We start from the raw sequence: 72,089 nt of genomic DNA, 5'->3' as shown, positions 1-72,089 counted from the left end.
CATGTGTCACTCAGGATCTTGCTCTAGCATTCTGCACCACCAGCATTAAGGCCTTACCTTTTCTGACAGTGATTTGCAATATTCCAGCCTTGAAGTTACAATCAGTCTTTGAAAGAAAGCAAGGGTTTGGCCACTTTTATTCCTTGGCTTTTAAATCAGAATGAGTTACTACTACTTTTATTTGTCTTATTTCTTACTCAAATCTTTTCATTTTATGCTTGTATTTCTCAATTTTGTATCATTAATTTTTATCATGTTTTTTAATCTCTTTTGATTATCTTAAATGTATAGCACCTTAGTCAACAGTTATTGTTTAAATGTGCTATATAAATAAATCTGACTTTGACTTAGCTAAATGTCACATGATGAAAGAAGATTATTTTGACAACAGAGCTAATTTGTAAGTATAGTTTAGTAGATTAAAAAAGCCAAACAACTACAAGCATTAATAGGAGTTGGTGTCAGGTTTCACTGATAGGTATGTCCAACTATTATCGCCATCAAAGTGAAAGGCAATATTATATACAGTGTTGGGATCATTACTCAAAAATTCCAGATTACTTAATTAAGTTAGTTAAATTAGTTAATTTTCTTAGAAGCAATGTTGTACATTACTTAATTACTTATAATTTTTTACTCTACTCATTACCTGTTGTTTAGATTACTCCAAAAAATAACTTAAAGACATTATCACAAACCATTTAAATCTTAAATCTACAGTTCCACACACCAATACAATACAAAATCCTATCCTAATGATAACGCATACAATATTTCATTCAGTATTTATGTATGATTACAAAATGACAACACTGAGCAAAGTTGAGCATCAGCCCAAAAAGACTGAAAAAGCGATTGTCATTCAGTTGTAGAAACATGCACAGGTAGAAATGGAGGGTACGTTACAATGTGTAGAAACATCTGGAAAGGTATCAATAATACTATTGGGAAATCATGATAAACCTAATGAAAGTCAGTGTGTCAATTAAAATGAAAAGGAGTTCTTTGAATGAAAGGAAAATAAAAAGCGGAAAATGAGAGAAATTTTGGCAGTGGTGAGTGGAGCAAATGCAAATAAGCAAATATTTAGAGTTTAAATACCTAAATTCTACTAGTCTGTAACATAATTCACACCATTACTTTTTGTTTACTTTGACATTATTAGTTAGCTTAGCTAGCAGAGGAGTCTGGTATGGTGATCTCCCCTGGCTGTTATGTGACACTGGCAGTAGACTTTTTAGTGTGGGTAGCAGAGTGAAAGAATGCAGAAGCTAGAAGTCATAGTATTAACACCTTATAATCAGCCAGTTGGGTCTTGGTTATTGTAACCAAAATAAATAGTCTGCTTTTCTTGAGAAATGTTTTACCTGTTGTGTTTTTTGAACACCAGTCATGGAGTGATTTGGAGGGTAAAATCCAGTATGTTGAACAACACTTAACTACAGTAACTGCAGTGCTTCCAGCATGTCACTTGTTCCATATGTTGTCACGTTACAGTCTTATTCCAAAACAGATTAAATAAAATGTTTCAACATCAAAATTCTACACTCAGTTCCCACAAAGTAATAAAATGAGGGCATTTTGCTAGAAATTCTTGCAAGTTTATTAAAAATAAAAAACACGTACATAAGTATTTTACTAGAGGCTAACTTCAAGGACATAGCACAGGCTGCCATCAAGTGCGGGATCTACCAAGGAAATGCGCTTTCCCCACTGCTATTCTGCATAGGCCTGAACCCCCTCAGTGAGATCAATGACAAGCTAGATACTATGGATACATTGATTCACCGAGCCACACCACCAGGATATACAACAAGGATATCGGAATGTCATTCGGATTAGAGAAGTGTAGTCGGATGGTAACAAAGACTGGGAAGGTACTCAGAACTGAGGGGATCAAACTTCCAGAAGGCAACATTGCAGTCCCTGGCAATGAGGACAGCTACAAGTACCTGGGAATTCCACATGCAAATGGGAACCATGAAGATGCCGCTAAGAAACTGGTAGGAACAGAAGTCCTACCAGTGGCTGGACAAAGCTGGACTGAAAGACAGCACAGAGGCACTAATCATGGCAGCACAGGAACAAGCTCTGAGCACAAGATCCAGAGAGGCTGGGGTCTATCACACCAGGCAAGACCCCAGGTGCAGGCTGTGTAAAGATGCCCCTGAGACAATCCAGCACATAACAGCAGGGTGCAAAATGCTAGCAGGCAGGGTATACATGTAACGCCATAACCAAGTGGCCGGCATAGTATAAAGAAACATCTGTGCTGAGTATGGCCTGGAAGTGGGAGACGCCCCCTGGGGTGATCAAGAATGACTAAGATCCCGTGGGACTTCCAGATACAGATCCAGATAGATGGACAAAATGGTGATGGCTAACTAACCAGACATAGTAGTGGTGGACAAGCAGAGGAAACCGGCCATAGTGATAGTCGTAGCGATCATACTTGCCAACCTTGATGCCTCAGAATTACTCTTCCCTAACGGGTGGAATTTGGGAGAAATTCGGGAGAATGGTGGCTCCGGGAGATTTTCGGGAGGGGCACTGAAATTTGGGATTCTCCCGGAAAAATCGGGAGGGTTGGCATGTATGGTAGCGATACCAAATGGCAGCAACATTAGGAAGAAGGAACACGAGAAGCTGAAAAAGTACCAAGGGCTCAGAGTAGAGCTCAAGAAGATGCGGATGATGAAGGTAACAGTGGTCCCAGTGGTCATCGGAGAACTAGGTGCTGTGGGCTCAAGGCTGGAGCCGAACAAAAACACCCTGATAACGACTGTGTTTAGACTGTTCCTTCCCATTCCATGCAAGGCCACCTGGGTTGGCTGGAAGACTGTTTACTTAGCCTAGCAGGGCGAAGGACACTGTCTCAGCTGAACTCTGGACACGCACACACATACATATACACTGATATGCACACACTCATCCCCCCTCCCTTTCCAAACGCCTTCGATGCTTGTTCCCTCCTCGGAACACGGCGGGTCTGAGCCCGCGCTGGAATGGTAGCGCTGGGCAGGATGGCTGCTCTGTTTGCTACGGATTACTCCTCACCCCCTACCCAACCCTGTGGCTTGTCACATGTTCCATAATGTTGTGCTGTGGACATTTATGTGCTTTTTTGTGCAGAGGAGTTTTTTTGTTTCCTGTTCTCATGCTGGCATCCCAGGAGCCCAGCATGAGTAGAGGTCTCTTTTTTTCCTCTTGTACTTTCCCATTGTATATTTCAGTGTTTTTTCTGTAACGCTACCGATCTCCGACCTGTATCCCCATGTGATGTCTGTGTTGTGTGTGTAAGGTCGGGGGGGGGGGTTCCCATTTCACTGCAGGGCAACCTGCACGTGGCGAATAAAGCCTTGATTGATTGATTGATTGATTGCAGTGACTCCCAAGCTAGGTGAGTGGCTCCAGCAGATCCCAGGAACAACATCCGAGATCTCTGTCCAGAAGAGCGCAGTCCTAGGAACAGCAAAGACACTGCACAGGACCCTCAACATCCCAGGCGTCTGGTAGAGGACCTGTGCTTGAAGGACCACCCACAGGGGCGAGACGGGAATAAATATAAATCTCACAACAGCAGTCACCTCAAGGTGCTTTATATTGTAAATTAAGGACCCTACAATAATACTGCACACACACACATACACACACACACACACACACACACACACAAAGGGTATTTTATACGAGTAGACTGTTTTGACTCTTTCTTTGATTTTTGAGAAACACTTTGAAGACCTCTGGGATGAAGGGAGAGAGGACTCCCCCTCATCAGAGAGGGCTGCCTGTAGTGCTATTACAGTACATTTGTGTGTGTTGGACTCTGCTGATGGTCTACTAATGACAAATGGATAGACTGAGCCAATGGGGAGCGAGCCGTGTGAAGTCAAGTGCAAAATTGATATTTCAGGACAGCTGATGCATTGTGGGAGCCAGGTCTGCTTAGTATCACTGGCTCAGTGGCACAGAGATGCAATACTGACTCTGTTTCTATCAAGGGTTCAAGAGTTTTTTATTTAAAACCTCTCCTAAGTGAGGAAAGAATGCAAAGGAATTGTCTTTAGAAACACTAACCGATGTAGATGATAACAAATAGGATGGTTTTTGAGTTTTCAAGCTAGAGTTGACATGGCTAAGCATCAGGGTTTAAAATGAATGAAAAGTCTGTATTAGTCTTTGGTTGATTAATAGGCTGGAATACCAAAGTAAACACAAAGACAAAAACTGACTAAACATGGAAGGTCTAACAGAAACACAGACTAGGCACAGGGGACATGGGAGAAAAGGAAAAAATCTTGAGAATAACTAACAAAGAAAACTAGGAATACTAAATCAGAATGAAAACATAATATGAGCAAAGGTGATATTCAAACTGAAAACTACTACAAAGTCAAACAGAAAATATCAAACAGAAACTGACAGTCCAAAACTGAAAAAACAAAACAAAAACAAAAACAAAGACAAACAAAAAACAGGATTAGATGCATGAATGCAGAAGCATTTTATATTCTCAGATGACAGTGAGGAAGATGCAAAGGTTGGAAAACATGAGTGAGTCTGCAGCTAATAAAAAATAACCCTCTCTTTTTTTTCTGAATTGCATCACCCATCATTTTGGGAAAGACTCAAACAAATCCACCATGTCTCAGTTGCAGGTGTAAATGCTTCTGTGTTCAAGTCACACTTTGTGCAACCATTACCAAGATTTTTTTTTCTTTTGCAACCACTGAGGCCAAGTTCTGGCTGAAAGCACAGTGGAGATACTGACACAATCATAGTAGAATAGGGTAGCTAAGTAAAAAACCAAAAAAGGTCAGAATCATGGACTGAGGAGTCCATTTTTCATATCCAGAGGTACTGACTGTGGGGGTACAGCTCACAAAAAGAGCATTTGATCACAACTCTTGGGAGTTGGGAGTTTTGTGACCCAAGTCCAGATGACCCACACAAAAAAGATGTGCATGTAAAGTCAGAAATAGTGTTTTGGAACCTGAAAAATTTGGTCATTTTATTATTATTATTGTTGTTGTTATTTATTTAATATAGTACATGTCAAACTACTAAAAGATTCTGGCTTAAATTTTCACTTATTTTTAGTTTCCCAGATTTAGCCAAATGGTTCTGAAGTCTTATAAATTTGCTGTTGAAATGTGTTCAGTGGTCATAATTTTGACATGACTGTAATTCAGATTTATTTATCTTCTTCTTGTGTACATGCTAACCCAAACTTTAGGTCATCTTTATTTTGTTAAGGTAGTAGTATAAAACCACTTAGTTAATTTGAATTCAATTTCAATTTCTAGATCTGTTTTGTTTTATCAGGCTTTGGATAATACTGAATGTTCTTTCATTCCAGTCATTTTTTTAAGGGTCCCAGTAGAAATGAAGGTAAAAAAACAAAACAGTGCTCATTTTCACTTGACTGTGAATAACACACTTATGAGGCTTCTGTTTAACTTATGGATTACAGATGTTTTTTTTAATTACCCAGGGGAATGCACCTTCTTATGTATATACATGAGTGTAAGTAAAAATAAATATGAGCAAATAAAGTGATCTGTTTGTCCCCTGAAATGATCAATAACACTAAATTAAACCTGGCTTTAGTGTTTTTCCAGCTGATAGAATAAGAGCAGGTTTACTGTCTGGATACTGCATGTTCTGAAGCTGGATGATGAAGCTTTTTCAGTTGATTTATTTCACACAAAATGTTTATTTATTGGAAGGAGCTCAAATCCTTCGGATTTAAAACTGAATCCTGCAGTACCGGACTTTTCCTCTCTGGACTAAACAGGTCATCACCTCCCCTTGCAGACCATGATGGATCCTGGAGATTAATAAATGGATACATTTCTCGGGAAGCTGAGGATAAACAGTACTCAGTACAGAGCAAATTCAACAACACTTGTTTCTGATAGTTGATGGAAATATATGAAAAGGGCACTGCCTATGTTTACATCTGCATTTGGGGTTCTCATCCACAACTCATAACATAATGCACTGGCAAATAAAATAGACTACTCAGACTATGAAGTTTCTGAAGGTGTTCTTTCCATTTCACAGAGGAATATTAAAGAAAAGATATGGCTCATGCCGTGATCCTTGGAGGACTTGCATGGTCCATGAGGGCCCCCACTGGAAGCTGTGATCCCAGGGCATGCCAGTGCATGCAGGAGGTATACACATTGCATGCCCTTTTTTCACCTGAGGTCAAAAAGGGTTTGTTAAACATACAACCAGCTAGCCACCCACCTGGTACAGTGCCTGCTAGCCACCTGCTGGAGCCCACTTCCTCTCTTTTGACATTGTCAGTGTTTGCAGCAGCTCAACACCCAAGCCTCGTCACTGCAGCCCCACCCTCCAGAGTTGACTATGCAGCCTACATTGGACCAGCCTGAGTATCCTGAGCAACCTGAGTGGCCTGGGATGCCCAGGCACCATGTGCAGCGGCAACCATCCACTCCACCAGTATACAGGGAGTGCAGAATTATTAGGCAAATGAGTATTTTGTCCACACCATCCTCTGCATGCATGTTGTCTTACTCCAAGCTGTATAGGCTCGAAAGCCTACTACCAATTAAGCATATTAGGTGATGTGCATCTCTGTAATGAGAAGGGGTGTGGTCTAATGACATCAACACCGTATATCAGGTGTGCATAATTATTAGGCAACGTCCTTTCCTTTGGCAAAATGGGTCAAAAGAAGGACTTGACAGGCTCAGAAAAGTCAAAAATAGTGAGATATCTTGCAGAGGGATGCAGCAGTCTCAAAATTGCAAAGCTTCTGAAGCGTGATCATCGAACAATCAAGCGTTTCATTCAAAATAGTCAACAGGGTCGCAAGAAGCGTGTGGAAAAACCAAGGCGCAAAATAACTGCCCATGAACTGAGAAAAGTCAAGCGTGCAGCTGCCAAGATGCCACTTGCCACCAGTTTGGCCATATTTCAGAGCTGCAACATCACTGGAGTGCCCAAAAGCACAAGGTGTGCAATACTCAGAGACATGGCCAAGGTAAGAAAGGCTGAAAGACGACCACCACTGAACAAGACACACAAGCTGAAACGTCAAGACTGGGCCAAGAAATATCTCAAGACTGATTTTTCTAAGGTTTTATGGACTGATGAAATGAGAGTGAGTCTTGATGGGCCAGATGGATGGGCCCGTGGCTGGATTGGTAAAGGCAGAGAGCTCCAGTCCGACTCAGACGCCAGCAAGGTGGAGGTGGAGTACTGGTTTGGGCTGGTATCATCAAAGATGAGCTTGTGGGGCCTTTTCGGGTTGAGGATGGAGTCAAGCTCAACTCCCAGTCCTACTGCCAGTTTCTGGAAGACACCTTCTTCAAGCAGTGGTACAGGAAGAAGTCTGCATCCTTCAAGAAAAACATGATTTTCATGCAGGACAATGCTCCATCACACGCGTCCAAGTACTCCACAGCGTGGCTGGCAAGAAAGGGTATAAAAGAAGAAAAACTAATGACATGGCCTCCTTGTTCACCTGATCTGAACCCCATTGAGAACCTGTGGTCCATCATCAAATGTGAGATTTACAAGGAGGGAAAACAGTACACCTCTCTGAACAGTGTCTGGGAGGCTGTGGTTGCTGCTGCACGCAATGTTGATGGTGAACAGATCAAAACACTGACAGAATCCATGGATCGCAGGCTTTTGAGTGTCCTTGCAAAGAAAGGTGGCTATATTGGTCGCTGATTTGTTTTTGTTTTGTTTTTGAATGTCAGAAATGTATATTTGTGAATGTGGAGATGTTATATTTGTTTCATAGGTAAAAATAAATCATTGAAATGGGTATATATTTGTTTTTTGTGAAGTTGCCTAATAATTATGCACAGTAATAGTCACCTGCACACACAGATATCCCCCTAAAATAGCTAAAACTAAAAACAAACTAAAAACTACTTCCAAAAACATTCAGCTTTGATATTAATGAGTTTTGTGGGTTCATTGAGAACATGGTTGTTGTTGTTCAATAATAAAATTATTCCTCAAAAATACAACTTGCCTAATAATTCTGCACTCCCTGTATACCATATATCCGTGCATTCGAGCCAGCCCAGTATAAGCCAGAAGATCCTGAACCTGCAGTTTCAGAGCCAACAGAACCCAAGTGCAATAGACGTAGGCTGCCGGGGATTCCCATGATGCATTGAGTTTTTCCTTTCCAGTCACCTTTCTTACTCACTTTGTGTTAATAGACCTCTCTGCATCGAATCATATCTGTTATTAATCTCTGGCTCTCTTCCACAGCATGTCTTTATCCTGTTTTCCTTCTCTCACCCCAACCAGTCGCAGCAGATGGCCGCCCCTCCCTGAGCCTGGTTCTGCTGGCGGTTTCTTCCTGTTAAAAGGGAGTTTTTCCTTCCCACTGTCGCCAAAGTGCTTGCTCATAGGGGGTCATATGATTGTTGGGCTTTTCTCTGTATCTATTATTGTGCGATCTACTGTACAATATAAAGCGCCTTGAGGCGACTTTTGTTGTGATTTGGCGCTATATAAATAAAATTGAATTGAACTGAATTGAATTGAATTGAATTGAATTGAATTGAATTGAATTGAATTGAATTGGAATTGAATCTACAGGAAACGTTTTGCCTGGGGAAAGCAGGGAGGATCATCAAAGACTCCAGTCACCCCAGTCACAAACTGTTCAAACTACTTCCATTAGGCAGGAGTTACTGCAGTATCCGGTCTCGAACCAGCAGACTGAGGGACACCTTTTTCCATCTTAGAAGGTCTTAGAGTGTCTTAGAATTTGTTATATCTTTGTAGTCTCAGGTTATATTCTGGCTCTGGGTTTTGTAACATTTTAATGTAACAGTTTTGTAATCCCTTTGTTTCCCTCAGTCAAGCCACAGTGTCTGTCTGTTCTGTGTTTTTTCTCTGTATATATCTTCTGCCTTAGTTTAGTTACGTTCCCTGTTTCATTGTGATAGTCTATTGTGTGTGCACTGTGTTGAGTCTAACTTCCCTTTTATGTATATTAATGAATGGTTCCCACTTTGTTTCCCTTATGTCTCCACTTCCCCTAATTGTCTCAGTCTCCCCTTGTCCTTTATCAGAGTGCAGTTCCTCAGTTTTTGTTCCCTAGTGGTTCCTTGAGCAGAGTTAGTTTAGTTAGTTTTTATTTCCTGATGGATTTGTATTTTGCCTATGGCTAGGTTTTTTGTATCACCCCAAAATGAGTTGTGGAACCACTGTTTTAAATGTCAGAAATAAATATTTAATTTTTCCCCCTCATTTACTTATTTATCTTTGTTAAATAGTATTTTGAAAAAGATTTTGAAGATCTGTTTTTTAATTTGGAAAATGAGGTTAATTTTGAAATTAGGTTTAATTCTTTAAGTTTAGTTTAATTCTTTTTCTGTGAAATCCATTTTCAATTTGAAGTGGATTAATAGTTCATTTTTAAATATTGATTTATAAATAGTGTTTTTATTTAGAATTAAATTGTTAAATAAGAAATTATTTTAATAATATTAAAAATAAAGGAATTTAATACTAAATCCATAAATGAATTTAGTAATGCATGTTTTATTGCACAATTCTTTATTTTGATGCATGTGGCTCTTTTGGTCCTCTATAATTGGTCCTCCAGATGTCTGCATGGAATATGAAAATATGATGTTTGTGCATCATATCCTGCAAACATGAAGCTCCCAAGTCTTAATAATTTAAAATTAAAATCCTCTGAAACACACAAACTCACACACACTCTGTCACGGTCCCCGCGCCTCTCCGGCTGACTCCGTGTTAGGCAACATGTTTTTGTTTTTGTTCTCTCTCTCTCCCTCTCCCTCTCCCCCCTGCCGTAGCGGCCCTCATTGTGGACTCCCGCCCCTGGCCCACGCACCTGTGCTCATCATCACACCTGTCGCTGATTGCTACAATCAGAAGAGCTTCTTAAGATGGCAGACCTACGCTACTCGTCGCTGGAACGTTGAGCCACCAGCGTCAGTTATTCTGTGATCAGCGGACCCCTCTCCCGAACACTTTGTATGTATTATCACCTGGTGAAATCACTGTAAATAAATGCACTGCCAGCTTTTGCAAAGGTCTCCTGGTCTGCGCCTGAGTCCGTCTACAAAACCATGTCACACTCCCTCACAGAGACCCACATGAATTTAGTGCATAATTCAATTCATGTTAATATGTATTCTCCAATGAGAAGCCTGCATTATGTTTGATAAAGTGTGTAGGTATGTATTTCATCATGTTAGCACTACATGGAGGATGAGAGTTTTGGGAGAAGCTGTTGCATTTTTCATGCCTTTTGCATTTATATATATAGCCCTCAGCTATAAGGCCTATACAGTAACCATCTGTTATTAGCAGTCGGGACCTAAGGCTAGTATCTGCAGAATGAATGTGTCCAGCAGACCCAGTTTCAAATGCATAAGGATAGGCTGAAAAATAGAGTTAATTTGCTGATTCAGTCAAGTCAATAATTTATTAGATAGATAGACATATTTTTTTAGTAACTGATTATAACAAATATATGGTATATCCACAAAATTTGTGGCTGCTTTTGTTTTAATTTCTAGTTGAATGTAATCACTAGGCTAAATGTAAATTGCTAGAACTCTCAAGGAAGGAAAATTTGTTCCCTTACAACTGAGCCAGAATTCTGACTTTCACCGATAGGAACAGTCAGTTAAAGATACTTCTGATCTCAACTCATTACATGTATACAGCAGTCTACAGAATCACTTTCTTCATTCCAACCTCTGGTGCTTGGAAAGACAAGCACCTGGACATCTTTAAGTTTCTTGAAGACGTTTCTGTGTCAAATACTGAGCTTCAGTAAAGATTCAAGTTCCAGTTATTTATATTTCCTATCACCTTAAATCTTCACTCAAAGACAAGTATCTTTGACAGTGTATATATAGGTGTATTATATATAAGAGACAAATATTGTTCTTTTATTATGTTGGCAGCACTAAATTTGGCTCAATGCTCACATATATGTGTAAAATGAAAATGTACGAGCTGTGATAACTGTTTCTGATAGAATGAAGAGTAGACTGATATATTAAATGTTCCTTTATTGGGTGAGAAAATCAGACCATGTCATAACTGCTTTAAGTCATACAGAATAGATATCAGAGCCTTAAACAGGCTGACTTCTGTTAAATGGGTCAAACTGGGCAGAAAGTATACAAACACATAACATCCTTATAGAATATGATGTAACACTATAGATCAACTTACCTCAGAATATATAAAGCATATAAACAATTACATCAATATGATGCAACAAACACAGCAGTGCTACTAATCCAAAATACTCAAAGCTTCATAGAACTGAAACAAACATTTATTTTTAGCTCCATTCTGCTGCTGATACATACTTTAGGTTTCTGAATATTAAACTTATTTCTGCCTTTCATAGTGTGTAACTTGAAGGCCCTGAGTACTTTCTCCCACACTGAAAACACTGGAATGATAAAATTATTTGAACATTACCTAATAAGACAGTCTGTCTATTCTCTCCATCTGTCAGCTGCTGCAGGCTCTTCCTCTTCCTCACACACTGCTGAGGTTTTTTTTTATTTTTATTTTTTATAAGTTGACTTATGTAAGTTGACTAAGTTAGACTAAAGTGTTTTGGGTTACAGTAGTTTGGAGCATCTCTAGAGCTGAAATAATATTATTTAATATAAATAATTATTTTACTAAAACCTTATAGTAAACCCCAAGTGTGTGACTAATCAGTGATAATTGTTATGACTAAGTTTAGCAAGTGTCAGACGTTAGCAAGTGTGCAAAGCTTTTGTTATAAACATAAAAGGTATCGTTCTGTCAAAAGCATTTTTTATTGTTAAAAAAGTTTAAAAAAAAAACAATACATAGATGAGTATAATTTTAATATGTGATTTCAAATTTCTTGCATAAACACAGACGTTTGTAATGGTTACAAGTATGGCTGCAGACATACAGCAGGTCATCCACCAATTACAAGGTTGGTAGTTAATTCTCTGGCTCTTCCAGTCTGTATGCCAAAGTATCCTTCGGCAAGATACTGAGCCCCAACGTTCTCTCTGATGCATCCATCAAACTATGAAGGTGTGAATGATGGCTAGAAAGCACTTAGGCACAGAAAAAAAGTGCTTGTATGAATGGGTGTGAATGTTGTATAAAATGCTTTGAGTGCTCAAGTAGATTGGAAAAACACTGTAAGAGAGCCAATCCATTAACCATATTATATTTACATAAAACTTAATGTTGAGATCTGTAAAGGAAGACCCAAATACAAATATGAGAAGCGAAATATCAAAATAAAAAGATGTACTTTATTCAAAAAGTTGATAAGCAAAAGTCCAAATAAAAGGACAAAGAAAAGACACAAGGGAACATGGAGTAGAAGAACTCAGACAACCATTTGGAAGGACCACAGGGTAAACAACTAGAATGGAGAGAAAGACAAGACTGTATTTACACAGGGGGCTGATCATAAAATGTGAGAAGTGAAGAATCAAACACAGGGGAAATTAATGAAGAATAATCACAAAGCATAGGAAAGAAACAAATCCTTAAAAAAAACATGAAACAATCCAAAGAAATAAATCCATGACATGGAAACTATACATGATAAGAAATAGGAGAATGTCAAAAGCATGGGAAGAAAAAAAGATTTAGAATTAATTAATTAATTTGTTAATTAATAAAATTAAAAACTCATAGAAAATCATGGCGCCAAGACCACTAAACTAAAAATTAATAGTAGATGTGAATAACCATTTTAGTAAACCAAAATTAAACTAAAAGGAAAAAATAAAAACCACACAAGGAAAGAAAAGTGAAACTAAATACAAAATAACTTAAAACTTTGGAACTAACTTAGGAATATAATGTGCATACAATGTATTTAGTCTTTGCCAAACTGATCAAATTTCTGATCAAAAACCACGACACTCTTCTGCATACATGTTTACTGGAGACCGAGATCTCATCATTGGCAGTCATGCTTTTATCTGACTAAAGATATATGGAAAATAAACCTAAAAGTATATACTCATTCATTAATAATATAAAAAAGCAAAAGTACATTCTTTAATTCTTTAAAATGGTCTGAAATTTAAAACATATATATGAAATCAAATTTTTAAAAAGGATGAAAAATGCAAAACCACAAATATGTCTGAAAATAATGTATTACATATATAATGCAATTAAAGGACCCTCGAGCAAACAAAATGAATGTGGAAAACAATATTTAATTATGCCATTGTATTTGCTGTACACAGATCGAATGCATTTATCTGCTGCAACTTTATCTTTGACAAGGCTACCATGCAGGTATGTAAAAATGTGCTCGAAAAATATGTGTGTGGAGGTATATTTTTACATGTCTATGAAAAAAATAAACTAGGGCACAAGTCCTTTCTGAGATTTCAGCAGATCCAAACACCCCACTCAAGTTTCAAAAAGGGCAAAACACAGCACAGTGTGAGGTGTTTAAACCAATAAAGTGATTACAAACACTAGATTCCTGAAGATGATGATAGTACAGAATCACTGAGATTTTTTTTTTTTTGATGGGGTCAAATTCAATGAGGCGTGGCAGCGGCACTCTATGCTTTAATTACAGCTGACAGGATGGAAATAGGCTTTTGAAGGACCTGGCAGAGGAGGTGAATCTTCTCATTTAGGTGTCAGATGAACAGTCAGAGGCTGCAGCTGTTCACTATCACAAAGAAGCAAAAGGGAGAAATGCATCATAGTGATGTCACATTGGAGCAGGATCGAGCTAACTGATGAGATCTACTCCCAACAACTCAGCCTTACTTAAATAAAGGGTGAACGCGAGTTTTAACTCACTGTCTGCTCACCAACTTGTTCATGCTAGCATGCCAACATTTGCTTAATATCATCCAGTCATCTCATTCAATATTAGTAGAGTGGCTGAACAGAGTTACTGTAATTTTATATTTTCTAATTAGATTTTTTTTAATATCACTTTTTCTTTTTGGTTTTTAATTCAGTTTAGTTTCAGTTAGTTTCGTTTCAGTTTAGTTTTTTCTTTGAAAATGTGTAGTATTAGGTTAGTTTAGTTTCATTGCTAGTTTTAGTCTTTTACTCTTTATGGTATGGAGGTTTTGTATGGAGATTTAGGAAAATCAGTACGGGAATTACAATAAAACGTAGATTTTTTTAAACAGTTGACTCAGTCAAAGAGACATCCAGGTTCTCAATAAACATGCTCATCAATGCCCAGTTAGTCAAGTTGTAATAGAACAGACACGGAGACATGACAGACTGGGGAGACTAAGGGACAAAACACAGGTACAGGACTACAAATGTATTCACGAAGACTGAACACAGAGACTAGACAGACACAGGGATGACAGGACGCAGAGACTAGACAGAGACAGACTGGACATGAAGGTGAACAAACATAAACAAACCACAAATCGAGAACCATACCTAAAAAAACGCAGAGGCACTAAAAAATACCACATTCAGCAACTACAACAAAAAATACCTTATACTTTCAAAGCAACAAATAAGTGCAGAATCACAACTCATAAACTCATAAACAACACCATGACAGAATATATACCTCTATATTTTTTATTTCATTTCAGTTTGTTTTCCAAGGTTATAAAATTGTTTCAGTTAGTTTGATTTTTGTCCCCAAAATCTAGTTTAAATGTTAATTAACTAAAATGTTTCCATGTATCTGGATTTGAGTTCTCTACTCTGCAATACTTTAAGTTCAATCCATTTTGGCCTCTTACTTGACAAGCTTATTTCAAAAAATTATTTGTACTTTAGAGCTTAATATTTTCATTTAAAACCTGGCTCAGGACTTTTTAACAGGATGTAATGCCCAACAATTGCATTTTTTCTAATTTTTCTAGACTGCAGACCTCCTGGCTCTCCTTTGACTTTTCTTGTCACAGCCAGCTGGACATGGCTTTCATGTGCCCTGAGGAACAACGTCACATAGTTAATCGGTTTGTGATCGCTAGATAACAATAATGTCTGCCACAGCCATGTCCATGTTTGTGAGTGTCATGAGATAAAAATACCATTGCATGTCGAACAGCCACAAAATCATAAGCAATAATATCTCACCACCAGCTTGTAAAAAGAAAGCTAGTCTGATTTACAATGCACAAGTGAACTCCATTAGGCCCTTTCCGAGACAACAGAATTACAGTATCCTTTATAAATTAAAATATTTGAATGTCAGAAGTTCTTGTCGTTAGCCTATCCTTTTGGACACATGCATTTCAACTTGTTTAGAAAAACTAACAAACAAGTTTGGATTGTATTATGAAGTCTTGAGTACACATCCAATCGGGATGAGAGTGCAAGGAGCTTGAAAAGAAGGCAACTCAACTTCTCTAAGTAAACTGTAAAAGAAAATGTAATTTTTCATTTTTAAACGCATGTATTATCAATAAAATTACAAAAAATTGTCTGTAAATTACCATGTCTAATGAACAAAGCTACTGGTAAATTTTTTATTCACATTGAATTTTTTACAGAAACTGTATTTATTTTTTCACACAAAAAATACACTTATAAGTTTAACATATTGTCACAGATATACCATGTTTATTTAAAAGATAAAACTATTCTTGTTTTATATTGTAAACACATATTTAAAATTTGATGCATTCAGTGTAATGTGACAAAAAATAACAGTAACAGAAGTAAAGGTTCTGTAATATTACATGGGTTTGCTCATTAAAGTGGACATAAAACACTAAATGTATAAAGGCTAATTTACACCACTGAGCCAGCCCTGCAAAGGCAAGTATACCAAAGCCAAGTAACAATAGCTTTCTAATATAAGGACACTTATATGTCCTTACTCTAGATTGGCTATTATTAAGCTAAACCAACGAATCCCTTCAAGATAATATTAAGAGGAGAGTGGGCTTGCTAGCAAAGCTAATGACTGTGACAATGTTAGCAGCTTTAGCTATTCAGCTACCTCTACACAATAGTTAGCACATGTGTTTCTTTGGATTTAGACAGATTTGTCTATTTAAGGGTCTCCTGCACTCACACAGACTTGTTTTTCTTTCTGTCAGATGATTCGCATGGTTCTGTGAGAACAAGTCCCACTAAAGGACTGGAAGTGTCTGTTCTGTACCTCATTGCACTGAGACCATTGGTCCTAGGCTCAGTTGATGCCTTTCTACGGTCCCATCATGTCCTACTTTTCTCATTTAATAGCTTGTCCTCTGGCATATCTACCACACTCTTTTGACTGTGCTTGGAGATAAAGGAAACCTTCTTGCAACCACACATACAGATGTGGCGTCCTGGTAGAGCTAGACTGCCTGTGCACTGTTTTACAGTGAACTTAGACTGTATCTGTTGTCAACTGCACCTAGATTGAAACATCATTGAAACAACTAATAATACACTTACCAAAAAAATCACACCATTTTATATAAAATTGTTCATTAATTTCACAATTGACAGGACCCAAAATCTACATCATTGGGGACAGCTACATCCGCCTTGGAGAAGCACAGGCAAGGGAGACCATTGGGACCAACCTAGGTCTGGATGCCCAGGTCCAGTGGTTTGGCTGGGGTGGGATGGTTTGGAAAAACCTGATCCCTTTTCTTCCTCAATGCCTTGGAAGAAGAGCTTTTCTAGGTGTCCTGTTGATCCACTTTGATGACCTTGGCAACATCAAGAGCATCAGACTTGTGTCAGAAGGACTTTCATGATCTCCACTGACAGTTCCCGCAGATTCAAATTATTTTCTCTGCTATCACCCAGCGATGCCAGTAAAGACATGCCCATTAAAAGAAGATGGACAAGGCTTGACTCTTTGTGAAAAGTGTGATGGCTACCTTCATTCTGTCTGTATGTGGTTGTATTGTGCAGCATCCACAAATAAAGCGTAGAAATCCTGACCTGAATCCTGAATAATAATAATAATATTGCCCTGTGTGTGAAAGGCCAAATCCAATAGGGTGACGCTGGCTTTGGCCTTCCACTAAGCTTTTGGCAGTAAAATATAAATCAGGAATTTTATTCTTTATACTGTTTTTGCTTGTTCTTAAAAAACGATTTTACATGTCAAAACATTTTTTTGATTATTACACTTGAGTAAAATGTATTAAAATGTACTCGTTCACTGTAAAAGAGCGGATAGTCCTATATTAAAATCACAGTAAAAACTGGAAATACTAATCTAAAAGTTTTAATTAGCTAGTAAAAAGCTTTTAACTTTTGAACAATTTCAAGAAAATACACACATCAAAGATCTGAAGGGGAAAAATAATGAAGACGTGAATTTTTCACTGGACCTCAACAAGGTTATCTCTCAGTCGGAGATAAATCAGACGACTGAGACGACTCTTTATTTGTCGTAGCTCTTCAATTAATAAAAAGATGAGAAAGAGAGCCATTAAAATTTCGGCATCCATCATTTCCCGCTGTCACCAAAGGGAAAAGTGGTAGCAGCGGGAACAGCTGGTGACGCAAATCTGAAGGCTAGACCTGGCCTGCGTGGTATTTGCAGTCTTCAAAGGGCCGGGTCCTTTAAAGGATGCAGCCTATGAATTGGGACACAGCTAAGATTCCTCTGCTGATGCTGAAGGATGAGGAGCATGTTTGGCCATGTGCACCGCAAGGCACAGTAATTAAACAGGACACCCATACTGCCTGTTGACCTCATATTACGTTTGTTGTAAATTAAGGCTTTATTTGTTTTGTTTCCAGTTTCACTTTGATCTGTGACAAATTAAAGCGATTAGCACCTCTCCTTTATTAGGCTGAGGAGCAGCGAGCTTTCTTTAAATAGGTCCAATCGCTGTTGCCTCAGAAATAAATAGCCTCACTGTGCACTCACTCTGCCATAAAATATTTTACTTGAATACATTTTTTTTTATTTTACTGCTTTGTGTGCTAAATCACAACATTAACATTTTTCTGCATTCATGTGTCCTTTTTACAGTGTGGGATTTTACTGACTAATGTTTCTGGAGTAGATGGATCATATGACCATATGTCATATGATCTGTGTAAATTCCCTTTTAGATTGGTTAGATATTGCCAACACCATGTCTTTCATGTGAGCATGCAGGTGAAACGTGGGTTAACTTAGGAAGTTAATAAACCACACTTAACCCTTAATTATTATAATTCATCATAAATCATGTAATATTGATTTTACATTCCCCAGTTGTGGTACAATACAATGAAAGGTCAGATTAAGAAAACACAAGGGGTACTGTAGCAGCTGTCTTCTGTCCTAGATCAGATCATCTAGCAGGAAGTAGTATGATGAAGATGTATTATGATATGATAAACAACCCATATAGAACCAGTGAATGAAAAGTCCATTGTCTATGTGTGAGCTGATCAGTTTGTAGAAATATGATGATTATTAATCTAATGATTTTGGATCTGATTCTGAAGTGTATGGGTGTGGAACCAAATAAGCATATGTAGGCAAGAAAAAGGTGTGCTAGTGTGTGCAATTTATTTATCTGTTATAAATACTAATACCTCCGTTTTGGCTTAATTATCTTTTCCCCAAAATGTCTGTGTAAGGCTATGTTTCTAAGAAACTGTGATGAGAATATGAAAAGCAAAGATCTGGAAAAGATAACCGTGATACAAATAAAGCCTCTCACAACACAGGTCACATTTTAATTTCATCATGGCAGTGAGGCTGCCTGAGTTTAATAGAGCTCTTTTGAACTTGCCAGATTAAACATTCAGACTCATTTATAGAGAAAGGGAGTTAAATGAAGACATTGGGCATTAAAAGGATATGTCATGTGAAACAGAGCATGTGGGAGGCAGGGAGTGGACCCAAAATGCAGCTGACAGATGTATAATTTAAAATCACAGCTTTATTGCTCGCAAAACGGTGACAAAAAGAAGCAAGATGGAAACACATAAACTAAGCAAGTCCGAGACAGGCAAACTGACAGATGGACAGAGGCTACATGCACCATGAAGGAGGATGAGAACAGAGGGAGACGCAGACAATATACAGTGGTGTAAAAAAGTGGTTGCCCCATTCCTGATTCCCTATAATGTTTCTGATCATCAAACAAATGTAAATATTAGACAAAGATAACACAAGCAAACAATGCAGTTTCTAAATGAGGGTGTTTATTATTAACGGGGGGAAAATCCAAACCTACACTGCCCTGTGTAAAAAAGTGATTGCACCTCCTGTTATAACATAAATTAACTGTGGTGTATCACATCTTTGGAAAGCTGAGTTCAATTTCTGCAGCCACACCCAGACCTGATTACTGCCACACCTGTTCTCAATCAAGAAATCACTTAAGTAGGACCCACCTCACAAAGTGGAAGAGACCAAAACATCCTCAAATGGCTCCTCAGTTTCATTGGATCGTGGCATGATGTCTGGCCATAATGCCGCAATCCAAGGAAATTCGGGAACAAATGAGAAACAAAGTTATTGAGATCTCTCAGTCTGGAAAAGGCTTTAAAGATATTTCTAAAGCTCTGGGACTCCAGCAAACCACAGTGAGAGCCATTATCCACAACTCCCTGATGCAATGAAAACATGGAAGAGTGGTGAACCTTGAGAGGAGTGCCAAAATTACCCCAAGAGTGCAGTGATGAGGTCACAAAAGACCCCAGAAGAAGATCAGAAGAACTGCAGGCCTTAGTCGCTCAGTTAAGGTCAGTGTTCACGACTCCACCATAAGAAAGAGACCATTAAACATCTTGATGAGCCTCAAGACTTTTGGGAAAATACTCTGTGGACTGATGAGACAAAAGTTTAACTTTTTGGAAGGTGTGTGTCCCACAAATGGGAAATATATTTACACTGCCATACACAGAGTAAGGGAAAAAAATATTTGAACCCCAGCTGATTTTGTAAATTTGCACACTAACAAAGAAATGATCAGTCTATAATTTCATATAATTTCAGTGGTAGGTTTATTTGAACAAAAAGAATAATGCCTCCACCTCCATGTTTGATGGTGAGGATGGTGTTCTTGGAGCCATAATTCACATTCCTCCTCCTCCAAGCACGGCAAGTTGAGTTAATGCCAGATAGCTCGATTTTGGTCTCACCTCACCACAACATTTTCACCCAGTCCTCCTCTGAATCGTTGCGATGTTCAGTGGCAAACCTCAAACAGGCCTGTACATGTGCTTTCTTGAGTGTATGACCTTCGGTCCTTCACGGCGTAGTGTGTTACCAACTGTTTTCTTGGTGACTATGTTTCCAGCTGCTTTGGGATCATTGACAAGTTCCTCCGGAGTAGTTTTGAGCTGGTTCTACAAACATTGGTCTCATTATCATTAAAACTCCACGAGGTGAGATCTTGCATGGAACACCAGACCGAAGGAGACTGGCAATTATTTTATGGTTCTTCCATTTGCAAATAACTGCACCAATTGTTGTCACCTTCTTACCCAGCTGCTTGGCGATGCTCTTGTAGCCCATTTCAGCCTTGTGTAGGCCCACAGTCTTGTCCCTGACATCCTTGGAAAGCTCTTTGGTCTTGGCCATGGTGCAGAGTTAGGAATCTGGATGGACCGGTTGCTTCTATGGACATCTGTCTTTTCTACGTGTGTGTGTGTGTATAATAGACATTAAACATTTTAAGCAGTGCACCTTAATACCAATTATATTTTCCTTTGCTTTTTTGCTTTTCAAATTTGCGTTACACTGGGATGGAAATCTATTACCAGCTATTACAAGTTAATATTAAATGACATATAATTCAATTAATAACAAATGGCAAAATATTTTTCTCCCTCATTTTTTGTTGACTGATTATTATAAGAAAACTTGCAATAAGGATTCACTATTGACATTGTTCTGAAGTCTGCACACCTGCAAAAGTCCTCAGAAAATAACTTGAGGTTGTTTGCAGACTCAGACTTGCTAGAAATGTGCCTGTGAAGGTCACAAGTCTGCAAGGGCAGCAAAGTCTAGACAGCAGTATTCAGCTCTTGTATGAGATAAAACCCAAGATTTACTGGCTTAATGTTTACAGTTTTCTCCAGCTGCTGCTCCACATAAATACCATCCAGTGATAACTTCCCACCAGCCCTCCCTTTACCTTATTTCACCAAACAGTTAATAAAGAGAATCATCTTTCTGATTATTTTCTGTTCTGTGTATAAAAGTGGGTTAATACTGCTGAGGAGTTGAAGTAGGGCAGAATATAGAATTAATAAATAAAGGATAATCTAAGAGCAGTGAGGCCTCGGAGAGCTCACCCTACATTCTGCTCAGTATTTTTAGTTCATCTGAACTCTGAAAGTTGCATTCACTCCATGTATTCAGCAGTAAGGCTGCTTTTTGACAGAAACACAGCTAAGCTTGTAATACCTGTCAGTCTGAGGGATGAAGGAGGGATCTGTGGATACAAATCACCTGTATACAAACTAATACGTTACTGGCTTTGTGAAGGTATTTCAAGGTTTTTCTTTGAATATTGGTGGCTTTTACACTCATTTTTAGCCCTTGTACCTGATGATTTTAATAGGAATTTAAAAAAAACCCAATCCAAAAACCTTTCAGCTGAAAACTTAGTGTACAGTTTCCTTGAAAATGAGGAAACTAGAAGTCAGAAGTGGCAGGCAAAATCATGTCCTTGAGAAAAATCCTTAGAGACAAATGTAGCCCTTATATCGTGGCTATTGTCATGTCATAACAGAAGTAGTTTGGTACAGACAAGTACTGTTGGATTTTTAACCAATCTGGAAAACACCTGATTGGGAACCGCTTCATTTTTCAGCATGACACGGACCCAAACACACTGAAAATGCAGTAGAACAATATCTGGAGAGAAAAACTTACTTCCATCGATCCATTTTCCTCTTCCCAACTCCGAGATATATTCCCTTCAGCTTCACTCTGCAGCAAAGTTCAGCTTGTTTCTTCCACTACTATTTCTACAGTAACCGATGTAATTGTTGTAATTGATGTAATTGGAGTCCACATATGTGGACATCACATTTTGGGTTGTCTAGACCAAAATATGGGTGAACAGCTACCCTGAAGTACCCCTGAGCAAGGTACTGTCCCTACACACTGCTCCCTGGGCGCCCAATAGCTGCCCACTGCTTCACTGAGTGAATAGGTTAAATGCAGAGAGGAATTTCCCCATGGGGATCAATAAAGTACACTTTCTTTCTTTTCAAAAATACTACATTTTTTTGCTCTTCAAGGGCCTGATATCCACTTACGAGGACATTATACTGTCAGTGTTCTATCAAAATTTAAAACGAATGTCCCTTATATGTGGACCTCATTTTTCTCAGAAGTAATTTTCACATCTGAAGACAGTATGTTTGAATGCAAAGTAGAAGGCCAGTTGCAATTATAGGTTTAAAATGGTGATAATGACTCCCATTTTCAGACAGACACTCGTGGAAATATTGTGATAGTGTAACATAAAAATGCCATGACACAGAGTAAACGAATGAATAAAAAGACCTGGAAAGAAGCTCCTGTCTCACCTCCAAGCACCTGGTAAGTCCCAGTAGAAATTTGATTTGAATATCAGATTTAGTATTGCATTTGATTCATGCAGCATTATACACCCACTACAATTCTAGTTGCTAATTGTGAACATTAGTGCTAGTAATGTGCAGCTCTTCATACAGAAGGAGAGAGGAGGGAGACAGAGAGACACATGAGAGATTATATCCCACTTCCAGCATGAAGAGAAAACAACATAAACCAGAGAACTGAATAACAGCTGACCTCTTTCATATACATACAATCATTTAACAAGCCTTAATTAATGGACATAAGTGGATGTTTATCAGCTGTTTTATATGTTTGAAAATGGAAACAGTAATAACATAATAGCAAACTTACTGGTTGTTGTTTTTCTGTATATTAAATAAATAAATACTTACATACATAGATAGAAATGCAAGAGCTTATGCTGGAAACAATTAGAAACAATACCATCATCCTGAGAATTCAAGTAAACTCTGTTAAAGGATAAATTCTATTTCAGCCAGGAGTTTCCTTTTTTTTTTCTAACTCTTTGGAGAAATAAGTTGGACAGTATATACTGAAAAACAGAAGCTCATCTCTGAAAAGAAAAACACATTTTTATTTTATTTTGACCCAAAGAAAACAGAGGATAGTCATAAGCTTCCCACATTCATGTTTGCACGCTGGTTTGTTGTCCCACAGAGGTATTATTGTCAGGGTGCTGGGTCACTGACCCAGCATTTTTGTTTATTTTGCAATCATGATTCTTTTGCTGAGTATTCGCCCTCTGTGCGTGTTAGTCGTGTTGCTGTGTTTTGTCTCCTGTGCACGCCTTGTTCCCATGTCTGTTTCTTCCCTGACCCCAGTGTCAAGCCTGTCTGTCTCAGTCTCAGTGTGTTTCCTGTTTTATTTTGACAGTCTCCTGTCCTGTGTTCAATGTGTTCAGTTTTGCTTACCTCGTCTCATTATGTCCGTTCACCTCAGCTATGTTCCCATGCTGAGATGAACAGCCTTTCCCTATTCACCCTTGTGTGTGTATATATTGTGCCATGTATCTTTTTTACCTTGTTGGATTGTCTGTCCATCTTCCTACCATCTTTCAGGTTTTCCATGCCTCTTGTTTGGTGTTTTATGCCTTATGTGCCACGTTCTTAGTGTTTAGCTTTCTGTTCAGTTCAGTGTCTTAACCTCCTTCTGCCCCTGTGTGTGTGTGTGTGTGTGTGTGTTTTTGTCCTGCCTTTAATAAACTGCTTGCCTTTAGTTAAGCTCTGCCCTGCCTTGAGTGTCTGCTTTTGGATCCTCTCTGCAAATACAAGGTCTGGAGCCGCAGCCCGTAACAATTATCCCTATTACCATGTAAATTTTGATAACACTGAAAGGCGAAGACAGAATTCCCTTGTTCTTTCATCTGCAATTAAAGTTTAAAATTATAAACCTGAAGCTAACATTATTCCCACCTCATGTCAAGACCCTAAAAATAGTGAATATTGAGATAGTTGTGGATTTGTTCCCTGCACTTGCTATTTTCCATATAAAAGTATTTAATTTGTCAATAGAAGAAAACATTTGGGAAGATAGGCAATTAAACTGCATTTTCTATTTAGTGAAAAAATGGTTCCATAAGGACAGAACAGGGGAACAACATCAAAACAGGGGCAGTGACTTAATTTCCCATTGCTGAATAAGAGTGAGATAAGGCGATGACCTACAGAAACATGGAATTGTTAGAGTTGGTATACATTTACCTGTTGAAGGGGGAAAAGAAATCAATGTCACTTTTTTGTTTATTTTTTGTTTTTTGTTTTTTCTTTTTTTTACTTAGTGTATAGTTGTATAATAACTCATTTTAATTCCTATAATTTAGCTTGCCCAGGTTTGAAACATCTCTTTCACATAACACTTCATATTTGTCTTCTGCTATCTGTAAAGAGCTGGTGTCAACCAGTTTTTGTTTACTACTGTAGATTTATTGGCTTAATGCACAACTTGATTTTTAATGACAGTACGTGGAAAAAATGTAGGTAATATTTCATAACTGATGTAAACAAAAATCAGTTATTACTTTAAGTATTACTTATGATATGTAAGTATTTGAAAGGTAACCCATCAGAAAGTGGTCAAAATGAAAAACACCTTCTCAGTCCCAGCTTAAAAACAATATAACTGTCAGACCAAGCTTTGAATAACAACAGGTTTCAAACATGAGTCAAGCATGGCTTTCTACTAACATACAATGTATAAAACTGTTAACTTTGGAACTTTCTACTTGAAAATCTATTGTGTTCTTATGTGTTCTGCTGTCAAACAGAAATAGTGTGTGGTATGAAATTCCTTGCTTAACTGAAATCGTCATTGCAAATTGCATGTTGGCCAAATATAGAAAAATGTAGAAGAATATACAATGTAGTCTGGTGGAATGGCCAGGAATCCTCTATAAATCTGTAGTTTGATGGGTTTTTTTAATGAGGGATAGTGACCTGTAACCATTGGGAGCTACTACACTGCATTGTTTTATTTGAAGAGACAATATTATGTTCCTGAAATATCTGATGTTATTTATGTCTAAATCAAATTAGGAGGTGAGTTCATATTGCTGAAGTTCCATGCATTTATCAGCATCACTGCCTCAGTTGTTACCTGCACAATAAAACTGAAAACTTTGACAATTGTAATGTCTGATATAACACAAAAGTGAACCCAAAGAGGTTCAAAATCAAGTACTATAATATAACTGTCTGAGGTTCACTTAGTTCCATTGTTTTAAGTATGCGCATCAGTTTGAACAGTTTCTACTTGTTACCACACTCAAAGTGTTCCTGCCTGGTCGATGGAAATTTTTATCTGTAAAACAACATTTCAACTGTCTACATAAAGTGCAAGTCTTGATGTTTCTATCATAAAAATGTCTGATATGATTTTTTCCCTTTACCCTCTCTACCAGACTGATGTCCAGCACATAGCCAGAGTGTCCCAACAGAAACAACAGCTTCATCTCTCTTCATTCAGAAACACATTTTTTTTTAAATAACTCTTTTTTTTTTTCTTTCTTTTCTTAGTTAAGCCATGTAGTAGATAATTGTACAATATTTTCATTTCTATGCAAAGATATAGTAGGGTATGTGGTAGAGTGGCATTCTGAATGTCTTATCCCCTCCAAAAACATGTCTTCGTGGGCTCTGTTCATCTTTGCTATGTAAAAATGAAACAGAGTTTTGTGCCACAAAAAAGATATCCATCCAATGCACTAAAATTGCTTTTCAAATCTCTTGGAAAACGAACACAGTCACTGTTTATCCCCAAAAGAAGTTTAAGCTTCAGTTTCCAGAGTTCACCCATGCATCAAACAGGAAGTGCTGGTGCTTTGACCTGCGACTCTGAAGGCTGCAGTTTTCTGTGATTGGACTTCAGCAACTGAAGCTGGAGAGGATGGTCCGCTAGCTGATGACGGGTAATGGATGATGGGAACCTGTCTTTCTGGTGAGTTGTAGTTGTTGTAGTTGTCACTGTCAGGAGACCTAGAGGACAGATTTAAGCAACATTAGGAATATTTCTCTTTTAGGAGACATAAAGAGGGGCCATTGATCAAGAAAGAAATTCCAAGTCTCCAAGTCAACAGACATTCAGAAGTTCTCTGAAGAGATGGGAGAACCTGATTAAAGGATCTCAACAGCAATTCTAGCCAACACAGGGAGAGGACTTGTGAGTAAAACGATATGGCAGCTTGTCAAATTGCTTTTTAAAAAAACTACGAGGAACTATGAGCATGAGGGAGACATTATCTGATCTGATGAGCCCAAGACTGAACTGTGAGGGTGGAATTCCAAGAACTATTTCTCCAGAACATCAGACACTGCTTTTGACCCGGCTAATAACAAGGCAATTTATTAGTACTGACAGAAAGCTAAAATGTAGCCAAAAACATACACATCCAGAATACACCAATATGCATGAGGCATAAGATATTTTATGCATTTACCATTATTCAAGAAGAAATTCATTTCTTTTGTTGACGACAGAATGAAAAAGTTATGTAATTAACATTTTTATTACGTTATTACATTACGTTATTTCTGTAATCTGATTTAAACAATACTGTGGTGGAATGCAAAAACTGTGTCACTGTCCACAGTTACAGACCTGACAATATTGAATATTGAATAAATACTGAATAAATTGTAGAATTAATATAGTCATACTTCCACATGTACGTGTGAGTGCCAAGTTTAGAAAGAGCTCCTGAGATTTAAGATCATTTCATTGATACTTTTTGGCCTTTTAGTAGATTTTCTGACAGTAAGAAAAGCAGCATCACTAGAATTAATTATGAACTGCTTATAATGCTGAACATTACCAGAATAAACCTCATACAGCAGGCATGCCCCCCAAAATAAAGGAGAACATGAAACTTAGTGAAAATAGATATTCAGTACCGTCTTTACTTTGGAAAAGAAGCCCTTATGTAATTGCTTCTAGCTGAAGCCTCACAACGAAGTGACGCTGAAGTAGCAGCGGCACTACCTCTGAACAGCTCTTCTCTGAATTATTCATGTCCATCCTGTTTGACTGCCGCTGGAATTCTAAAAGAGCTGGAGGAATCAGATTACACTGAGAATGATGCATAACTTTGAAATGACGTCAACATTCAAACTGCTCTTAAAATGCTCTGCTCACAGTTGATTAACATCAAGTGAAGGTGCATTTAGAGCATCTGTTGCCTGCACTCAGAGTAAGCATGGCAGATTTCTTGTAGGTGGAGGAGGCAACTGAGCTCAGAAAGTCGTCCTTGTGCACTCAGGAGATCATGCAACTGGATTTTCTTGTGTTAGGCCAAAATACATTGCTGAAACAATACCCTTATTACAGCCAACTCTTTCCATGAAATCCATCATTTCTGATGGCCAATGAGAAAAAAGCTGCAGTAAAAACTTTAAATTCTGTCTCTTTATCACTGTCTGAAACCAAACAGGGCTACTGGATTATCGCAAAAGTAATAATCAAATGTAAAGGGTGTTATAATTCACAATTCAAAATTGAATGTGGCAAAATGATCATTTTATCTCAGTCATTTTGTTTGCATAATGATGATAATAAACTTCAATATGCTTCTCATCAAAAATATTAATTTCAAATCAAAGCTGCAAACAGCATTTATCAGGCCCTCGCTTCTCTGTGCACATCCACTCATGCTGCACTCGATCCATATTACAGGTCGGTTGGGTTGTAGACGAGGAGTTTCATGTAGTCATGTGGATGTTTTAAGCCCAACACTAGGTGTTGCTGGAGAATATCTACTAATTATATGCCATGCCACAGTATATCATCTGTGGAACCACCAATGAAAATGTGATGTACATGGGATGATATATATATATACATATATATATATATATATATATATATATATATATATATTAGGGGTGCAACGATACACAAAATTCACGGTTCGGTTCGATACTTTGGTGTCACGGTTCGATATTTTTTTGATACAAAAAAAAAGTTCATGCTTTTTTAATTTGTCATTTATTAAAATTATAAATATATATTTTAACTCAAAAGTACAGTTTTTAAATTTAAAGTAATAAAAAAAATAAATATATCTGATTGAGGAATCACTCATCTTTGGAAAAGAGAGTTTATTACAGAGAAATGTCACTAGGATGCTGTCGGAGTAAATGTGCAGTCATATTCGTTGTGTTTCCACTAGTGCTGTCAGCGTTAATCTCGTTGAAATGCCGTTAAAGGCACAACACGGCAAATCTCCGTTAACGAGCTACCGCGGATCGCCCCGTGCGTGGGGCTGGACCGCCAACATGTTAACGAGCTAACTGCGCTAACACACTAGTTCCCACCAATGTAATTGAGCATTGCGTGGCACATCCCACATACTGTTTTACTTTAGTCCATGACGCGCTTACCTTCAGGGTCATACTTCACATGAAGACCAAAATAGTTCCAAACGCCAGATCTGAATGAGGGTGGGGGAGGTTCAATTTGCCATGTTGCAAGGAGAGCTTAACTTCTGTCTTGCTAGCTTGCCCTGCGCTCAGTGAATCTGCATTCGACTACTCCGCCTAGGCTGCACTGTCGATCGCAGATCCACTGAGCGCTCAACACAGACAGCATCGTCAGAAGGAAAGTTGATAAAATAAATTAAAAATTTTGTATTGTTCGATACATATGCGTACCGAACCGAAAGCACTGTATCGAACGGTTCAATATCGATACGAGTATCGTTGCACCCCTAATATATATGTATGTATATATATATATATATATGTATATATATATATATATACACAAAGGTGGAAAGTAACGAATTACATTTACTTGCGTTACTGTAATTGAGTAGTTTTTTTGTGTATTTGTGCTTTTTAAAGTCATTTTCCAAGTCGGTAATTTTACTTTTACTTAAGTATATTTTTTAAAAAGTATTGTACTTCGCTACATTTTCAATCACACCCGTTACTGAGTAAATTAAAAGAACAAAAAAAAAAAAAAACCAACATTGCGCTTCGGAAATACTGCAGGGAATGATGGGTAGTAGAACAAATTAGCGTTGGGTCACGATAAAAATGGAGTCTGACATCGGTGGTACGGATCCAGCGAAAAAAGAAACCCCATCGAATTCTGCTGACCCTGAACTCGAAGAAACCGATGTGAACCCCTGGCCGTATTTAAGGGACCATTTCGGCTTCAAGTGCAAGAAAGGCAACAGCTTTATTATGCAGTGTAAGCTGTGTTTGCCCAGAGAGACCGAGTTAGCAGCTTTTAAAAATTCCACATCAAACCTGCGCAAGCATGTAGAGGTAAGTTAAATGAAACTTGTACATTTATTTTAGCAAAAAAGGCTGTGCTCAAGTTAATCACATTAAGTTAAGACATAAGCTGTTATTGGGCACGTTGTTGTCCACGCAACTTAAAATATTTTTACTTGATTGGTAAATTGCCAAAAGAAAATGTGTTCACTTTTCCTGTTTGTTAATAATAATAATAATAATTTATTTTAAAAAAAAAATAGTTAAATTAGACAGAAGCGGCTACTTTCTTACTTAACCCACATATGTTCACACTGCAGGCAAAAGAATAACATGTGCTATGTGCAGAGGTGTTTTTTTTCTGTACTCAAACTGATCTCCCTGTTGGAGCTCAGTCTAGGGGGACTTATTTTTTTCTCCTTATCTTTCCTCACGTGGTGCATTTTCCATCGTTATACCTCTCTGACCTGTCTTCCCCATGTGATGTTTGTGTAATGTATGTATGGTCGGAGGGTAAGATGACGCTGGCAAAGGTCGGCAACCTTAACCCAATTTCCTTCGGGGGTCAACCTTCAGGATCAATAAAGTTTTATTGAATTGAATTGAATTGCTCCTCAAAATTAACAGAGCAGGGCCAAGTTTAAAAAATTAAAACACATTTTTATAGCAGCTGCCGTACAGCTCAATTCAGTACTTGTTCTCTTATTTGACAGTTTAAAACACATTCACATGTAAAAGAATTATATGGTTTTGACAGTTTGGTTGGTTGGTTTGGTGACCATTATCCATTTTGATGTATAGACTTGCAGTTTAACTGCCACTGTGCTTTAATTTGTAAAGTTTTTCTTTTAATTAAAAAACAACTACTTTGAGATTTATCCCATTGTCTTTTTTGCACTACTCAGAAGAGGCTGTCCTCCTGCTGACAAAAAAGTAACTATGTAACTTTTACTCTGAGTAAATTTTAAATGAGCTACTTTTTACTTGTACTTGAGTAAAATTTCAGCAAAGTAATAGTACTTTTACTTGAGTAAAATATTTTAGTACTCTTTCCACCTCTGTGTATATATATATACATACACACACACACACATATATATATATATGTATGTATATATATATATACATACATATGTGTATATATATATATATATATTTATATATATATATATATATACACATATGTATGTATATATATATATGTATGTATGTATGTATGTATGTATGTACACGCACCAGTCCATAGTCGTGAATATCTATCCAGAAATTAGTAAAAACAGCATGAATCCTCACATGATCCTCACAGATGAAATATTTTAAGATGTGTGAGAAGCTATAACTGTGCTATTAGTTTTAGCAAGACTGAAATCCTCTTAATCAATGCTGCCGATGAGGCTGATAATCTTTAGAGACTCCCTGTCTCTCGCTATTGATACAGTTTAAATCCAAGCTATAGCTGACTTCCACCAAAGCATGACCAATGGGATCAATTACAGAACTAAGCTCAAATCGTCACGTGTCACACTTTTTTTCTCTCCCAGTGGAAGAGTGGTTTATTTCAGAGACAATTAACAGAAAAGAAATAAATCCGCCATTCACTGAGAACACAGTGATCCAGGCAGTTGACATAATGTAAGTAGAAGCTGAGATGGAGCCCTTTACTACGCTTCTTAGATCCAATGAAGCAAATACAGACAAATTTTAGAAAGCAGACTTCTCAGAAATATAAAACTTTCTAAAAAAAACCCTCTAAAAATAATCATTAAAACAATCTTGTACTGTTTAGTAGACTTGCAGGTTAGTTATACTTCATTCCTTATTGATTTACAGTGGTCATCTAACATACATTACTTCAGCAAACTGTAACCACATATGCTTACATTCAAATGCTCCGACTATAATGTGAAATCTGTATATTGTTTCTTGTGTGTGCCCCTGCAATTTAAACTTGTTTTATTACAAGATGCAATAAAACAAGATTAAATCTACCAATCTTCATGTCTTAATAACATAACAGTGTCATCTGTAGCTTGCACCTGTAAGTGACAGAGATGACAGATATGAGCTTAACTGTGTTACATGCTAGTTTAAAATACATTACTGCTCTACAATGTCATATACTGGCTCCCGTCATTAGTGTCTGTGTGTTTTATCTGCCATTTCCATGATAAACACCACAGCTGAGAGTAAACTGGAAAGCAGGCAGCTTTTTTTCCAACATAATTGCTTTATGATGAATTGTGGCTGGTGATGACAAATAATGAGCTCTGTTTCTATTTATTTCACCTCTAAAGCAAACACAAATCACAAATTATCCCATTAATATTGAATAACTTATAGCATTTTAATTCACCCAACCAACATATGTTTAAATCCTGCTGAGGTACATCAGTCCAGCTACCCTATATGGACACAGGTATTGGGCTACAACTCTGAATCTTTGAATTCTGCTCTTTTTAGACCCACTGGCACATAAAATGCCACCCTTGCAACAAGTCAGTTTCCTTCCTCCTACATACTCTGAAATCACCTATTAGTGGTATTATTGCAAAGTGGAAGTCTGTTGGACCATCTCAGCCATGAAGTGACAGACCATTTAAATTTACAAAATAGGATCAAAGAGTGCTGAGACCCAAAGTGCATAAAAGTCGCCCACATTCTGTTGACTCAATAGTTGCAGAGTTCAAAACCGATACCGATATGTAATATCGGATCGGTCCGATACTGACCTAAATTACTGGATCGGATATCAGAGAGAAATAAAAAATGTAATCCGATCCATTAAATATCAGGAAAGCACCTCACAAAACTTGCAACACGCTGTAACTCGCCTCATAACCTTAGCACTTTGGAGCAGTATGCATCACGTGATAGAGCGGCTGTGGCCTGCGAGACCTGTCAGTGGTCTGGTTGAGCATTTGGAGCTTCGCTACCAACCCGGCATTTCATCTCCGACAAACTTATCCCCGAGAGAAGTAAAGCAAGTGTGTAAGTTCATCTCTGAATGTTTGTACAGCATTCCCACGTTAAGCTTAACAACCGATTTATGGAGCTACTGCCTCTTCTCTCTTTCTCCCTCTCCTGTTGCTACTTCAATCATGAAACTGCTTAATGATCAGCTCATCGGCTTTTCTGTCGCGAGTCCGTCTCTCTTGTTTGTTTTTAGCCCACTTTGCACCAGAAAGAGGAAACCAGCGGCTGAACAACAGCAGCACGTTTAAGCTTGATAAGCTGTTGTTAGAATTGATTTAATATTACTTTCTACACCAGGATCCTTTTCTACATAGCTGACAGCTGGTAACTGTGCAGGGGCGGATCTAGCAAAGTTTAGCCAGGGGGGCCGATAGGGCATTAACAGGGAAAAAGAACGACACAAAGACATACTTTTCTTTCTTATTCTCATTTAAAATGTCTAGCTTTTATTAAATAATTATCTGACACCCAAAGTTTTAATTTGATGTAAAATGAATAGAAGTCCATTACTGTATATAGTAACTATTAAGTCTAATATATACCCTAGTAAGCTATAGTACTTTTTCCTTTGGGAAGGCTGTGCAGTCTGCAGTTCTGTTAAAGAAAGATGTTTAATCTATTTAATATTTCTTGAAAAATAATTGATTTCTGTGCATTTTTTTTTCACACTGCATCAAATTAAGGTTGATTACGTCGATTAAGGTGGAGCGTGAGAGGTGGTTCCCTATTTTTTATTTTTTTTGTTGTTGTTGTTGCTGGGAGTTGGAACCCTATTAGTTAGGTTGCTTAATATTTACGCTAAGTACTCTTTAAAATACCAGAATAGGGAGGATGGTGTAGGTTTAAGTTTATTAGATTGATCAGTATTGCTGAACTATGTTTTTTGCATACAAGTATAACAGAATAGCTTTAGTGTTGTTGTTTTTTTAAACTTGAGTATGAACTTGATTAAAAAACACTATATCAGATTCATATCGGTATCGGCAGATATCCAAATTTATGGTATCGTATCGGTATCGGACATAAAAAAGTCATCGTGCCATCTCTAGCATTAACATGAACAGAACAACTCTTTTCAAAGAGCTTTATTGCATGGGTTTAAATGGTTTAGCAGTTCCTGTAATTATAATGTGTAGGTGACCCAGTATTTTGTTGATATGTAAGAAATGCAAGGGTAAAGACGCTTCTATCCTGGATTATTGGAGAACACAGGAAATTTCTGTTCATATCACAGCTAGTTGATAGCCCATAAAGACCTTGGCACATCCATAGTGCCTTCCTGCACTCAGAATACCAAGCATAAGTGACTACGGGAGGTTTTTTAGCTCACACCTGTGACGTACAACTGGTAACTGGTTTGGAACAGCAAAGTTAAATAAGCAATTCTTAGCTTTAAATCTAAGCCCTCTTCCTCTCCCCTTTTTTGTTTTTCTTGTCATACTGATACTGTCATACATGATTAGTGTGTTAACATACATATTACAGTTTTATAAAAGTATTTAGTCTCATTTGAGTCCTCCATTTTCCCTCTGCGTCTGCGATCAGCTGAAGTGTAACATAACAAAGACACAGTCAACATGACCACAAAGTCTGTTTACAAAATGTCTCAGATGTCCTCTATGACTCTTTATTTATAGCCAGTCATCACAAAAATAGTTAGCCATTTCCCGGATTGTTGTGCAGTTACCATTTTGTCATACCAGGCCATACATCCCAGTGGCTAAATAAGTTTAAACAGAACAGACAGCTACGTATTTCAATGGCTCAATCCAGCAGAAAAGTTACGTTTTGATGCCTTTTGTTCACATTTCATAATATTTAATACCAATACCAATATTTCATATAAGGTTATTAATATTATGTGTTTGTTAGTTTGTCAAAATATCAGCATCCACTAATTCATTGGTGAATAATCCACTAACATGCCTGTGTTGCTATATCTCTATGGGAAGTGTATGTTGCTAACTTCAGGGAACTATCATGAGGCTCCATGATCTGCCATTGCTGTAAAGAAAATGGGCCACTGGAGTGAAGACAGATGACACAACTCTCCTGTCAGTGGCTTGTAATCAACTGACAAATTTCTCTGAAATAGGCTTTGCTATGATTTCACAAAATGGCTTCTAAAATCCAAATTTTAAGTCATATCAGTCTGTTTTACAAATTTGGAAGATCCCAAGACGTTTCTCTAGGTATGTTTGTTTTTTGTAAGCATGTTTGAGATAAATTAGATAAAAAAGCTTTCCATCTTTCTCCAAAAGTCCATGATAAAGATATAATATAATATAATATAATATAATATAATATAATAAAGATATATTAGGTAGTTTTCCCCTCACTCACATTCCTCCAGTTCAAAAAGTCTACATCTGTTGGCTTAAAAAAAAAAAAAACCTTGTTAGAAAGAAAACTTTTTCCTCTGTGATCTGAGGGTAAAATTATGGCTGTAAAGTAAAAGTTCCTGAATGGAAAAGGTTAGAAATGAGAATATTAGAGGGGCAGCTCAGGTTGAGCAGTTAGGACTCAAAGTTATAAAGGCAGGGTTGAGAGGGTCTGGACATGTGCAGAGGGCTGGACGTTGAATATGCAGCTGGTAAGGAGGAGGAAAAGAGGAAGGTTTATGGCTGTGCGGGAGTGAAGGAGAACATGGAGAGGGTTGATGTGGGATGCTTGGTGTAGAGATCCCATCCCATAGCAACAACTGTAATGCCAACTGTAATGAAGACGTTAAGCTGTTAATTTTCATATTTTTTCTATTCATAAGCAAGATTAGACAAAATAAGTATTAAAGATTAAGTTTCTGAAAATGTCGTAGGTTTCACGAATGGTTATTTCATTACACATCATAAAGGCAAATATGTATTGTATGTATGTAAAATTCACCAAAAAGCAAATTTTACATCTAAATAATTGATGTAGAAGAAGATAATTATGGAAAAGTTAAAAGTGAATTTTGGATAACAGGTGGGATTAGTTACACTACAATAAAAAAAAAAAAAAAAACTACAACAACAAATGAAGAAAAACTCTCACTGCTAAATTTATTGAACAGGTCATTGTCTGCATTTTAAAACTGACCTCAAAATTAGGACACATTTTAATACATTATTTATTGTAAAAGTACAACAGTAAAAGTTTCTCACACCATCTACAACTGCCTGTGCTTCATTGGCTACGCAGCCTTTCTCTTTCATTAAGCATCCACAGTGCTGCACCTCAGTCGGCAGCCTTTGAGCCTCTCAGCTTTTCTCCTTTTCGGGACTGAAACCTGTCCGACTCAGCTGCTGTGGATTTCCGGAGTCTGCTCACTTCATCTATGGCTCCCCTGCTGCTCTGTGCAACCAGCAACCTAGGTCTGGCTAGGCAGTCTGGCTAGGCAAAATTACCTTTTTATACCAATTTCTATATGGTCAAAATGACATTGTCATCTTTCCATCCCTATTACCCCCAAATTCACTATATAATGAATAATTCAATTTTTGAAAAAGTAATGAAACATGAGATCATGGAGTTTAATTGCAGAGAATTACACTGTTTTTAAAATGGTCTCAAAATGACCTCCGTCTTGGTTCTTGTGTTAAATATTTAAAACTGTGATGTTTCTCCTTTAAACTGGTTTAAAACATCTGGAGAGAAACAGAAATTGACATTTCTATTGTAAAAGGTTGAAAAGCAAATTTAATTTGAGGCTTATCTTAACATGGTCATGAACTCCAATAGCTAACTGGCAACATTTAACATTTTTAAAATCAGAGATATTCTGAGCATACTTTTATTTTTCTAAAATTAAGAAGGGGCTTTAATTTTTTAAAAGGTTCATAGCATTAACAGTTTCATATTCTTTAACTGTAAAACATGTTTATGCTCATCTAGATTTGCCACAAATTCTATTGAGGTGCTTTAAAGTGTGCACATCTGAATAATTGTTTTGTTTGCTTAGCATTAAAAATGTGGTCAGGGGAGCGAAAATTAAAAAGGAGGTTGTTTCAACTTTTCTTTACTGTAGCTTTCTCATTTACTTGAATGGAGAAGGAATTTTAAGGATCTTTTATGGTTTTTCCATTTTTTTGTTGTTGTTGGGTTTTTTTTTGTTTTTTTTAAAGGCGTAAAAGGTTTACTGGAAAAAATGACAGCACTGGTGTAAATAGTATATCTACAACAAAGGTGTGGAAAGCAATGGGACAAGAGTAAGAAGAGAGACAGATTAAAATCAGTGTTGAATGAATTTTCTGGCAAAAATTACATGTGAGTACTGAAAGCTGAAATATTTTGCCTGCAATTGTCTGAAAAGGAAAAAAAGACTGAACAGCATTTGTTGAAATTACTGTTAAAAATGGAAATAATTATAAGAGCTATAATTAGGAGCTACGGGGAATCAAAAACAAGAAGGCTTTGGTCTTAAATTATTTTGTCTCCATGGTACTAAATGACATTACCTCAGGAAAAGTTGAATGAACTCAACAATCATACAACGAAAAACTATCATGGTGCTGAGTCTGTGACCCATTGATTTGAAATTTATTGTGGATGCATCATTCTTTTTTTTCTTTTTTTTTTTACAGTAAGAGATGATTTATGTTCAAGCTCTTTGAACTTTTTTGAGGTTTGTTCCTCCTTGTGCCTCTGAAATCGTTATCTATATTTCTGGTTCATGGATTATGTTTGTTTCCCTTTGGTTCCAGTCTGTATTTTTTATAAGGTTATGTAGCCTTTTGTTATCATCATCATTCCCTTTCTGTCTCGTCAGTCAATCACGTCTTCATGCTTATTTATTGCCTGTCACTGTATCACGTTCATATGTTTTAATACTGGTCTCAGTCTTTGTTACTTCCTGTTTTATTTTGATAGCCCCTCATCTCGTGTGGATTGCGTTTAGTTTTGGGTCCCCTTGTCTCGTTAATCAGATTCCATTCAGCTATGTTCCCTGGTGGTTCCCATCTGCCTGATGTGTATATATTGTTTGTAATGTAGTGCCTTGTGGTTGTGTCTTCCCTTGCAGTTTGTGCTCTCTGCTGTGAAGTTTGGATTTTCCTTGTTTTGGACTTTTTAGTTTAATGAAACTACCTTTAGTTTACCCTTTGTGTTTCTGAATCATGCATCTGAGTGCTGCTACTTAACCAGCCTTGTTAAAAACTCGATGAACAGAAACTTAATTTGTTGAACCAGGTTAATTTCATTCTATTACAAAAACATGGGTAAAAGTAGCTGAAGACTGTAATGAATTAAACAAAAAAAATCTGAACAACACAAATTTAGATCTTCATTAGACCAATGAACATTCAGATGGGAAGAATGAAGTTATATTAATTCAAAAATGTTCCCTGTTTTAACTCATTATTGTTAGGTTGTTTTTTTTTCCAGTTTCTGCTCAAGGATCGTTAATATAATTCTCAAAATTACCTTTTGATAAGACTCACGGTGAACCTGACATTATATTTTTCATGGACAACAAAGCTGAACTGTGTATGAAATATGGGAATTTGTTTTTCATCTGGCATTTAAAAGAGAAAAAATTATAAAATTATTACTCCAAATCACACATGTTGGAAGGCTGTTGACAACTGGGGGAAAAATAGCTCCTCCTTCACAGTAAACTTGCACCAATAAAGACTGCACACCTGAGGTAGGGTGTGCAGCTTTCTTCATTCTTACAATTTAAGTTCCCATGTTTGGAGCTTACTTAAACTCTGTGATTCACAGTTTTGTAAAAATAGGATGACTCCTTGAACAATACAGCAAGTTTTGCATCTATACTTTCTGTTACTACATGCAGCTAAAGTGGTGAAATCAATTTCCAGTATGTTTTGCAAATATGTTCAAATCAACATTTTTTCAGTGGTAAGTGTGTTTGTATTTGTCAGCTAAGCTTGTTTTCTCACCGTGGTGGTTTTCACTCTGCCTCCTGGTTGAGTGCAGGTCCAGCCTGACTGATTGACCAGGAGATTACAGCCTTCATCCTCCAAGCACGGAGTCATCTCACACCACTGTCGACTCGTGATGATACGAACTGAGGAGGACGACAAGAGGAAGAAGAGGTAAGTATGCTTCAGCTTCAATTTTAAGTTTTTACGTTATTTGTGTTTTTTCATCAGCATCTTATGGCTGAACAACCCCCTCTCCCTCCCCCCCAAATCTCCTTTATCATAAATGATGATCTTATTCTTGTTGATGTTCCTCCTTTTACTCCTAGACTGTTAACAATGAAGAAATAAGTGCAGATACACAACTGTATTTGAAAATTCTACATAATCTGTAATCTATATTCTGCAATGGCACTCCGAGTTTGCAGTGTTTGCATAGAGTGTACACACATGCTGCTGCACAGTGTCAGGTAAATAATTGTTGAACATACCAAGCTACTCATACACAGTCTTTACAGAACATTGACAATTTTATTAAGATACACATACAAAATATAACAAGAAATACCAAGGGCTTTATGGTAAACATTGGTGAAATAACCCTTTAAAACAATGTTGCAGCAGATGTAGAGTAACAAGGGTTCTGTGATAGTTAACCTCTGTCCAGCATTTTCAGTCAGATGTGTGTGACTCTGGATCATGTCGAAAGAAGACCATCAAACATCTGTTATTAACAGCTGTATGTGTTTTCAATTAAACACTATAAGTGAACAACACAAAATAATTTAATGTTCCTCATTATGCAAAGGAAATGTGAGGAAAAGGTGTCAATGGTAAAAATAAATAAAGATGAACATTAGTCAGACATTTACATGCACTCATCATGTGCATAAATATCATGGTAATTTGGGCCTTACCAGATGATCAGAATGAAAGGCAAAAGCAGTCACTCTACAGCTAATGACGTGAAAAAGTTTTCAAAGAAACTGGAGTCCAGTTTAAAACTATGCTCATAATTCAACAGCTCGTAAAACCATCTTTAGCAGCAATAACTCAAAGTAACCATTTTCTTTACAATGTCATCATTGAGTGATAGAGGGATTTTGGTCTACTCCTCTTTACAAAATTGTTTCAGTTCATTGAGGTTTGCATCATCTGTTTAAATGCAACAATATTTCAATTGGGTTGAGGTCTGCACATCGTCTGGGCCATTTGAACACTTTGGTTCTTTTTTTTTTGTAGACATTCTTTTCTAGATTTTATTGTCAAGGTTATTTTTTTCTGTTGGGCATACAACAACAACAACAACAATAAAAATCTCCTTCAAAAACATAACAAAGAACATAAGAGGTTTAACCTAAAAATCCCTCCAATCACAATCTTATTAAATATCCTAAAGGTCTTAAAGGATGTGCTGCTAATACTATTACAGTAGATCTTTAAGAGGTCTTGCAGAGTGCATATCTGGACAAGTGAAAGCAGCTGTGGGAGCATGAGGGTTACTTACCAGGCAAGTGGGTTTAATGTTGTGGCCAATAAATGCAACATAAAGGTAATCTAATGCAGTGTGCATAATTAATGTAGCATGACATAGCATGAACAAAGCTTATGACATGCCATATAATATAGTCTAATATATTATGTAAAATAGAATGACCTGAGTTATCAGCACTATGTGGAAAACACACACACACACGCACACACTTCACTTCACTTGCAGGGATATTCCTGCTGTTTGAAGTGATTCTTTACTGACCCAGTCTTTCAGTTCTTGCTCTCATTCCTGGCACTAAATTACACACTCTGAGCCATGTCTGGGGAAACACAAAGAAAATGAAAGACTGTAGAGGCCTGTAATACATAACCTGGTAATCAGTTCGCCCATTGGAGCAGTGGTGTGATTGTGATAGCCTGTGAGCCCCCAATTATCAAACCAATTTCCTACTGAACAACAGTAGCATTGCTCAGCCATAATATTTAATTAAATTCTTACATCCCCTCACACCTCTATCCAGATGGAGAGATCCTTCAGGAGGAGGAACCAGTTCAGCTTCCGCAGCTCATTTTTATTGAAAATGTTATTATTAGAATTTAGGTTTAGGACACAATATAAAATTACAAAGATTAGTATGGTTGTAATTTAAGATATAAATCTCTATAAAGATTTCTGGCCTTTGTTGGAAATGGAGTATATTTTCTTGTTCCTGGTGTCATTAATAGGAATAAATGAAAAATCATTTGTTGTCATATTGAATGTATACTAGCAATATCATCTGTAGTGTGTAGGATGACTTCGCCTTCACATGTTTCCTCTTCTTGATTTCTAAAGTTAAGGATAAATTGGTGGAAGCTAATATTGCACAGAGTTCATTGAGGAGTTGAGATGGCTCTGAGTGGTTACCAGATAACTGGGAAAGTACCTCTGAAGTGCTGAGGGAAACATTTGATGTATTTGAAAAAGGAACAAAGACAAGCAGACTTGGTAGTGGTATGACCAAACAAAGGAAAGGATCTGAAGGAAGAGAAAAAGCAAAGAAAAAGTCGGATAGTCAAAGACATGACAAGAGTACTGGGAGTTTAGGCGTATGGGAAACAGAGAGGCAGCAAAGACAAAGGAAAAGGCTTATAGTGAGTTGTATGTGATGTTGAGGAGAAAAGGACTTGTATCAAGCTGGAAAAGATGTGCAGAAGATTAGAGTGATTAATGATGTGGCTATTGAGATGAGCAGTGAGAAGACTGTGTTAAAAAGATGGAAGGAGTACCTTGAGGAGCTGATGAATGAAGAAAATCAGAAGAGGATGGATGGAGGACAGTTTCATGGTCCATAGCTCCATGAATTTTGAAAAAATAAGTGTGAGCTCAGTCGTGCTCCTGACCTAATGCAGCATCTTTGGATTTTGACTCTTACTCTTGAAAAAACCTTTTTTGGTCTCAGGATCATGGGCAGAGACCAAGCTGTCAGCACTAGCATCTGTCTTTGACATGAAATTTGGGTCAGTTCGACATCAAAGTTGACCTCTTCACAAGTTTAACATCCAAGATGAAATTGTACGTGAAGATTTCCACAACTAGACTTACAGAAAGTGACACTGTATTAGAGCCTAGTTATTTAAATCTAAAACATGAATTGCTTTCTAAATATCTGCTTACTATTATTATGTCTGTATTGTTTTAAAAAAGGGGGTTTCAAAACTTTAGATTTTTAGATCAAAAAAATGATTGAATTTCTTACTAAATTTTTGTTTAAATTAGTAGTTTTTATTTCCTCATGTATACCACATTCCCCTGAAAGTCTCTTAATGTCTGACCAATAACAACACAGGATGGATGAATGCATTTCAAGGTGAATTACGTTGCAGAGTGTAGAAAACAGGAAAGAGACTTTGAATCAATAGTGTGAAATGGAGAATCAGTGGATTAATAGCATGTATCGGTAAGTACCCGAACACCTGTGAGCGCTGCATCACTACTCTGACAAATTAATGACTGCAATGCAGATCCATCCACCACCGCCAAGCACAGTTCATTTATCCAGAAAGCGAGGAGGCCATTTTGTAATGACTTCATTCATCAAAGAGGGTGACCTGAAGGAGGGTTGCTCCTTTGTCTCTAGAGAATGAGACAATCCTACAGGAAAGAACACGTTAGGACTGAAGTGCAAATGAGGCAAACAAAAAATCTGTGCTAAACTTTAAAGTGGACACAGACACCTGTTTTACATGTTCTTTTTTCCCCCGGTTGTAAATACCCTTTGAATTCCAGCTAAATGTTTCTCGCTTATTCTTCTCTACAATCTCCTCCGTCATCAGGTCTGATGCCGGTGCTGTCAGTGAATGTTTTAACATCTAGGACTTGTTTTACAGTCTCTGAATACTCTGGCTTTTTGACCTTTGGGTTCGTCTCCACCTGATGAGAAAGAAAAAGGTTTCTTTCACTCATCTGTTTGGACTCAGAGCCGCGGTGGTTAGCACTGTGCACTGAGTTTGCAGGTTCTCCCCGTGTTTTCGTGGGTTCTCTCTGGGTACTCTACCTAGGTAATAAGCACATCAAACCAATAGGTGTGAGTGTGAATGGCTGTCTGTCGTTAGTCGTTGCGTTTGTCCTGCAACCAATTAGCGATCTGTCCAGGGTTTACCCGCCTCTCGCCCTGTGGTAGCTGGGATAAGTGGAAGAAAATGGGTGGATGGGCTCAGAACCACACAGTCTTTTTTAGTCATTACCAGGAGTAAGTGGTATTCTCAAAACTGTAACATTTGTTTTTATTTTACTACTTAAATCATGGAAGAACAGCAGAGGAATAAAAAAAAAAACACGTGTTGACTGTTTACTTTTTATTCATTTCTGTGAGCATGAAATCCTTATAGAATTAAACACACAGAGTTTTAATCAAACTCATCCAGAGTTTAAATTTCAATTTTTCCATTCTCATAGACTTTGTCTATCTATAAATAGTTTATATAAGTCTGTGTGGATGTTGATCTTTTCCCTGAAACAGTGTGAGCTTTGGCTCAACTATCTAAAATCAACCCGAGTGGTTCCTGAGCAGAGCTATGAAGGGACGGATAAAAACAGACTGTGGTATGATTTTGCCCCCTGTGCTCTGCTGGTGTAATTCAGCAGCAGAAAACAATAAATATTAAAGGCAAATGTTGCTTGAGATACAAGCTTGAGTTTTCATCCTCGCCTTTGCCGTTTCTGTTTGTTTTCACCCACCTTCTAAAATAAAGCTCACTCACATCAAAAGTTGCATCTTGGGTCCTATTCTCCTACTCCACACGTCTGCCATGCCTGAACTATTTATTTCGGCTAACAGAAAGGATAATGAAATGTTAATCGAGTTGCTCGTACTGTGCTGCAGGTTAAAATAGGAATTTGTTTTTCTATGTTACTCACATCGACAGTACACTGAGAAAGGGTTTTTTTTGTTTTTTTTTTAATTTGCTAGAAATTAAAAAAATCTGTGCTAAACTTTTAAGTGGACACAGACACCAGTTTTAATAGGATACTGTGGTGGTGAAAGGTATGTCATCACCTGAGTCTCTGCTCTGGAGCAGGTTTTCTTGAAGTATTCTACTATTCACTACAGGGATGCTATTAGCAGGTGATGGGCAGTGTCTAGTGTTGAAAAACAGTGCTCAGAGGTTGTTTTGTGTGAACACTGCAAAGAATCTTTGTTTGTGGTCTCAAAGATGTCATGCTTTTTCATTTTTAACTTGTAGTTCTATTCCTGTTATCCAGTAAATAATGAGATAAATAAATATCTAAATTTTAAATAAAGTTGATTTTTAAATAAAGTTTTTTTTCCCTCAAGAACTGCAGATATTTTTTTTAACCTAAGATTACAAGAGAAAATACAAACTTGCATAAATATCAAATTAGATTCATGCAAAGGTTAAAGAGATGCTGAGATACTACTGAGTGTGCTTTGAGTACTTTAGCAAAGTTATTCTAAAGGTCATTTACAGTAATTTAGAAGTAATACTTGTACTATCTAGTTTAAATTGCGCTATATACCAATGAGTGTCTGTCGATGATGATGATAAACTACCGAAAGCATCATCCCAAAGCAGGAGAGAGTTTTTCAAACCAGCTCTGATAACAGACACACATTTTAACTCATTCATCTTGAAAAACACAAACGTAAAGCTGTTTGGATCCAAAACTGTACATACAGCACCGGGAACAACAGCAGTAACGGAATTTTACAAGAACAGCTACACAAATTGTTTCTATCAGTGGCTCCGTCAGTAAACTTATTAACTACAACGTATCTTCCAGCATCTAAGAAAATGTATTATTTGTGTGAATTTTAAATGTTCCAGCATGAAAGTATTTTTGATTTCCTTTTATTTATTCATTGTTAGCTTAGCAAATAGAAATGGCTGTGATGTAATCTCCATGTAATCTGATGCAAATGGTCTCATTTAAGATAATAAAAAAGCCTAGCGGTTGGGCTGCAGTAATTGGATTTAACAATGATTAAAATTTAGGGGAAAAAACTATGGTAACACAACTTAGCAAGCTTATGCTTATTAGAGTGCATCCATTATAATCATATTATAACAATTTTAAGCTATTTAAATTTACTCCCCAGTTTAGTTGCTGAAGCGACCCATTAGTCTTTGCTAGCTGAGAGAGAGATTAAATTAACGTGCCACAGGTGTATAATGAGGGCCTTATACTGTAAAATAATGAAAAAATTGTACATACAGAACAGTGTTAAAAAACAATAACAATAAAATAACAATGAAAATAAAAATTAGACCATAACTAAGTAAAATGGAAAGTATTGAAGTGTCTGCCAGGATTTCGTTGCATAACTAGAGTCAACACATCACTGTTGTTCTTTCCATCAAATTGCAGTTTACAGTCAGACTCAAATAGTTTTGAATTTAATAAAGCATATCGGCCATATCAGCTTTTAGGGCAATAGATTCTATTATTCTAATAGAAGACAAAGTTGGAGCACTAACACTAAAAAATAATTCAAATATACATACAGATGCAAAAAAGCTAAAAATGTTATGAAATTAATGCTTCACATATATTCCTACTTAGCAACAACATTTAAGTCACTGGCAGCTGAAATTAATAAAATTAATTATCTGCTAGGAAACCTAGCTGAACCTTATATAATAGCTCTGGTAGAAAAGTCCTTCAAAGAGCTGCATTTTACTTTCCTACCTGGAGAACATTTCATATTTCAGAGCCTGTAGTTTTTCACATTTACTTGAAAAGAGCAGTTGAAACTCGACATGTCTGTACTTTCGCCACCTGCCTGTTGCAAAGCTTTAAGCTGATTGTTGTGGCACATGGCTGAAGTCTCTGAGCCTGGTCCTGCCTGAGGTTTTTTCCTGTTAAAAGGGAGTTTTTCCTTTCCAGTGTCACCAAAGTGCTTGCTCATAGGGATTGTTTGATTGTTGGGGTTTCTCTGTATTATTGTAGGGCCATAACTGTTGTTATGTTTTGGTGCTATATTTAAAAAAATAAAATCGAATTAAACTTGCACTGTCCTACTTGTCACTAACAGGGACTGGATCAACCTGATGTCACTTTTCAGACCCAGAAACTGTTCATGTTGACATTCATCTGGACATGAATGTCAGGAAATTTTGCTGTTTCAAGGAAAATCTGAATTAGAGTGATTGAAGTCCTTTCCATCTAAAGCTGAAGGCCAAACAGAAGGAGAGATTGAAAAGGTTCATAAACTCTGCAAAACAGCTGTTCACAAAATCACCAGTAGAGCCTCAAAGTCCTTGTGGACAAGACCCTGCAAATTTTGTCATTGTTTTCGATGGCAAAAACATAAAGAGAAAGATGTCATGTTTGCGGTGTGACAGGGAGGATGTAGGACCCAAATGCAGGACTGACAGACAACGAAGGAACTAGAACACAAGGAGGGAGGGGGGACCATAAACTCAGAAACAGCAAGGAACACGGAGGAAAAAACACAGCATTGTGAGGGTACAACGCAACAAAGAGCAAGGAAAACACAGGGCTTAAATACACAAGGGAGTAAAGTAGGAATGGGAAACAGGAGGGAAACACAGCTGGGACTAATTAGACATGATGAGACAAGGGAAAGCAAAACTAGATACACTGACATGAGACAAGTAACCGGCAAAGTAAAACGGGAAGTATAACACAGAGACGTGGACTTGACACAGAGACAGAAGCTACGTTCAGACTGCAGGTCTTAATGCTCAATTCCGATTTTCTGATCAAATCCGATTTTTTTGTCTGCTCGTTCACACTACAAATAAAATGCGACAGCAAATGCGCTCTAGTGTGAACCCTCAAAGCGGCCCGCATGCGCAAAACAAGACGTCACACACAACGCGCTCTGTTTAGACCCAGAGCAAACAGTATTGTTTGACTGATGGCCGTTAATATAAAGACTTGTTTCGGGATTTTACGTTTCCCAATTTTTGCTTTAAGTTATTTTGTTATTTACATAATAATGTAAATAACCTAATAATGATCCTTATTGCTGTTTTAGAGGAGCGGTGCTTCAAAGGATAGCTGCAGATTTCTGTCAGAATCTGCAGATTATACAGTACAAATAAAATGTTCACGTTTCTCCAACGTTGTCTTCCCAACAGTTTCACTGACATCTACACTGGATGGCCAGGAAGCGTTCGCCAAATCTTCTCAGGCGCTTCTCCGGCGCTGATAATTGGCGTCTGTCTTGTGTCAGTGACGTAAAAGACGGATTTAATGCGACATGACCGTTCAAACAGCAGTCGCTTTCTAAAACATCGGATATGTATCGGATTCAGTACCACATACGAAAGTGACCCAGATCGGATTTGAAAATATCAGATTTGTGCCGTTCACACTGTCATACCATGATCGGAAATGGGTCGCATAGGGTCAAAAATGTCGGATTTGATGCGCTTTCGCCTGCAGTGTGAACGTAGCCAGAGAGACATGACTGACCGGGGAGACAGAGGGAACATGGAGGCAAGAAATGAAATGTGGAGCAAAGGGAGGACACAGAGACCGTAACTAGAAGCTAAAAAACACAACAAATTTAATATGAACAGAAAACCATCTACTGAACTCAAAACCATGAATAACAATAATCAAGGAATACAAATTAAAACGGATACAAAACACTGGGTCACAGACCCAGCACCGTGACAAAAGAGGAGACAGCTACTGATGAAGTGCAAAGAAACTTTGGGCTTTATCCATCTAGGCAGTGACTTTCTGAACTTCACATTCAAGAAGACAATTGGAAGACTGAGAGAAAGCTTCACTTATGTTTTCTCATAAAATAGAAGTACTGGACTGATCTGTTGTCTTAGAACAGGGGTGTCGAACTAAAGGCCTCGAGGGCCGGTGTCCTGCAGGTTTTAGATATCACCCTTGGTCAACACACCTGAATCAAATGATTAGTTCATTACCAGGCCTCTGGAGAACTTCAAGACATGCTGAGGAGGTAATTTAGCCATTTGAATCAGCTGTGTTGGATCAAAGACACAAAACCTGCAGGACATCGGCCCTCGAGGCCTGGAGTTCGATACCTGTGTCTTAGAAGATTGTGCAGTCTGTGAAACCACAATGTCTTAGGGTACCTTTTTTTTTTGTATATTCCTAGAAAAACAATTATTCACAGTATGTTATATTAGTTTAGTAAATATCTATTGGAGACCTATTCCAACAAATTTGAAATTAAATGATGCCCTGTATCTGAAGTTCTTAATCTAGTAAATACTGTCAAACAAGTCCTTTTTATGTTGACAAACTACCAGTTGTAGTCAATCGCGATCACTAAAGAGAAGTTAATAGGCATCGTCAAATTAAAAATCATTGTGGAATCTTCAACACCACTTATTAAAAGACTTAACTGAATGCATATATACAGATTTTAAACGTGCATGTATACTTTTGACCCTGTATAGATTAGAGAAAATCCAAAATAAACCCAAACATGAGCAATACAAATTTAAAGTAAATAAAGATGCGTGCTGTAAGATCATTCCATCCTGGAAAAAAAAACAGTTCAAAGAAATAAAAGTCTCAAATAACTATAATGAGTTTATGTAAACTTCTGACCACAACTGTACTTTTATTATCTAGTATTCTATTAGACAGATGCAGCCAGCCATAGCAAACAGATTTACCATAGCATGTTCTAAAAATAAATTATATAAATACAATAAAAAACAAAACAAACAAAAAAACAGGAAATGACAAAAGCAAATGCTCAAACAAACATAAACAAATGTAAACATAATAAAAAATATAGAAAAGTCAAATCAAAGATTATAGATAAGCAAATAAAAGTAAGATCACCAATACTGTCAGAGCTTTGCTATAAAAGCACGCTCATCTTGTCATCCAGCTAACCCTTCATATATGTAAATTTAGTACAGAAATTTGTATCCAAACACAGAAACATGTTATTCCCAGCGGATTCTGTTCATCTGGATGTGGCGTGCTCAGTGGGAGACATATTTCATCACTCATCCAAGTGCCTTCAGCAAGCAGTACTTTTGTATAACGCACTGTTATGTAATGTTACTTCTACACAAGAAACCAGTTTTTTTTTTAAGTTCATTTGTAATAGCTAAAAAGTTGTCAAATTAAACCAGGCCAACGTTTCTGTTTGTTTTACTGTTTGCTATTCAGCCTCAAAGCTTTTTTTTTTTTGGATTCATTTGTATTATGACCAAAACAAATGCCACTGACTAATATGAGGTCAGTTTCACGATCATTGACATATAAATTGGTGTAACCATTGATCAATAGCAATGAGTCTCTGTGGCTTTCAAACTCCAAAGCTTGATTGAGCAAAGAGTTATGGAAGCCATTTATGTGAAAAGGTAACATCCATCTCGGACCAGAGGCCGAGGCCTTATGGTTCAGCAAGGAGAGCATGTTCAGAGTCTGCTGGCAGAAGAAGAAAAGGCTGTCTTCCTGCCGGAGCTCTGTTCCCACAATCTGAAAAATGCATATGTTACCCAGTTCCAGTGACACGGAGGTAGTCGATTGGAGTAGGTAAAAACCTCTCTCCCCCTGTCTGAACAAAAATGTCTACACAGATGGACACATTTGTGTACACAAATTACACTTAATGGTACATCTTTTATTTACTTACAATGCTATGATTGGACCCATTCCCCAACTCTCTGTGAATGGTTCTCATTGCCATTGATCACTGGGCATATAAATTTGCATATTCTTAATCACAAAACTGACCTCACAGCGCATTGTTAGTCATGGAGCAAGTTTTTGTCATCATGTAAATGTGCTGATTAAAGGGTTGGGGAAACCTGCAGTCAGCTGAGACTGAAGAAGACACTAAAAACGCTGAGTCCAGATGAACATAACCAACTTTTTGGGATTTCCTTAGTTCATTTGTGGTAGCCAAAAAGGTGTTAAATGAAACCTGGCATTTTCTACCTCTTTTTACAGTTTGATATTCAAAATGTAAACTTTTTTTCCTGATTCACTGCTTGTCTTATTTAACATAATATATTATTCATCGTATTCACCAGTCAGCAGCAGTCGTCTGAAGACAGTGAGGATCTTACCATCCACACAGGCTGGTCTGGCTCTCGTCGTACCAGCAATCTGTCCCTTCTTGCAGGCGCAGCGAGCTGTCTGCCGTGCGATGGTCCTCCTGGGCTGGCTGCTGTCACGGTCCAGAGTCACAATCTCACAGGTCCCTGCTACCAGCTGGCCTGAGGGAGGCGAGCAGGAAAATCCCATAAACTTCATCGGTCAATTTAACTTTGATGACAATGTTTTACATTCTGTTTATTTTAACGATAATTGTACATCTTTAACACTTTATTTTCACTGAATACACTCAGCTTCCAGCTTAAAGTTTCAAAGCTAAGAACATCTCTAAACTTGTTTCCTGAACATGACAGTGACTTCAGGGTACTTAAATGATCTGCACAGTCACAAGCTCAGTCACAGTCACAAGCTCTAAGTCCAAGAAAGCATCTTTGGGATATGCTGGAATAGAAGATTTGGCTGTACAGTTGATGAATGTGAACCTTGCTGCATCTATGCTGCAAAGAATTAAGGTAGTTCTGAAGGTAAAAGGAGTCCCATCTGGTACGAGCAAGTGTACCTAAAGAAAGTTACCGGTGACTGTATAATCATATCATGTCATGATTTTCATGTGAGAAATGAGCTTTCAAGCTCCTATGTTAACATGAAGGCTTTGAAAAACATTTGCAGGGACCCATACAATTTGCCCATACAACCCCTCACCCCTTCATCTATGCAGATGTATAATTAATCCTCAGAAACAAAATTAAAGTTCCTTTATTACAATAACACATTCTGTCAATTTGTTATTTAAATAAATTTTTCTCATGAAAAGGACAAAATAGAGAGCAGTGGAATCGAATCACAGTAGAACATTAAAGCCTTGGGATTTGAAGAGGTTGGGTGTATGTGGTTTCTGTGGTGACTGCAGCAGTCCCCCCCTGCATGCTGATGAACTGTCATCAATAGGGCTATGGATGGACCATCGCCTCTCCAGAGAGGTCCTGACTCACAACAGCCAGGAGCTCAGAAAAGAGAAAACAAGAGGCTCCGTTCAGAGAGGGGTCAGCAGGGTCACAATATGAAAAACAGCAACGACAACAGAAAAGCAGCAGTGCCCACAGCAACAGCCACAACAACAAGGGGAGAAGTTCATTAAAGATGAGGCATTTTCAAAAGGTTCAGCAGCTGGTCATTTTTGTCAACAGGCATGTCTGGAAAACACCTTTGTGGACACAAATTTTTCCAAAAGAACAAAAGAGAAAAACAGAGAAGGAGATGTTTGTTCTGCCCTATGAGGTTTTTAACAGCTGGGCATAGAATGGGAGGTCAGATATCCATGGCACCTTTGAGGGACCTCCTGAAACGTAATAATTAATTCCTGTATACTATCTGTAATATGTTCTTCTTCATTTATACCTTTTCTTTATGGTTCTTTTGTGATCTATTTATTTATTTGATTTATACACTCATTATATTCGTCATGGGCAGAATGGTGGCACAGTAGTTAGCACTGTTGCTTCACAGAAAGTTCTTGAGTTTGATTCTAACATCTGGCGAGGGCAAAAATTTCTGGCACAACTTCACCTTCCAAGGTGCATGAAGAGGATGAAACAATTCACAATGCAGGAACTCCAGCAACGCTTAAGGGAAGAGGAACAACTTTATTATGTGACCAACGCTTTTCGGCTTGTGGCCTTCATCAGGGTCATAGTAAAACATTGTAGAAGTTTGCTTAAATAAAAGACAGGAAACAGAAAAAAATTTCAAAATAACCAATCACATCTTCATAGATAGATAAGATAGCGTATAACAGGTTGGTATTTGGTTAAGTCACACCCAAGTAAACATACTGGACTAGATCATTAATGATGAAGATGGGGGGGGGACATAATCCCCAGCTGTCTCAAAATAACACATGTGTGAAATACATAAGAAGAATATTATGAATATACAAAAAAAAAAAAAAAAACATAAAATGGTTACAAATGACTGCATTTCATAAAAAAATAAGGAGGTTGGTGCAGCAGTTAAGAAACAAGAGGAAGTCATAACATGAAAACACATTTGTGGAAAGGTCCTCATTTATGTCTCTACAATGTAAAATCTCTAAAATGTAGACTTAAAACGAGATGTCTAGAATGCTACTCCTTCTTTTGCTGATAAAATAAATATAAATAAATAAATAAACATTACCCATGCGAGAATATTGTAACTGGGAAAAAATAATAATAAAAACATTAAAAATATAAAAAAGTTTAAGCTCACAAAAACTCATTGATAGAAAAATCCTCATTCACACCTCTAGGGTGCAGACTTTTAAAACGGAATATCCAAAATGCTTCTCTTTTTTTCCGGATAAAATTAGTATTACCACCTCCTTGGTTTAGTTTAATTGCTTCAATGCCAAGAAAAAATAAAGGTGAACTTGGATGTTTATCATTGAAGCGTCTTGCAACAGGGTTGGTTAGATCATTCCTCTTGATCGAACTTCTGTGTTCATTAATTCGATCTTTCAGAGGGCGGGATGTTTCTCTTATATATATTTTAATGCATGGGCACTGTATCATGTAGATTGCATTTTTAGTTCAGCATGTGATAAAGCCCTTTATTGCAATGGTTTTGTTACTTGTAGGGTCTTTGAATGATTTTACATTTTTGGTGTATTGACAATTAATGCATGACCCACACTTGAAATTACCTTGTACGTTATGGCTTATTAGGATTTTATCTGGATTATTAGGGTCCTGGCAAGCTCTAACAAGCCTATCTTTAATATTCCTTCCTCTCCTATAGGTTATCATTGGTGGTTCCTTATAGGTACCTAATAAGTTTGGGTCATTTTGAAGTATATGCCAGTGTTTTAAAATGATTTCTTTAATGGTTCTGGTTTTTGGTGTAAAAGTTGTGCAAAAGACAAGGTTAGATTTAAGTTTTGGAGATTTCTTAGTTGCTAAATAGAAATCCCTGCTTACTGAATTCACCTTCTCTTCTGCAGATCTTAACCACTCCTCTTTGTACTTTCTTTCTTTAAATTTGTTCAGCATCTGTTCTTTGCTCTTATTATATTCATCTGGAATTTCACAGATACGTTTGAGTCTAATCAATTGGCTTACAGGGAGGCTCTTTTTGAGGTGGTTCGGATGGAAACTTGCAGCATGAAGTAATGTATTCCGATCAGTGGGTTTAGAATAGAGACAGGTGGATAGAGATTTGTCTTTTTTTGTTACTTTTATGTCCAGAAAGTTAATTTCTTCAGTACTGTAATTGAGGGTGAAATGTAAGCCTGCAAAATGTCCATTAAGGAATTCTACGAACTGTAGTAATATAGAGACTGGTCCTTTCTGAGCGGTGAAGTTTGCATGTTCTCCCTGTGTTTGCCTGGGTTCTCTCTGGGTACTCTGGCTTCTTCCCAACTAACCCCACTAACAGGCAGTTAGTGGGGTTTGGTTAATTGGTCATTCTAAATTGCCCATAGATTTGAATGTGAGTACAATGGTTGTTTATCTGTCTCTCTGTGTTAGCCCTGCATCAGGTTGGCGGCCTATCGGGGATAGGCTCAAACCCTCCCCAAGGACCCTGATAAGGATAAGTGGAAGAGAATAGATGGATGGATTACAATCATCACATATACCCATTTTATCAAAAAGAAACACAAACATATTTAACAAATCACAAGTACTAATTGTTTATTTAGTTACATGAAGTGTCACGGCTGCCGAGGCGAGCCGTGTGGTGTTGGAGGGAGAAAGGACTCAAAATGCAAGCAGTGGATGATAATGCTAGTGATGTTTATTTACAAAGTGGAGTGGTGGCAAAACAGGCAATGAGGGAGGACAATAAACTAAAGAAACCTAAACTGGGAAAACTAAATAACTAACCTGAGAAGATACCAAAAGGAATGAGAGGCAGAGAGACGCAGACAAGGAACAGGACACCGTGGAACACAGAGTAACACAGACAAACCGGCAACAGGCAGGAGAACACACAGGGCTTAAATACACACACCAGTAATCAGGGGATGAGAGACAGGAGGGCAACACAGCTGGGAGAAATCAGAGCTGACGGGACAGGGGAAACGTAAACTGAACACACTCACATCAGACAGAGACCTTCACAATAAAACAGGAAACTCACAGACACAGAACCAGACAAGACACAGAACTAAACAGACAGATTCACAAGCAGACAGTGTGACACCATGGACAGACGGAGGGAACACAGAGAAGTGGGAGCAGGCAGGCAAAGAACAGAAACCTAACAAATGGCAAATCACCACAGAATACATACTCGGAATGAACAAAAGCATAAGGAAACACAAAACACTGAGTCGGCAGGCTCAGGACCACGACATGAAGTGCTTTCAAATGTGAAGGTGATTTCTGTTGTCTTTGATCATTCATATAGTTGTTATCAGTGTTGGGTAAGTTACTTTAAATTAGTAACTTAGTTACATTACTAATTACTTCTATCAAAAGTAACTCAGTTACTTCAAGTTACTCATTACTTTCAAAGTAACTAGTTTCTAGGGAAAGTAACTTTGGTTTTACTCAGAATTCTCTTGTTAATGTGTTGCTTCCATAACTTTGCCAGTCTTCTAGCTTGCTTACTTGCCACAAGTGCACTGTGGCACCTACCAATAGAAAGGAAAAAAATAATGTGCATATTTCCACGAGAGAAATCCCACGCCTGGACCGTCGTTGACCACCGCCATGATTCTAGCCTACGTCACAGCGTCATGTGCGCTTTTTACATCCAACACAAAAACTGCAGCCGTGGTGCTTTCGATTGTAGTCAGAACTCGGAAATTCTGCCTTCCGAATAGGAAGATGTAGGTAACACCAGACTGCGGATGAGCTGCATACAGGGCTGGACTGGGACAAAAAATCGTCCCGGGCATTTTGACTAGAGACCGGCCGCCATTATAGGAAAAATCATAAAGCCTTTGAATGAAAACAAACGCTGTTGTGACAGTGATGTTCACTGTTTTGATGGTATATATGTATCAATCTATCAATCGTTTGTTGTAAGATTCAGATAATTATTTTTTAAAAGCGAGACATTTTAAATGAGAATAAGAAAGAAAAGTATTTCTTTGTGCCCCCCTCTCCCTGTTAATGCCCTACCTGGCCCCCTGGCAAAACTTTGCTAGACCCGCCCCTGCACAGTTACCAGCTGTCAGCTACATAAAAAAGGATCCTGGTGTTATTCGTCTCTCAGAAACAGTTCATAACTTCCCTTCAACTCATTCATGTCACCTAAAAGATAAACCTGTTTCCCCATCACCTGTTGAGCTCTGATGATTCAGTAAGGACATCTCCTGGTTTCATCTTCATGTTTCCCTCTCACCACATATACAAACCGACATCATGACCAGCAGCTTTTACAGCTGTGGCTCCAGCAAACCTCAGCTACTAGAAATTAATATTAAATAAATTCTAACAACAACTGATCAAGCTTAAACGTGCTGCTGTTGTTTAACGCGACATCCGCTGGTTTCTTCTTTCTGGCGCGAAGTGGGCGATAAATAAACAAGAGAGAAAAGCTGATCAGCTGATCATTGATCAGTTTCATGATTGAAGTAGAAATGGGAGAGGGAGGGTGAGAGAATGAAAGAAGAAGAAACAGCTGCAGCGTAAAGACAGAATAAATCCAGCTTTGTGTCTTTTTCATTGTAGCTGAAGTACAGGACAAACTGTGTTTCTTTTCACCTCAATACAAAACGCGTAATATTTTCTCTGAATACCAGACAATCCCCTTTCTCTCATCCACCTGCTGGCCTCCACCGCTTGCTAATGTTACTGAATCTGAGGAAGCTCCGCGATAGCCACCACATGAAGTAACGAATAACAAGCCTATCTAAATCCTAGTAACGATTAACGCGCTCCTGATTTTGGCATAATAACTAGTTACTGTGCTCGTTACCACAATAATAACATAGTTACTGTAACCCGTTACTTAATAACGCGTTAGTCCCAACACTGGTTGTTATGCAGATGATATTCAGTTGCACATGTCATTTTGTATATTTAAATTTACATGATCTGTCTTTTAGATCTGATTAACTTGATGGCAGCCAGTTATCACGCATTCAATATGCAAAAAACAAAAAGGGGTTTTTTGTGTGTGTACCTAATAATTTCCTCTGAATGGTGACTGAGAATCTTAGATCCATCACATCTCAGCCACCTGGAATTAGTGTTCCTTCTGATCAGATGTTCAGTTTTTATAAACATGTTGGTTGTTTTGTACCATCCAGTTTCTATCATCTGCTGAAGAGTGTCCATTTTACAGCTTTCACAGTTCAGTTGTTATAAATGACTATTCCTTTGCCCCACCAAATCCCTGGATCACCTAAAAATGACCCCACATGCCCCTGCAAGCCTTCTCACAAGGCTTCTTTACACTGGCCCTCTATAAATTTTAGGGATCAGTTTAAGATTTTGGTGATCACTTTTCTGTAAGCGGTCTATGGAGTTTTAATACTATTTTTCATTGAGTTTAAATAATTCGAGAACAGCTTCACAGCCTCTCTCAGAGGCCACTCTGTCCTTCAGCTGCTTTTGTATTCATTCTGTCATTCTGTAGTTGGGGCTGTTTGAAATACTGGCTGCTGGGGTGAAAAGCCTGTCAGACTGAAACATGGCAGAGTGTCAGAAGTGCTTGGGAGCTCAGAGGTTCTGAAGCAGCATGCAGTGTTTGCTGTCAGCAACGTCTCGATGAAACATGAATAAAGGCGCAGTGCTGTTGTTTCTATCAGCTCGGAGTCATTGCTGCTGTCCGTCATGGAAGTAATCACTCAGGAGGATTAATGTCTTTGTGACAAGGCATACCTTCTTCTCTTCCAAACACACAGGATCCTTTAAGTGCAGGAAAATGGCATTATCGAAACAATAGATGAAAACATCAAATGAGCAACAAAAAGTGTCAGTATGCAAACAAATTACCCCCCTAGTGTAGAGAAGGCTTGCTGTATTACTTCAACTTTGTTAGATAAAAAAAACTACAACATGATTTCTCCTAAAGTCTTTTAATGGCAGGAGCTCACACCTCACTTTACATATAAGTCACAAGTCCACTTGTTTCTGTTTTTTTTTTTGTTGTTTTTTTTTCCAAATGTATGGTTCATTACCAGAGTGCAAACTCAGAGTGTCACACTCAAGAGTGAGTCACCACATACAATAATACTGACATTAAGAGTGAAGCTGAGGGCTTGCACTTAAAACACAACAGTATATACTAATAAAACAGGAAATTCGAGAAAAAAAAACCCCACACCGTGTGTCTCTAATACAAGCCTGTCTTTAAATGAAGTTGTGACTTTCTGTACATGAGGTTCATACGGGGCTGGTTATTATTCGAGGACAGACACTAATCAAAAGATGCAATGCTAAAACTGAGCTCTGTGCTGATGAAACACATACAAAGAAAACAGTTTCATAAAAGTGAGTCTAACAGTAACATGATCTTTCCTAACACTAACACTGCACACAACTTTGTGCTGAGACTACACTTTTGATGAAGTTCAGGTGTGCACACAGGTGTACACACAAGTGTTCACACAGGTGTGCACACAGGTGCTCGCACACACACTATATTGGGCTGCTGTTGCCTCTAAAAATATCTTGTATTATTAGTACTCTGTGCTGTTCAGTAACATTGTCATTGTTATTTATGCTGGTCGTTGCCGTGGTTTCTCTGCTGTTTTTTTTTTCCTCAACAGGTGTTGAGAAAAAAAAAAGTTTCTCTGTGTTTTTCCTCTTCTCCTCTATTTTTCTCTCCCTGTCTTCCTCTTAACTTTCTCCCCCAACTTCACTTTCTTTCATTTTTTTCCTTTTCTGTTTCCTGGGTTGTAATAATCCAAAACAAAAACTCCTAATAAAGTTCTAATAAAATATGACCATCAAGTGGACCATTATAGTCAATGCCACTATGCTCCACTTGTGAAAGTAAATCTGTTTGGCGTTTTTTTGGCCTTCAGACAACAATTCTGATTGCTACACTGGTGGACAGGCCAGGGGGGGAAATGAAGTTCATAATTACATATGACAGCCTGCATTAATAGCACTCTAGCTATCTCTCTGGTGTGACCTCCCGCTTCTGTTAACCTCAAGGCAGCATGGAAACTGATCACTGCCTGAGAGTTACCATGATAGTAGTTATGACACTTCTCCCTCTTTCTCCTCTCTGTATAAAATCAGGTCTGTAAGATTTGTCAAATCACTGATTTACTTTCCGGTTCCAAAAGGCCAAAGTTCATCTTGGGGAGATGACATTTCTCCATCGCTTTGTTTGCTCTCATACCTAATGCAAATCAAAGGTCATAAAATCACACCAAACCAGAGAGGATCTTAATTTAGCTTTGCTTCCAACAAATGACACTAATACAGTTAGAAAGTAAGAAAAACTGCTGTCTAGTCTGTCCAGACTTTCTTTCTAACCTCAGGAATTTTTTCCATCAACCTAATTCAGTATGTTTTTTTGGTCTCAGGGATTTCTCTGGTTTTTGAATTTGATATTTTAATTTTGATATTATTCTAGTCATGTTAAACTTCAGGTCTGATTTTTTTTTTTTTAAATCCTGCTCATTTAATTATCATTGTAATTATTAGTTTTAGTTGAATTTTGATTGTGAATTGTGATTTTGAATTTAAGTTCCTGTTTGTTAATTTCTCCACTGGAAAAACTCTGTTCAAGTTTTACTTTGAAAGTGGAAAAGAAAAATAACCTTTTTGTCAAGAAATTTCACTGTAAGAGGCACAGTTGTAGCTGAACTTAACAGGACTAAAGCTGACATTCAGCATCATCCTTTGTTTTACAGCAGTACACTTTCTGTGCAGACTACCTGCCAGTGGGTCCTTCCTCTGATCTCTGCTGTTTCTCTCTGCAGTGAAACACTTGTATGATTTTTACTCCACTGTTTGGCCAAACGAATCGCTTTAAACTCGGCTGTAGCAGAAAAGCTCAGATTACAGGAAAATAATAACAGTTACAGGACATTGTTTTTTCCACTTGTATTGCTGTTTCCTTACCAGTGGGAGCTGACACACAATCTATTCATGGAGATGACAAAAGATAAACTGACACCCAGTGGATATGACCTTTTATTATCTATTGTCTTTTTTTCAATTTCCCTGCAAATTGAATTGTTTACCGTAAGAGGGAAGAAAGAAGAATAATGATGGGGGTGAAACTGATTTTGACGTGATAAAGCAGCTGTCTGCTGGCCCTCTGATGACAGTTAATGAGTCTATTATTGTGCACCAGGAAACAAATTCAGAATCCAGCAACGGGTGAGATGGAAGTCTCTAAAGCAGTTTGTTCTCAGACGGCAAACTAGCAAACTATCAAAGAAGTCAGAGGTTGTGTTTAACATGACGTAGAGCAACTTTTGGAGAGGAAGTATTAAAACAAATCTACAGATACACCAAACTGTTAACTATTTGTTTGTTTGTTTTTTACTTCTTTTTCCTGCCTCCTGTCTTTCTTTGTCTGTATCTTCCCCTTTCTTCAGTGTAATGTGTGCTTAGCATTACTGTGGAAATTTACAATTACTTTCATTGTGGGTATTTTGTATGTTTTTTTTATTTCCTGCATTTATGATTGCTTTCACTGCCCATATTAGTTTCACCAGTGTTCTATCACTCAATGACCTCTCTGTGTATTTATTGTGGCCTTTCCTGTAGATTGTATGTTTGATGTTTGATATTTGCCACTGTGGCATCAAATATCCATTATGCTAATCCATCCACACAAGCTAATAAAGATTTCTAGCAAAATGCATTCATAAACTGTACAGAACAATGCACAGACACAGAAATCTGCTTATGTGTTCAAGGTAACAGAAGGAATGTCTGTTATTATCTTTATTATTTCCAATTTTAATTAATGACACATTTAATTGATACCTTTGTTACATCTATTAGGTAGACCATGTAAGTATATTATTAAAGTGCAATGTTAAATATCAGGGAAAACTTTGATTTATAAATATGAAATGTAAAAAGATAAATTGAAATGCATAACTGAAATAATTACATAATTAAATTACAAAAAATATTACTACAATATTATTATATAATATTATTATTATATAATATTCAGCAATATATTATTATTAAATATTATTATTTGCGTTTTTTAAATATAGAAGCCCATGGATAGTGACATCATCTGCTGTAACAACAATCACAGAAAGCATGTTAGCATATGTTGCACACATGTGACATACAACCAGCCAGCTGCCGAGAAGCTACATGACCTGCGGGAACATGACAGAGTGTTGCATATGCAAAAAAGTGATGTACCACATAGCGTTGGCATCGTGAACATTGGTATTTCAGAAATAAACCTCTCGTTTTGATTGAGTGATGAGACTTTAACCACCCACCCTTCAAAAGAAGCTGCCATCATCAGTCACATTCAGTGTTGCTTCCAAATAGGATTTTTTTTTTAAGGTTTGTAATTGTATATTACCCTTTCTTAAATCCTGGAGTCCGACTCCTCTATTTTGCACAGGAACATACAGTTTAACTTTTTTAAAACTAATGTTTTCAGTTGAGCTCGTGTTTCTGCTGAAGACACTTTTATTTTGGAAATCAAAGCTTGTCAGTGTTTGTGCACACGGCAACAGATCCTATCTTGTCTAGCTGAGCCAAGGGGGTTTTGGCTTTTTTTTGTCACACTTACATGCTTACCGCTGAATCACTCGCTGATGTTCCTCCTCCAGACCCATTTATTCAAATCCAATTACACTCTCTGGAGCTTTTCGCTTTCTTAATTTTTGTTGTGTGTTTTTTTTCCTCAGCTGATGATTCCCTCTTTCATTCAGTTGCTGTGTTCATAATTCCCATGAATATACGCTCAACTTAATGGAGCATTGAAAATTAATTTGGGCTCCGAAGGTTCCTTAGTTAAGCTTTCAACACCGCAGGCACAACAGCGTGTCTGCTGCATAACAGGTTTGTTTCCAGGATCTAAACGAGCTTTATGAGCAGGCAGATAAAAGGAAGGAAACACAAAGTAAACAGAGAGCATAAGGAAATTAAACTTGATCTGCGGTTTGTCTTCATTAAAGTGTTTCACACTGTGATGATCAATGAAAAAGAGACAACCAAAACAACGTTCTACAACTGATCTTTTATATTGTGCTTTTTTACCTTGTGTTTTGATGTCATGTAAACTGGCAGACCGTTTTACAAAAAAGACTCTGCAGAATCATTGCAAACGTGCAGCTGCTCACTTGTCTCTGTTTGAGCTATGACTGATGAATTTCAATGAGCAGCTGCTGGACTTTATGATTTTCCTCTTTTTGCAGCAGCACTGATTATCTGAAACATCTGCATATGATGAAGAAACTCGGAAGCAGCTGCTGAATAAAAACAAAAAAGCAAGTTTCTGCTTCACGGAGAGCAGAGGGGATTTTATTGTTTTTCTGTCATACATCAGAGACTGAGGAGAACTTTAAATGTGCCAGTGTTATGTTGCATCTAGCTGCCTCAGAAGTGCATATTCTACCTGAAATAAAAACAGTAACATCTATGAAACATGACTAATTCCAGGTATCACCCACAGTGTGAAAGAAGTCTGGTATCAGATCAGAAATGTCAAAAATCACTTTCACAAAGAGCCAGAGTGGAATTGTCACATCAAGGACAGTTTCTTTTCGAGGCTTGTACTATGAATCAAGCTCAACATACCGAGGCCAGCTGGCTCAACTTGGGTTTCCTTTGTGCATTCACATTAAAGAGGTGGTGTTGTAGTATCTGACCAACCACAATTATTGATAAGTGTACTGGCAAGAAAGTGGCTGATTTTTCAACACAAAATAAAACTAGATGAAACGCACAATAACTGAAAACAACACAACAGTGTGTGAGAGAAGAAAAGCACTGTAGTATTAAATGTGTGTGCTTTAAGCACATGGATCAGTAAAACTGGAAATGAGATGCTATAGTAATACACATTAGCCTATTTTAAGTCATAAAGGAAAACTAGCAAAAATGCTGACTTCTGTGAGTTACTACTCACAGCTTTGTCATCCCAGCTGTCTTAGGGCGAGAGGCAGGGTACACCCTGGACAGGTCACCAGTCTGTCGCAGGGCAGTAGAACCATAAGACTGTTATAAATAAATAAAGTTGCATATAGAAATATATATTCAATACATCACACAGAATGGGAAATAGACTTTTGACTCTATTAAAAAAATGTAAACCTTCCAACTCTCACGGTTCTTCCAGGAATGGAGGCACAACTTTCTAGAGAACTGATCAGCTGATTTCTAATCTGGAACAAGTTTGCCGCAGGTTAAGGTTACCATGGCAATGGACCCCTGTAAAAAGAAATACTGAAAACTTAGAGATGGACCGATCCGATATTACGTATCGGTATCGGTCTGATACTGACCTAAATTACTGGATCGGATATCGGCGAGAAATAAAAAATGTAATCGAGCCATTAAATATCAAAAAAGCACCTCACAAAACTTGTGACACTGCGTAACTCTGCTCATAACCGTAGCACGTCGGAGCAGTATGCCTCACGTGATAGAGCGGCTTTCATCTGAGGAAGTTATCCCCGAGAGAAGTAAAGCAAGTGTGTAAGTTCATCTCTGAATGTTTGTAAAGCGTTCCCATGTTAAGCTTAACAACCGATATATGGAGCGACTGCCTCTCTCTCCCTCCCCCTCCTGCTGCTACTTCAATCGGGAAACTGATTAATGATCCGCTGATCGGCTTTTCTGTTGTGAGTCTGTCTCTTCTTTGTTTTTGGCCCATTTGCACCAGAAAGAGGAAACCAGCTGCTGAACAACAGCAGCACGTTTAAGCTTGATAAGCTGTTGTTAGAATTGATTTAATATTACTTTCCACACCAGGATCCTTTTCTACGTAGCTGATGGCTCGTAACTGTGCAGGGGCGGATCTAGCAAAGTTTAGCCAGGGGGGCCGATAGGGCATTAACAGGGAAAAGGTGGCACAAAGACATACTTTTCTTTCTTATTCTCATTTAAAATGTCTAGCTTTTAATAAATAATTATCTGAATCTTACACCCAAAGTTTTAATCTGATGTAAAATGTATAGAAGTCCATTACTCTACAGGGAGTGCAGAATTATTAGGCAAGTTGTATTTTTGAGGAATAATTTTATTATTGAACAACAACCATGTTCTCAATGAACCCAAAAAACTCATTAATATCAAAGCTGAATGTTTTTGGAAGTAGTTTTTAGTTTGTTTTTAGTTTTAGCTATTTTAGGGGGATATCTGTGTGTGCAGGTGACTATTACTGTGCATAATTATTAGGCAACTTAACAAAAAACAAATATATACCCATTTCAATTATTTATTTTTACCAGTGAAACCAATATAACATCTCCACATTCACAAATATACATTTCTGACATTCAAAAACAAAACAAAAACAAATCAGCGACCAATATAGCCACCTTTCTTTGCAAGGACACTCAAAAGCCTGCGATCCATGGATTCTGTCAGTGTTTTGATCTGTTCACCATCAACATTGCGTGCAGCAGCAACCACAGCCTCCCAGACACTGTTCAGAGAGGTGTACTGTTTTCCCTCCTTGTAAATCTCATATTTGATGATGGACCACAGGTTCTCAATGGGGTTCAGATCAGGTGAACAAGGTGGCCATGTCATTAGTTTTTCTTCTTTTATACCCCTTCTTGCCAGCCACGCTGTGGAGTACTTGGACGCGTGTGATGGAGCATTGTCCTGCATGAAAATCATGTTTTTCTTGAAGGATGCAGACTTCTTCCTGTACCACTGCTTGAAGAAGGTGTCTTCCAGAAACTGGCAGTAGGACTGGGAGTTGAGCTTGACTCCATCCTCAACCCGAAAAGGCCCCACAAGCTCATCTTTGATGATACCAGCCCAAACCAGTACTCCACCTCCATCTTGCTGGCGTCTGAGTCGGACTGGAGCTCTCTGCCCTTTACCAATCCAGCCACGGGCCCATCCATCTGGCCCATCAAGACTCACTCATTTCATCAGTCCATAAAACCTTAGAAAAATCAGTCTTGAGATATTTCTTGGCCCAGTCTTGACGTTTCAGCTTGTGTGTCTTGTTCAGTGGTGGTCGTCTTTCAGCCTTTCTTACCTTGGCCATGTCTCTGAGTATTGCACACCTTGTGCTTTTGGGCACTCCAGTGATGTTGCAGCTCTGAAATATGGCCAAACTGGTGGCAAGTGGCATCTTGGCAGCTGCACGCTTGACTTTTCTCAGTTCATGGGCAGTTATTTTGCGCCTTGGTTTTTCCACACACTTCTTGCGACCCTGTTGACTATTTTGAATGAAACGCTTGATTGTTCGATGATCACGCTTCAGAAGCTTTGCAATTTTGAGACTGCTGCATCCCTCTGCAAGATATCTCACTATTTTTGACTTTTCTGAGCCTGTCAAGTCCTTCTTTTGACCCATTTTGCCAAAGGAAAGGAAGTTGCCTAATAATTATGCACACCTGATATAGGGTGTTGATGTCATTAGACCACACCCCTTCTCATTACAGAGATGCACATCACCTAATATGCTTAATTGGTAGTAGGCTTTCGAGCCTATACAGCTTGGAGTAAGACAACATGCATGAAGAGGATGATGTGGACAAAATACTCATTTGCCTAATAATTCTGCACTCCCTGTATATAGTAACTGTTAAGTCTAATATACCCTAGTAAGCTATAGTACTTTTTCCTTTGGGAAAGTACCATCTGTAAATTCTGCAATTCTGTTGAAGAAAGATGTTGAATCTATTAAATTATTCTTGAAAAATAATTGATTTCTGCGCATTTTTTTTTCACCCTGCATCAAATTAAAGTTGATTACATCGATTAAGCATCATGAGGTGGAGGGTGGGTGGTGGCTTCCTATTTTTTACTTTTAGTGCAAAATCCTGAAAAGGACATTTTTCAAGCCTTTGCATTTTATTACATAAAATACAACCTAAAAACCTTGGTAAACTTTTCCCCTTCTCAAAAATAAAGTCTCTTTGCATTTCTTTCCCCTCTTCAAGTTTTTGTCTTTACTGGTGTGTGAATTCAAAACAAAACCCAAATCTCTTACAGTCACAGGCCTCTCGTTACACTCAATAAAACAGTGCTCAGTTTCCCACCTCTCTTGGGAAATTTGCCGTGTAACAGTCATCCCACAAACCGTAAGGTCTCCTCAGCACACACTCAGATGTACATTACAGTGTTAATTTCCTCAGTCACACCATAAAGACTGTGTGCTCAGCTATAACTGCTCAGCACACCAAACTGCACACAAATCATAACTGAGCTCTTCTTTATTAAGCTGGCTGTAACCTCTCAGTCTGTGTGCAAGAGAGCCTCAAGGTCCCAGCAGGCTACCGCATAACAAGAGAGAGGTGGGATTAGTGAATGTACAACACCTGTGCCGATCAGCCCTCCCTCAGACCGCTCCCTGAGCAAAAACCACAACCTGCCACTATAATTTTTTTTTTTTTTCCCCCTCTTTATTTATAAAGTTTTGCACATGTAATTTAACATATCAGGCCCAATACAGCAAGTACCAACCGATATAAAGACATATATCAAAACAAATTAGGCCATTAAAATTCGGATGATAACAATAAAACAGAAAAAAAGAAGAAAAAAAAAAGGAAGAAAAACAAAAAAACAACAACCCACGCACAGAAAACAACAAAAAACAAACAAACAAACAAAAAATAAATAAATAATTTAAAAAATCAACTCCCTCCCAAAACCATAACAAAAGGGAACCCTGTGGTACAAAAGTTTAGTCTATTGTAAGTGTTTTCCATGAGTTAAAGTAAATGATAAAAGGCTGCCACATCTGTGAGAACTTATTAACATTTCCTCTGAGTCTAAATTTTATTTTCTCCATTTTTAAAAAGAACATAACATCTTCCAGCCAACGTGATCGGGCTGGAGGGTGAGGAGCTTTCCAAGACAGCAAGATTCGACGCCGTGCCAGCAGTGATGTGAAAGCGATAATATCCAGTTGCTTACGACTAAGGTTCAGGGTGGCGTCCTCAGAAACACCAAAAATGGCAACTAGTGGACATGGTTTGAGAGTAACGCTCAAAACATGAGAGAGCACTTCAGAGTAAAAAGTCCAGTATAATTGAAGTGACGGGCAGGCAAAAAACATATGAGTTAAATCACAGGGGGAGGTGTTGCATCTGTTGCACAGGTCAGGAATGCCGGGGTATATTTTAGATAATCTAGATGTTGAGAAGTGTAATCTGTATACCGTCTTAAACTGAATAAGGGAGAGTCTTGCACATGAGGCTGAAGAATGAATTCTGTCAATTACTTTGTCCCAGTAACCTTCAACAAACTGAAGACCCAGTTCCTGTTCCCAACTCGAGGTAATTTTCTTGGTTGAGTAATTGCCCGATGCCATAATTAAAGTATAGATTTGTGATATTAGAGCCTTACTGTGAGGCTTCAACTGGAATAAGTCTTCCCACCAAGGCTTGAGAGGCTGACTTGGAAACTCTGGCAAGATAGAAGATGCACAGTGTCTTATTTGAAAGTAGCGGAACAAATGATACGAGGGCAAATCATACAAAGAACAAAGTTCACTAAAGCTGAGAAAAATGTTATCTTTGAAGAAGTCATAAAAACATTTGATACCTTTTCTTGCCCATATACTGAAAGAGGAGTCCACCAGGGATGGGGGGAAGAGGTGGTTGTTGCAGATTGGGGTCAGAGCAGAAGCAGAGACAGAATTGAAGTGACGCCGGAATTGATACCATATTTTTAGAGAGCCAATTAGAACAGGGTTGTCTGTGAATCGTAACAGGGAAACAGGAAGGGATGAAAATAATAGTGCTGGGAGTGAGGAAGAGAAACATGATTGAGCCTCAAGGCAACACCAAGAAGCCTGAGGATCAGTCAGCCAATAGGTATACTTCTGAATGTTGGCTGCCCAATAATAAAACATCAAGTTGGGCAAAGCAAGACCCCCACTGAGCTTACCCTGTTGTAGTGAGGTCATACTAATCCTGGGGGTCTTATTTGCCCATATAAATGATGAAATCATTCGATTCACAGATTTGAAAAAGGACTTAGGTAGAAACAATGGGATACACTGAACCTGCCACTATAATCTGCCTTTATGATTAATTTTGTTTTTTGTTTTGTTTTGTTTTTGCTGTTTTTTGTAGCTTAGAGTTGGAGGCGAGTCTGTTTTAATCTGGCATGTCCGTGGGGTGGGCATCATTTTGCAGACAACAGTTAGCAACAATAGTTATCTCAACACACTTTGTGGTAGAAAAACAATATTAAACAGAGACAAGACTAAATTAACAATCTCCTATGAAGGCACTTGGTGATGGTGGTAAGAAAGAACTGCCTTGTAAGAGGAAGAGGACACCAGAGGATTGCATAGAGTAAACACAATAACAAACAGGACATAACACAAATTACAAGCAAGAGTAGATCAAATTTAATGGTGTGCAATAGTAGCACAAAAGGGGGAAGTGGTCAAGCCCAGTGCATTATGGGAAATCACCCAGTCTCTTGAGCCTACAATAATAACAACTTAAGGTGTGAACCTAATCCCAGCACTATCACCGCCAGTGACAAAATATTCCAAAACAGTTCTCTGGAAGAGAAAGTCATAAAGGTAGAAAGAGTGTCTGCCTGGTTTCACAGGATAAGGGGCTTGAGCTCAAAGTGGGCATGAAATGCTTGTACTGTCCATAATTTAAAACATAAATGTATTACAGTTTTCACACTGTATGGTCTAAAAAGTGGGCTCAGTTTTGTTGTGTCCTGGCTATAGCAATTACAAAAACCAAGGAAAGACTGTTAGCTTTTACTCCATGCCTCAAAAGTGGCAAGTGGTTCTTCAACACTGGCTAGCTGGAAAAGTGACCTGATGGATGTTAAGACCTACAGTAGCTAAAGATGAGGCCCTGAGAAAAGTCATTAGACCTACCGAGACACTAACTAATGCTACCCTCACTGTACTTTTATTATTAGTTGGAATCTTTTTCAGTTCACTCCACAAGTAAACAAAAAATAAGTTCACTTCAATAACTGCAGATTTTATGTGCAGTATTAACCAAAGATGAGAGAACTGAATATGTTCTCACTGTATTCTTGGCTGACACAAATTGTTATAATATCAGTTCCAGTTTTTGATATTACAGCTGATGATGTCGTTGAGTGTTAATGCAGCTTAACAAAACACTGATTATAATACATCCAGATGTTTCTCTCTGTTTTTCTGCAGGTGAACATGATGCAGCATGACTGTTAGTATGTTAGAATATAAACTTTCTCCTGCAGATTTTCCTCTGCAGAAGCTGCTGATGAAGACTTTTGCAATCATATTTATGGAAAGCCTACAACAACATGGAGGCTGCACTAGGCTGTAGCAAAGACACTGTGCTGGCACAAACTGTATTAAAGATGCATTTTTTAGGCTACATCGACAAAATGTTTGCTCATCAGCTGACCTGTTCACTAGATCTGGCTCCTTGCAACTTTGTCCACTTTTCCAAAATTAAAATTGCTCAACTTACTGGACACGATCCAGCTTACACCATAGAGGCAAAAGACATTGTTTAATTTTTACTGGCCCTTTCTGATCACAACTTATTAACTCATTTTCACTTTTCATTGGAAACGTTTGAGCTTATTAATGTTACTGCTCTCTTGGTATCCCAAAGGAGGGGCACGTTCAACACTGCAGAACCCCCTGATGAGGTGCTTTTTGCAAACTAGTACTGACAACCACAGAAAAATCAGTGCTGCTAGAGATGGAAGCAGAACAGGTTGATTTTTTTTTTTTTTTTGTTCTCTTTAAAGTAAACGCTGTGGTGCTTTTCCACTTGGATCACTGAGCAATTTTATATCAGTGTTTTTAGTGAATGCAAAGTACGAGTGGGACTCCAACACTAAGCTGGAGTATTGTGTGTGTGGTGCTTCAGGGACAAGGCTTCGTAAAAATCCTCTGCACTTCCTTCTTTTCTTTACTATCCACCACAGAACAAACCTGAACACTGAAATTTTCACACTGTTGGCGACATTTCAGCCAGATGAGTCCGGAAGGAAGTTACAAAAAGAATTTCTCTACTACTGCAGTGCTGCTTGTTTTGGCAAGAATCACTCAGCTAAAGATGTAAATAATGCAATGTTTCAAGAAAATGATGACAATTATATTTATTATGTTTTACTGGTGACTGGAGTTTGTAAGCAGTACAATTTATTTGTTAGTGCAAACAAAATTAAGACCATTGTCCGTCCTTTCTCTCCCTCCCTATCTATCTATCTATCTATCTATCTATCTATCTATCTATCTATCTATCTATCATGATCATTATGTATGTTTGCATATATGTACACTATTTCTTCCTCAATGTGCAGGCCAATCTCCACAAAACTGTTCGTGAATATTGTCACACATACAGCAATTATTCAAATCTATAAAAAAAAATTTAAATAAAAGATTTATTATAATATTATATTTGTATAAATCATCCCCCTGCAAATGCAACATTTTATTCTCTGTTTGTATTTTTTTCCACAGGTCACGTTCAACAGACATCGCCTGCACTTAATGTCACGATCACCAACATCTGTATCCGTGACAGAATTTTGTTCTTGTCGCCACTACATATGGAATAAAGACAGAGCGCTGTAATTTCGAGTAATAATAACTAAAGTAACTTAACCTTTTAACTCTTCAGAACTCTTCAATGTCTGTTTTTACACGGGACATTGTATGTTGAGTTCGGCTTTTGAACCAGCTGCTTAAAGTCCTCCTTTACTACCATGTAACTGCATTACTAATTTCCATGCACTATTTTGTTCTTCCTGTCATATTGAGCCTAACGAGAGAGTTTGATGGAGTAATTTATATACTTTTAGGTCACATACCATCAGCTGCTTGTATCATCTCTTCACATGCCGTCATAGCCTGGTTGTAGTGTTTCCACCTTTGGCAGGAACAGTTTTCTTGCATATTTTACAAAGCTTTGTGCTTTGTTAGCAATTGCTGATGAAACTCCTGTTTTCCTGACTTTGTCTCCTGTCACGTGTATTATGCAAGTAAACACTTGGCATTGTTATAAAATTGTAATATGACACTTTTATATCACGTAAATACTTCATATTATCACAAATAATATCACGAATAATCTGATATGATATATGACATATACTGATATAAATAATAGTGACTGCTACTAAGAGATAGATTCTTCCGACTATCTAGACTACAATATCTGAAGATCTGTTTAAAGTGAAAGATCTCAGAGGATATAGGAGAATAGAAAAGGAACATTATCAAAGATGAAGAATTTCATAAGTAAAGAAAATAAGGGATCCACCAGCAATGACCCTGTTATAAGAAAGTTTCAGGGGTCTCAGAGGATGAGTAGCAGTATCTAAACCACTTCTTAGGTGGGGAAACAAGATCAAATGCTTAAAGTAAACTAAAAAAAAATAGATGATGGTAAATATGATGGTTAGAGGTTAAATGCAGTCACAGAGCAGATGAATCCAAGACGAAGTTAACAGGAGAAAGAATGACAGCACACAGTGAAACACGGTACGAGGTTACTGAGTCCTCCAGAGGAACAAATTAACTCTACCCTCATTGTGTGAGTACCACTCCCCTCAGAAAAGATCAATAACTTCATTCTTTTCATTGCAAATAATAAAAAGTATCAGAAAAACATTTGTTTTCCCGATTGTTGTCTTTTAGAGTTGCAAAGAGACTTTTCTAGCTCCTGCTTGAATCTAATCAGATTTTGGTCAAGTTTTAATTTCTAATCATAATTGTAATAAAAGTGTAATGCCCCTGCATTGAGAGAGTGGAGCTTTGCACAAGCCTAAACCCTGTGTACCGGCGGGGCCACATTATGTCATATATTTTCTTAACACAACAGAGATCAGCATACAAACATCAAAACTACTTTTTAACAAGGATTAAAAATAGTCCAGAACATTAGTAAAATAAACACTTTGTATTATTGTGTCTGTTACTGATAAAACCTGCACATCAGTCTAGAAATGAAACACTGCAATAGTAGAGCGGCCAGACCAACAAAATAAATGTCACAATTGCTAACAAGGAAGTTTAATAACTTGCCATGACATTCATTAGATTTCCTTGCACGGTCTGTGTACGGAACCGTACAGTCTCTGTGTGTGTGGCACGATGGATAGACAGGTAGAGTGTTTCATCTCTGAGACTGTTTCTGATTGCTTCGGTTTCCTACAGCGGAAAACATCGAAGCTCTGCTGGAGCTCAGACTGCTTCCTGAGCGCCTTATCCCGCCCGGACGTCCCGACCAGGGTCCGTGTTTCTACTGATGTTGATTCATTTGTTTTACATCTCTGGCCTTAATTTACCATATCATCATCATAGCGTAACCATATCACTGCTGCACAAGCGCTGCACAGACGACTAAAACCGACTGCATGCTCAAATGCACTTCCCTGTTAGTGTCTCCGGGTACTGAAACCACAGAGACAGAAACCTTTCAGTACATTTTTTCCATATTGTATCTGACCTGTTGAAGCACTCTGGCTCCTAAGTTTGACCACAAACGTACACAGGCACATATGTATGTAACTATGTAACCAGAAAACAGAAAAAGTACCTTCTCTCAGGATTTGGCTGTGGAGGAGCAATAGGAGCAGGAAGCAGACCGCGGCGGCAGTCAGAGCCCAGGCCGGCCGAAGGAACAGCATGAGGTGAAGAATGTGTGGGCAAAAAACTCCAAACTGTCCTCAGGCTAGTGCCTCCTCACGACGCCACATCCATCCACATTCGACCAAGAGGAGGACAGAGAGAGGAGACACCTCTCATCTTCGAGATATGTATTCACAAACGGGCCTGAAGTGACAGATCCTCAGTGGAGGAGATCTGGGACAGTAAAGATGATCTTCTTCTCCACTACACGAGAACTCACAGGGTCCTCACAGAGCTCCCCTGCGGGCAGCAGCAGCTTTTGATGTGGGGAGTCCTCCGCTGCAGAGTCACAATCCAATAAGCTTCAAACTAGAAGTTTTCCAGCTTTAACCTGCAACTTACGGCTCGGTGTCCTTTGGTTTACCAACCCGTCCACGTAAAATCCGCCAAAGATTAAACAACAGACACCGGGTCCAAACCGAAGCGCCTCGGGAGGCATACTTTACGCTTCTCCGCGGGGTTTGTGATCCTGGTCGGTGCCTCGGTGCTTGCCTGGCGATAAGTGATGAGCACGGAGAAGGATGAAGAGCAGGTAATGTGTGCAGGTCTGAGTACCCCCCCCCCCCAGCACCACCACACACACACTCTCTCTCTCTCTCTCTCTCTCTCTCTCTCTCTCAGTCACATACGAGCTGACGTCACACCAATTACAAAGACCAATATGTCGGAGAAAAAAAAAGCGTACACAGTATTTAAGACAACCAGACTGAGTGAGGCTACTTCATGATGGACAGGAACGGAATCAGAGCGTCCCTGACCTCCGGGGAGGACTCTGACGTTTGTGTGGGGTGGGATTAAATTGAATTTATCGGTCAATAAATTCAGATTCATGAATAAAAAGTCTCATCACTTGTAAAAGATTATTTTAAATTATTGCTATTATTCCATTATTGGTATTTGGTATCTCTTTTATTACCAAGATAAACCAGTTTCCACACAGCAAAATCTCCAGTGTTAAATTAACACTAGAGAGTGTCTATATGGGTCCACACCTCTGAGTGTTAAATACAACACTGTTGAGTGTTAAATTAACACTTTTGACAGTGTTATATGTTTAAAAGTAACCTAGTCAGTTTTAAAGATTAACAATGGCTAACACTGAGCAGTGCTGATTTTCTAACACTGGAATATTTCTAACATTTTGAGTTATTTTCCAGTGTTAGAAAATCAGCACTGCTCAGTGTTAGCCATTGTTAATCTTTAAAACTGACTAGGTTACTTTTAAACATATAACACTGTCAAAAGTGTTAATTTAACACTCAATGGTGTTGTATTTAACACTCAGAGGTGTGGACCCATATAGACACTCTCTAGTGTTAATT

The 72,089-nt window shown here is 37.9% G+C and overlaps 1 protein-coding gene across 2 annotated transcripts; it reads right to left on the bottom strand.

The window, feature by feature from the left end:
- Positions 1–23,050: 23,050 nt before the first annotated feature.
- LOC146383120 (chemokine-like protein TAFA-5) lies at positions 23,051–71,454 on the bottom strand. Of its 2 annotated transcripts, none has more exons than XM_084934291.1 (4): positions 70,676–71,454; positions 49,047–49,235; positions 38,061–38,188; positions 23,051–25,968 (listed from the first exon to the last, which is right to left on the bottom strand). In XM_084934291.1, exons 1-4 carry the CDS (start codon positions 70,764–70,766, stop codon positions 25,960–25,962), a joined length of 417 nt encoding a protein of 138 aa, XP_084790417.1. In that variant the 5' UTR covers positions 70,767–71,454; the 3' UTR covers positions 23,051–25,959. The 2 variants fall into 2 exon arrangements, with proteins under 2 accessions (XP_084790417.1, XP_084790418.1); XM_084934292.1 differs by having other exon boundaries at positions 49,086–49,235; positions 70,676–71,440.
- Between the last annotated feature and the right edge of the window lie 635 nt (positions 71,455–72,089).

Source organism: Perissodus microlepis, chromosome 7 (assembly GCF_051167445.1).
Source record: "Perissodus microlepis isolate ML-2025 ecotype Zambia chromosome 7, ASM5116744v1, whole genome shotgun sequence".
Classification (NCBI taxonomy): Eukaryota; Metazoa; Chordata; class Actinopteri; order Cichliformes; family Cichlidae; genus Perissodus; species Perissodus microlepis.
Note: the sequence above shows the minus strand (reverse complement) of the source record. Positions and strands in the feature narration are given on the sequence as shown.

Excerpts from the sequence above, each read along its gene's own strand:
- LOC146383120 (XM_084934291.1), bottom strand. The coding sequence starts at position 70,766 with ATGCTGTTCCTTCGGCCGGCCTGGGCTCTGACTGCCGCCGCGGTCTGC. Across the intron at positions 49,236-70,675 it reads CAGCCAAATCCTGAGAGAAG|GCCAGCTGGTAGCAGGGACC; the intron begins GTACTTTTTCTG and ends CGCCTCCCTCAG. Across the intron at positions 38,189-49,046 it reads CAGACGACTGCTGCTGACTG|TTCGTATCATCACGAGTCGA; the intron begins GTGAATACGATG and ends CGTCCTCCTCAG.